The 72089-nt window shown below is 42.9% G+C and overlaps 2 protein-coding genes across 2 annotated transcripts; both read left to right on the top strand.

Moving 5' to 3' along the window:
• The first annotated feature begins 4960 nt into the window (after positions 1-4960).
• On the top strand, positions 4961-5593 carry LOC127314893 (uncharacterized). Its single transcript, XM_071824119.1, has one exon. The coding sequence runs from the start codon at positions 4961-4963 to the stop codon at positions 5591-5593; it is 633 nt and encodes a 210-aa protein (XP_071680220.1).
• Positions 5594-40663: 35070 nt separating this feature from the next.
• Positions 40664-41847, top strand: LOC127312591 (uncharacterized). The gene is made up of 2 exons (XM_051343116.2): positions 40664-41423; positions 41524-41847. Exons 1-2 carry the CDS (start codon positions 40674-40676, stop codon positions 41845-41847), a joined length of 1074 nt encoding a protein of 357 aa, XP_051199076.2. The 5' UTR covers positions 40664-40673.
• The last annotated feature ends 30242 nt before the right edge of the window (positions 41848-72089 follow it).

Genomic DNA, 72089 nt, shown 5'->3' with positions numbered 1-72089 from the left:
AAAAAGTTTAAATTAGTATCTTTAATGAAATATTGTACCCCTCCATTATGAACTACTATTTTTTTATAAGGTTACGCAATATAAAATGTTTTTCGTGAAATAGTGAGCTTCTCCTTCTTACTTCATTACAAAATGTCTCAGTATTTCCCCCTCCAACTATTTCACATGTTTATAGGAGAGCTCAATACCAATAATCATGTTAATTTTGTTGAACTCAAGATCTACGAACAATTGTTCATTTTGAGCAAACAAAATGAAAGCAAGAAGTAAACTCTACCTGCCATCCCCCAGAAGAGTTAACTGAAATCAGATTATTACGTAGTCCACAAACCACTATTATCCAAAATATCTAATGCCTGCAAAATAAAGAACAGAAAAATGTATAAGTATAATGTTTTACCTGAACAGAGGCACTGAGCCACCGAGGCTGTAAGCATTACTTGTTGTTTCCAGCGTAGATGGCAAGCAGAGTAGAAGTAATTTTGTGTTCTTTTGCCAAAAATATCGGTAGTAGTTTTCATCTGCAAGTGCGGTACTTTTCTGTGCAGCATACCAAGCAAAATAAGATTGTTATGGAATTAGTGGCATCATTCATGGAGGGATTTAAATAACGGTTAGAAACTCTACGTATAAAAACTTATATTTAAAAACATGGAGATATCTTTGTCGGAGCGAGATCAACATTGTCTCTTTCATGCGACACAGAGGCCGCCGGTGTAGGCGCTGACGCCAGAGACGGACCAGATGTCGTAGGTCTGGTCGGGACTGCCTTCTCCACCATGCCATCCTCATCCCGGTTGAACTGATCTATGTACACCGCTGGCCACACCGCAGCGGCGAAGCCGAGGTTGCCCCTGACTGCAACTTCGTGGTACAATTGGACGACGATCTTTGGGCTGAGGTCCTTCCATCGCGCCGGGTTGTGCATCATGTACGTGTTGAGCTCAAACCAGGGCCGGGGTCGCCCAGACCGATGTCATGTCGATGTCATGTCGCAGAGCTTCCACTGATCCTAACCATCTCCAGGTCCGCTGACATGTTGCTTCTCGCCAGATTTACATCAGACTTGTAGTAGACCTTAGTACCCATAAATCTTTGTGTATTCGGCAGTTCGTCGGGCGCTGAACTCTGAAAAAGGTCTAATTAACCAAAATAAGCCATAATACTTGCTCGATTAAGTTAGTTTCTTTCTGATTGCTGTGTATGTGGTGCACAACCCAATTAATCTGAATGGCACCACGACAAACAATACCCAAAGTTTGGTGCTCCCTCCGTCCCATCAAAAAGTTATCTATATTCAGATACATCTAAATTATGATAAATTTTAGATAATTTTTGAGAAAAGAGGGAGTACCAAATTGTATCTGTAGTACATATGAAACCAACACACGGTCACCTATTGACATATGCATGCAAAAGAACAGTCTGGGAACACGGACGGGGAGGATCTAGAACTGACCTTGAATTGTAGTGATTTGCTTACTCCTCCCGTTGTTCTTGTATATCAAGATCAATGAACTCGGTCGGGAGCTCGCGATTGTAGCCTTCGATACGTAATTCTTCTGCTGTTAGGAAGGAAGAGAGAGAGCAGTCAGCCGTCAAGATCTACGACGTGCACAAAACCTGCAAAAGCGCTGGCTACCACCGCTGCGATGGGTTGATCATCTGGACAAAAGAACACAAATCACTACAGCCGAGACAATCAGCCGTCTAGATCTACAGCATGCACTACCTGAAATCGCTGCCAAGAGTTTGATCGATCTGGACAAAATAAGAACACTCAAATCGTGTCAAGCGAGGAAGCAATCTACTATGGAGATCTACAAAATAAGAACAAAAATCATGTGAAGAGAGAGCAATCAGCTATCATGATCTACAATATGCACAACCTGCAGAAGGTGTTGGTTGGCACCGCTGCCAAGATCGATCTGGACAAAGGAAGAAAATTCACTTTTGTGCAATCGCGAAACAGAGAGAGATTAGCAACGGCGGCGGCCGCATGAGAGGAAGGATTACGTGAGCATTGTTGGCGTGTCTGACTTGTACTAGTAAGTTTGCACGTGCCATGCACGTCTCGGCTAATATGAACCTAATGTAATAGAAAAAATAGAACAATGAATGTTCTTTTGAGATAAATACATAATGGTCTACTTTAACAATCGAAAGGATGTCATCAAAATTATAAGCTCCAGCGTGGCAGCGTAGCCGGTGAGAGAGATCAAGAGAACAAAGAATAGCATGGATCTTTGTGGTAATTGATGTAAGCGCATATTAATGTTCTTTTCTCACAACACCAACTTGTAAAATGTATTAATGTAAGCGCATATCACAGACCGGGCAGACTGATCTTAATTAGTTTCAGCTCGGGGCCTGTGGTCCGTACGCATGCATATACATATTTATTTGTGGGCATGCACCCTGTGAAGCACCAATGATAAATCATGATGCCAAGTGCTAAACTATAGAGTGCTATTCTGAAACAAGTAGCTATATGAGCACATGCAAGGTTGCGTGGTGGTGCTTTCTACCAAATCGCCTATGATAAAACAACGTAATTTGCAACGTGGAATATCTAAAAGACATGTACTTAGGGACGTGCAGGGGACGGATACTAAGATACTCCATGACTCCAAGCAGATACATAAATTCTGCTACGCCATACTGGCACAACATGTTAAAAAAAAACTCCGGAAAAGAGGACTTGTGTATTCACGGGCGGAGCCAGCAGTGGGTCGAGGCAGGTCGGCCGACCCGGCTCAATATTTGGCAAAAAAAAATTACCTACAGGCTAACTCTGTCACGACCAGACCAGAGGAATTAGGAGTCGCGCGTCTCCCCATCCCCGAGTCCGCGCCCAGACGCCAGATACAGCGCCCGCGCCGCCGCCGCCCAGGCCGCCGCCCAAGCCGCCGCCCAGGCGCAGCCAGGCCGCCGGTCGCCCCCTCCCTGTCTCGCCGGTCGCCCCTCCCCGCCGGACCGCCGGTCGCCGCCTCCTCGTCTCGCCGGTCGCCCCCTCCCCATCTGGCCAAGCTGCTCGACCCGCTGTGGCTCCATCCCCCCTGCACGCCTCGCTCTGCTCCGCCTCCATCTCCAATTCCCCATGGACGCCGAAGAGGAATCACGCAAAAGGGCACGCATAGAGGTTGATTTTTCCCCTATATTGAGTTTTGCTGTCTATGTGTCTACTAATTAGCAGTATGCTTACATTTTATTTTCGTTTTCAATGTTGTAGGCAAATATTCCTGAAATCTTTGATCTAGAAAATGTTGTTGGGGATCCTGGACTTCGTAGACCAATTGAGGAATTTGGTACCCCTGAAATCAGAGATAAAATGAGATGGCATATTTATCGAGAGGCCGCAATCGTTTAATTGGTCATAATTTTCCCAAAGGTCCCGATAGGCGGTCATTTCTAGATGCATGGTATGCTAAGTATGATTGGTTAGAGTATAGTGTTGAGAAAAAGGCTGCATTTTGTTTCCATTGTTTTCTTTTCAAATCTTCAAGCAATAGTAACCACTTTGGATATGATGTTTTCACAAAGACGGGGTTTTCAAATTGGAAGAAAGCCTCGGAAATCTTCAAGACTCATATAGGTGGACCAAGTAGCATTCACAACAATGCAAGAAATAGTTGTGAAGATTTCCGAAATAAGAAGCAAAGTGTGGCATATGCTATTGTTTCTCATGAAGAACAATCACATATTAAATATGAGATTCGTTTGAGGGCTGTTTTGGGTGTTGTCAGATTTCTACTTGAACAAGGTCTAGCTTTCCGTGGGCACGACGAGTCTAGCACTTCATTGAACAAGGGCAATTTCCGTGAGTTGTTGGATTGGTATGGTGCAAGATGCAAGGATGTAGCCGATGTGATTAATGAGAATGCTCCTGGCAATTGTCAATTGACATCTCCTGAAATCCAAAAAGATATAGTGCAAGCATGTGCAGAAGAGGTTACACAAGTCATTATGAGCGAGCTCGGAAATTCTGGTTTCTCTCTACTTGTTGATGAGTCTCGTGATGTATCGGTTAAAGAGCAAATGGCCGTGATGGTGAGGTGAGCTTGGACATTCCTTTTTCTCTCAAGTATCATACTCTCACAAACTACATTATCATACTCTCACAAACTGAACTTATATGTTATTGCTTGTAGATTTGTGAACCAAAAAGGAGAGATCATGGAAAGATTGCTTGGTGTTGATCATGTTCTTGATACTAGATCGGCTTCTTTGAAAAGTAATCTAGATGCAATGTTTCTTAAACATAATTTGTCAATGTCTAGATTAAGAGGTCAAGGATATGATGGTGCCTCTAATATGCGGGGTGAGCTACATGGTTTGAAAACATTGATATTGGCTGACAACCCTCATGCTTTTTATGTGCATTGTTTTGCCCACCAACTTCAATTGGTTGTTGTGGCGGTTGTGAAAAATGTTCTGCCAGTTGGTCAGTTCTTTGGTCACTTGAACAAGATTGTTCTTATGGTTAGTGCTTGTACACAATTGCAATTTGCAAATAGTTGTCTTCAAATGTTTGTCTACGTATCAATTCTAATTTCTAAATGCACATATTTTGTAGGTGAGTGCCTCTTGTAGAAAGAAAGATGCATTGTTGCAAGCGCATCATGACCGTATGGTAGCACAGCTAGAGAGTGGGGAGATCTCATCGGGTAGAGGCCAAAATCAAGAGACAAGTTTAACAAGACCAGGTGATACTCGATGGGGATCACACCATAAAACTCTAGTTCGTATTCAACTAATGTGGGATTCAGTCATTGAAGCGCTATGCAGTGTTTCTCATGATGGGACAGATGCCGAGGAGAAAGGTGTGGCTTCAGGTTATATCATATACATGGAAATCTTTGAATTTGTTATTATCTTGCATTTGATGATTCGACTGCTTGGTTTAACCAATGGTTTGTCAAACGCATTGCAATCCAAAGATCAGAATATAGTGAGCGCCATGAATATGATTGTCTCAGTGAAAAATGCATTGCAGAAATTGAGAGATGATGGATGGGGGCCTCTATTGCTTGCTGCTACTAAGTTCTGTGGTGGAAGAAATATTACAATACCGAATATGGATGATAACATTGCAGCTAGGGGTTATCCAAGGAGCTCACGCAAGATGGTTACTTGCTTGCATCATTACAAGGTAGAAATCTTCAATGAGGTGCTTGATAGAAACATAGTTGAGATGAATCATAGATTTTCTGAAGCTTCTACACGCCTATTATTGTGCACTGCATGCCTTGATCCTAGAGACTCATTCAGCAACTTTGATAATGATATGCTAGTTGAGCTTGCAACCATGTACTCTGCTGATTTCTCTTCATATGATTGTTCTCTATTGGTTGATGAACTGGACATATATGTTGATGTGATGAAGAGAAGTTCTGATTTCATAGCTTGTGACAGTTTGAGTGATCTTGCTCTCAAGTTAGTTCAGAAGAGATACCATGAGACCTTTCCATTGGTATACCGCCTTATTACACTTGCTTTGACACTACCTGTGGCAACAGCATCAGTTGAGAGGGTTTTCTCGGCGATGAATATTATAAAATCATCTCTTCGGAACAAGATAGGGGATGATTGACTCAATGATTTGATGATTTGCTATGTTGAGAAAGATATATTTGCCAAAATTGACGACAAGAAGATTATGCTACGTTTCCATTCCTACAACAACCGTAGAGGTCATCTTCCTCGGGGCTTTCGTCTTCCAAGCTTAGATGCAACTTAATGGTATGATACTATCTTATCAAAATGTAGCTCTATTTTGTTGTTCTTCTTCTTTATAGTCATTTTGTTGTTGTACTTGATGAAATATGCAAATTGAATCTATTTGGACCTCTTTTGTTGAATACATTTTCCCTTTTCTGTCAAAAAAATTTTTAGAGCTTAGTTTCGACCCCCCTCATTTCAATTCCTGGCTCCGCCACTGTGTGTATTTATCCCGAAACAACAATAATACCTCAATATTTTTCAGTAGTCTTGAAATCGTGCAAAACAGAATTCGTAATCTACGAATATAGATACACAGTTAATGGAGAATAATAGACTCAACTCTTACATGACAATATGAACAAAAAGGATCTCTTCGAGCTATAAATGATCAGCTTCAGTAACATAAGTACATCCTAGTTCAGAGACTGTTGTTGGCTTGATGGTAAATTTACCTGAACCATTTCTTCATATGTGAACCGCTACTTATTGCTAGTAACATGAGTATTAGAAAACTTATTGCTTTCTGTTACTTAAGGCCTCTCCTAGAACAACCAAAAGAGCAAAGGAGATAATATTAGTATTTATGCTCCAAACACAATCAAGATATAACAAGCAGGTTCATCACCTGAATGAACCGTAACCTTGGGTTAACAAAACGGTAATCATCATAAACACTACCCTTTCTGCAGATTCATTCTCCTAACTTAGTGTGATAACAAATTCACTCCCAAACAATATAGGAAAGACAGAAAACAGAGGAATGTAAGGTGTTACTAACTTCAGTATTTACAACAATATGAAACCATTTGAGAAATGTAGAATCTCTCTAGGTGTCGTTAACTTCAAAATAGATGTAAAAAGACACAAAGAACACAACTATCATATCCTGCAATGGAGAATAAGCCCAATATAGGAAGTGGAAGATGGCACAACAATAGATTCTTCTTCCTATGACCTGTGTAATGCAATCTGTATTATATTAAATCAGGTATGCAAATCCTGTCTAAAATAAGTGTCACTACTTTGTCTACATACAAATGTATCCTGTAGGCCCTTGGCTCCAGCCATTGCCCACAGTGTCGCTTCCTCGTTGATCTTGGCAAGCAAGCTCTGAAGTATAAATTAAACTTAAGCATAGCACAACTTAGTAGGAACAATTTGGTGCAGAACTAATAGAGAAGGTAAAAGGAACATAACACTGTATATTGTACTTGCATGAGCAAATGGTTGCAGATAAAACATACGCTATTGTGGAATTCCACTCGAAAATCATTGCACCGGACTGCAATACTATTAACCATGTATTAATTAGCTACTCGTACAAATTTCCGAAGCTCATTGAAGAAGAAAAGATCTGAACCTTCTATTTGTTAGATTGATTTGAAAGCTCAGATAAGATATATACCACACAATATATGGAGAGAGCAATTCGTGCGACATGGTAACTCACCTTCGAGACCTACTAATTCCCTGGGAACTCCTACATGTATTGTAGCTTTGGCTGGGAAATCACGGTCTTCAGGTTAGCCTATCAAAAATGGCCTTCAGGTGGTTCAGTAGAAAATGGCTAATGAAGAAGTCAATTGGTACATCAAAATGAACACCCGCGTTCGATCCAAATAGAACAGAGCACACATGTATGGATACAAATCCGAATTTGTGAATGATGTAGTTCAAAAAGTGTAAGCAAGTGCTAGCTGTGGAGTTGTGCCGTGGTTAATCTACAATACGGAATAAGAACTCACCTTTGTTTGTGGTGCCCCAAACACAAGTATACAGTGCAGAAGGGCATAAACATATTTCTACTAAAAAGCAGTCCTTTGTGCGTGGATTGGGTACTAATTGCAGCATGATTCAGTAATCAAAGTAGCTACTTGTAGATCGAAGTATACTCACGATGATATAGGATCGCATTGGTTAGACCCATTCCATCAAGATGTGTGGCCTTTGCAGAGCGGGTGCGGCAGATTTTGCATCTCCTGCGTGGGAAAACTGTCTCGCTGTTGCTTGCGGCTGCGGCCATCCGTGTTTTTTGTGCGCGGCAGCAAGCGGGCATCGAGGTTTGGGCACGGAGGCACAGATCATGGGCGGCTGGTGTGCGGGCGTGGAGGCGCAGGGCGCGGACGCCGTGGCGTGGGCGTGGGCGTGGGGTGCACAGGGCGGCGACCCGCTTGTGGGTGGAGATCGCGGACGGTGAAGGAGCACAACCTCGCACAAAGAACGCTTGCTGCGAGGAAAGCGAGATTAGCGGAGTAAGTTGCGTTGGAGATCGGGTGGAGATCCAGAAACGATGCCGCCACGTTTGACGGAGAAGTGGTGGGGAGAATGGAAAGATTACGTCCGTACGATGTGATTGGATGTACGGTGTAGATGTAATTTTCCTACGGCACTTCGTGCCTTTATAAGTAGTAGAGATAGAGATACGGCCACGAAGATAGACGTGGGAAAAAGGACGCCTCGTTTGCGCGTACGGAAATAATCACCGGCCGGATGTTTAGAGAAGTTATAATCTTGATCGTTGTTTTTTTATTTGATTAGGTCTAGCTAATCTACACCGTTGTTTTAATTATATAACTAGCCGGATGGCCCACGCACGTGCGCGGCTAGATATCTTATGGTCTTTTGTATTTACCTAAGATACATGTAAAATTATAAAACAACTAAATACCGATGCAAAAAAAGAAAACCAACCTGAGGTTGGGTGGTTAGGAGAGTGGTTGTATCCTCAGCCCATCAGAGTTCAAGCCCCAAGTTTGAAATCTATGTGTCTCATAAAAGCGAAATATTCATTCGGTGGGAGGCGACGTTGTCTTCCGGAGGTGCTCATGGGGGTAGGGTGTATATGTGTGCGTTCATATGGGTAAGTGTATACACGTGTATGAAAGCATCTGCGTTTGTACTGTGTTTATCAAATAAAAATACCGATGCAAAAACTCATACGTCAAAGTGATTTTTAATTTGTTGACATACATTTATTCACTACTTTGTGCCGGATTGGAGTCTAACGCTAATGTTCAATGCCCAAAATTAGCGTTTTTCTTTTTGCATCCATCTCATTGTCAATTGTGTATCTGGAGAGGCTTTCGCTAATGCTCGCTTTTGAATCGTTGTTTGTATTTATCAAAGATTTCTAAAATGGTATCACCCTCTTAATGTGACCATGGTTATGTACTTCACAAAGCACTAAGAAATACTCTTGTAGTCTGTAGTGTGTAGTCTGTGTTTATTATTTTATCATGGCATTTGTATAGTCATCTTGCATGGATTTGCCTTAGAGGTAATCCTGCTCAGTTTTCTCTAATCGATCCTAGCTTAGATATCATGGTTCTATTTAATTCAGAAAAGAAGGCATAACTTATCTTTTGATCGACCATCTGTCTCCATGACGTTTAATGTAATACTCAAACTGCAGGAACCTCTCTGTAGAGCTTAGACATGCTGGATGATCCGGTTTTGCGACATGACGAATGAGTGAGTTGCGGCAAAATCTCCGCATACATGTGAGTCACCAGAAGAATATACATGCCATGGTGCATGCTAGCCGATCTTTCTTTGTAACGTGATGGACTATTTTCAAGTAACAACAATTAAATCTTTAAAGCAGCTGGAAGGTTTGAATAATACCACGCAGATATAGATTACCAAATCAACTCAAAAAAGATATAAATTACCAATACAATTAAATTACCAAACGACTCACCTTTGCAAAAAAAATAAACTTACACTTAAGTACTAAATTTCATGCTACATAGTGAGCAAATCAACTCTCCCTTTGGCTAGCATTATTTCTTGTCGCCGTGACATCTCCTCTAGTATCTGCATGCGCTTCTGGCCGTGAAATCCATGCCTATGTGCTTGCACTTTTAGCCATGAACTCCATATGCACGTTGTCAAGTATTTGCAATGATGGCCATGATTGAACTCATCTCATCTGAAGTCTAGCAGCCTGTATGAGATACCATTATTACTCTGGTCTCAATCTCATCATAAATTTTAATTAATCATAGATAGCTACTACCTAATGCATAATTTGTGTTGTTCGCCGGGATCCTATCATCTTAGTTAACCTAGTCGCTCACGTCAACAGTGGCCCCGCTTGCGCGATGAATTACATATCTCGATGTGCCCACGATTCAGCCCAAAGCGGCGTGCTTATGCGGAAAAAAATTATATGCTCGGCTATTTATTTCCCTAACACAAAAAATACTTTAAGAATCTTATTTTCACCCCCTCACAAAGATATATGATTTTCGCATGGCAACGCTACCATGAACATATTATGTAAGTATGAAATATAGAATGTCTGGCAGTGCATAAATACCTTAACTCAAATGATGAAGATCCAATTGGTAGGAATTAAGCTTTTTGCAACCCTGCAACCATGTTCTTGCACCTGTTTGTTCTGTTAGATGGCATAGAAAATGGGCGCTGTATTGGTTCGGAGTGTTTCTTAAATATATTTTCTTATATCACTACCATACCTGCTTATTTTCTGAAACATGCATGTTAATTAAACTGTCATCTATAATATATCACCGAAGATCGATTGAGATTATTCAAGAATAGATAAAACTAAAGCCATAGTCTAAAGAAGAATATATATGAAGAAACCTGCAACGAAATAAATGGTATGTTAAGATCCTTGTAAACATCAAAGTTTTTCACACCCTGATGATGATTCAGTTTATGGAATATATTTAGTGCCCAAGAGAAGATTGGTACATTCGTTTGCTTCGGTTGCTTGGCGTTGACTTCTGACGTGAGATATATATTGAGATGTTCAATGGATGCAAGTCAGTAGCCTAGCTATTATGTAGAAATTCATACACATAACATATCTAATTGATAAGTGAGTTAAGCTTTTTGCAACCCTGCAACCATGTTCTTGCACCTGTTTGATCTGTTAGATGGCATAGAAAATGGGCACTGTATTGGTTAGGAGTGTTTCTTAAATATACTGTATTTTCTTATATCACTCCCATACCCTGCTTATTTTCTGAAACATTCCTGTTAATTAAACTGTCATCTATAATATCATCTCCGGTGCTAGACTAAGACTAAATCTTCCATTGCTTTATGTAATTATATTTCAAATTCAGATCGTGGGTCAGTAGTGATAGTTACAATAATGTAGAGTTAATATACACAATATTTTCTCACTGAGATTCAGAATTGATTATAGAAGATCCAAATTAAGTTACATAGCTTTTGCCTACCAGTATGTTTCACCACGAATCACCGAAGATCGATTGAGATTATCCAAGAACAGATAAAACTAAAGCCATAGTCTAAAGAAGAATATATATGAAGAAACCTGCAACGAAATAAATGGTATGTTAAGATCCTTGTAAACATCAAAGTTTTTTACACCCTGATGATGATTCAGTTTATGGAATATATAATTATATATAGTGCCCAAGAGGCCAAGAGAAGATTGGTACATTCGTTTGCTTTGGTTGCTTGGCGTAGACTTCTGACGTGAGATATATATTGAGATGTTCAATGGATTCAAGTCAGTAGCCTATCTATTCTGTAGAAAATCATACACATAACATATCTAATTGATACGTGAATCACACATACCTGACCGCTCAGTTTTTCCTCCCCTGCTACAGCGCATTGCATCCATCGACTGGCCATGTTGCCCGAATGTGTCGTGCATCAGGTGCAGTTTCGATCCGCCGGAACTGCTCCAGGCCGACGGCCTCCTTTTCGGTGCTTGCCGCGGCTATATGTGATGCCTTCGATCGCGTGGTCGAGTACTTCCGCCCGACCGCCTCCTGTTCGATGCTTGCCGCGAGCCTGCGACGGGAGCTAGATCATCGTTCTCTTGGCACCACTCAGCGAAGCAGGCTAATGTATGGGACATCGCCTGGTCGAGTGCTCCAGTACGACCGCCTCCTCTCCGATACCTGCGCCATAACGGGAGATCACCGTGCTCCGTCTCGTGAACAATCTTGGGGTGACAGAGGTGATCATGCAGCGATAAAACTGCGCTTTCCGATTGGACCATAGAGATTGCGCAGAATTAGGATCTCAATCTAGAACTGAATTTTGGTCGGCTCACGCAGCGATAGGAGTGCAATGTTTCCTGGTAAGAGATCACGATCATGGCAGATGTTCTCCAGACGGAGAAGATCTTGTCCTACTAATCGAATTTTATTTTGCTTGTCTCAGCCCTGTAGGCTGTAGGTCCGACGGCAAGTTGTCTCGGAAGATAACGATCGTGGGAGATGTTTATCGGCTAAACGCTCCTCCGATTTTCTCGGTCAACATTAGCTTTACCTTTACGTTTTAATCTGAAACGTTTATTGGTTGTTACTTAATCTCTAGACCATTGAAGCCGGATATTTAGGTGCAGTTTCGATGGCGCCGATCAGTTTTAAAATATTTCAAGTCGGGTCAGAATACAATGATCGGATCGTTTCTAGTATGTGCTGGCCGGATATCTATTCTGTATTTTCCTAACAATGATGGTTTTGTACGCTGTAGTTTTTTCTTGCGTAGCGATCTATCTAAATCCGATGGTTTTGCGTTGTCTAATCTCCACCATTGGTTGTCTTGTACTTTAATTATATAATAGATAGATAGATAGATGCTTTGAACACCATTGTTGCTAATGCTATGGAAAAATTCTAAGCTTGGGGAAGCTGGTTTTGATGAGCATGATATTTTTAGTCCCCCAAGCATGGAGGAGAAAATTTTCTTTGATGATACTTTACCTCCCATTTATGATAATTATAATGATAGTGGTATTTTGGTGCCACCTACTATGGATGATAAAGTTTATTATGATTATACCATGCCTGCAATTTATGATGATTACAATGATGGTTGTGATAGTTTTACTCCCACTATTACTAATAAAATTGATTATGCTTATGTGGAGAGTAATGATACTTGGTCTCCCTTCGCTACAGTAAGCTCTTGGTTTGAGAGTCGCTTCCTCCGCTCCGGGCCAAGCCGAAGCCTTCGCCGGCGGTGATGCCGTCCGGAGATGGTTGAGGCGAGGTGCCGGGCTTTGTAGAGTAGGTTTTAGATCTAACTTTCTGTGTAGTTCGTCCTTTATGGCGTGTCGAAGTAGGATACTGGATCTCACCCGCCAGATCTGGTACGTCCTGCTTCTCGTCTTCTTAGCCGCACGGCTCTGGTGGCAGGAGTTGTGGCTGGCAGGGAGGCTGAGGGCAGGCATCTTCGTCAATAAGGCTGGTTGTTCGAGCTATGCTGATCTGGTGGTCTGGCACGCCACCCGGCGGTCGTTTCCGAGTTCCTCCGGTGTGCTTCCATGGAGGAAGGCACAAGAGGAGATTTCTGGTGCGGGCTCTGTCAATAAGTGTCGCTTCTTCCTGGTAAGGGACCTCGACACGGTGATGATTCCTCTGGCCGGCCATGGAGGCGAGGGGGGGAGGCAAACCGTCCAGATGGTTTCCAGATCAGGAGGATGCTGGGGATGTTCATCGCTGCATCCTGGAGTTCATCACATGGCAGTCACGTTTTGCTGCCATGACACTTGGCTGAAAAGACAGCCGCTCCAGACGCCCATGGCGTCGATTCAACCTCCAAGACGGAGGCCATTTGAAGAATTCCTGCCGGCGTTCAAAGCACTTGCTGCCCCAAGTGGTTGTGTCCCCGGAGCTGGCAAGGGCGGCAGGCGATGGAATTCTTGCTACGGTGGTGAAGAAGAAGGACCCAATTGTTTTTCATGTAATTTGTGTAGGGTCTTTTCTGTAAAATTCGAGGACTGCTTTGTACTTTTCTTTTTCTCTGGTATCCTCTGTATCTTGTACCCCCACCGACAGAAATGAAGCAGCTAGGCCTTCAGGGCCTTCCCCTTGTTCAAAAAAAAAAGAGAGTAATGATACTTTTATGCATGTGAATAAGAATGCTTTATGTGATAGTTATATTGTTGAGTTTGTTCATGATGCTACTGAAAGTTATTATGAGAGAGGGAAACATGGTTACATGCATCTAAATAATATTAAGTTTCCCCTCTTTATGTTGAGAATCTTGAAGTTGCGCTTGTGTTGCCTTTCTATGCTTGTTGCATTATGCTTACATGACTTGTTTATTTACAAGATTCCTTTTCATAGGAAGTGGGTTAGACTTGAAAGTGTATCTTATTTACTTTTGATGCTCTCTTTTGCTTCAACTCTTATTTCTTGCGAGTGCATCATTAAAATTACTGAGCCCATCTTAATGGCTATAAAGAAAGCACTTCTTGGGAGATAACCCATGTCTTTATTTTGCTACTGTTTTGTTGTGTCTTGAAAGTTGTTACTACTGTAGCAACCTCTCCTTATCTTTATTTTATTGCAATGTTGTGCCAAGTAAAGTCTCTAATAGAAGGTTGATGCTAGATTTGGATTTCTGCACAGAAACAGATTTCTATCTGTCACGAATTTGAGTAGGTCTCTCTGTAGGTAACTTAGAAAAATCAGCGAAAATTCATGAGTGATCCTCAGATATGTACGCAACTTTAATTCAATTTGAGCTTCTTCATCTGAGCATGTTAAGTGCCTCTAAAAAATTCGTCTTTAAGGACTGTTCTGTTTTGACAGATTCTGCCTTTTATTTCACATTGCCTCTTTTGCTATGTTGAATGGATTTCTTTGTTCCATTAACTTTCAGTAGCTTTGTGCAATGTCTAGAAGTGTTAAGAATAATTATGTCACCTCTGAATATGTGAATTTTTGATTATGCACTAACCCTCTAATGAGTTTGTTTCGAGTTTGGTGTGGAGGAAGTTTTCAAGGATCAAGAGAGGAGGATGATACAATATGATCAAGAAAAGTGAAAAGTCTAAGCTTGGGGATGCCCCCGTGGTTCGTCCCTGCATATTTCAAGAAGACTCAAGCATCTAAGCTTGGGGATGCCCAAGGCATCCCCTTCTTCATCAACAACTTATCAGGTCACCTCTAGTGAAACTATATTTTTATTCTGTCACATCTTATGTGCTTTACTTGGAGCGTCTGTGTGTTTTTATTTTCGTTTTGTTATCTTAGTTCTCTGAATAAATCTGATCCTATCATGCTTGTGTGGGAGAGAGACACGCTCCGCTTTTTCATTTGAACACTTGTGTTCTTCGTTTTACTTTTAATGTTCATGGCGAAAGTTAAAAGCTGCTGCATTCATTGATTATATGGTTGGAAACAGAAAATGCTTCATGTAATAATTTGTATATGATCTTGAATAATTTGATACTTGGCAATTGTTTTGCTCAATAGATCATGTTTAAGCTCTTGCATCATGTACTTTGCACCTATTAATGAAGAACTACCATAGAGCTTATTAAAATTTGGTTTGCATGATTGGTCTCTCTAAAGTCTAGATATTTTCTGGTGAAGTGTTTGAACAACAAGGAAGACAGTGTAGAGTCTTATAATGCTTGCAATATGTTCTTATGTAAGTTTTGCTGTACCGGTTCATACTTGTGTTTGCTTCAAACAACCTTGCTAGCCAAAGCCTTGTACTAAGAGGGAATTCTTCTCGTGCGTCCAAAACCTTGAGCCAAAACCTATGTCATTTGTGTCCACCATACCTACCTACTATGTGGTATTTCTCTGCCATTCCAAAGTAAATTGCTTGCATGCTACCTTTAAAATTTCATTCCTTGTCTTTGCAATACATAGCTCATGGGAAAATAGCCTTAAAAACTATTGTGGTAAAGAATATGTAGCTTATGTATCTTATTTCTTATAAGTTGCTTGTTGAGCGGTAACCATGTTTCTGGGGACGCCATCAACTATTACACCTTTGTTGAATATCATGTGATTTGCTATGCATGTTCGTCTTGTATGAAGTAAGGGTGATTTATCATGATCAAATGGTTTGAGTATGCATATTGTTAGAGAAGAACATTGGGCCGCTAACCGAAGCCATGTATCATGGTGGAAGTTTCAGTTTGGACATTAATCCTCAATCTCTTATGAGAATATTATATGTTGTTGAATGCTTATGCATTAAAGAGGAGTCCATTATCTGTTTTCTATGTTGTCCCGGTATGGATGTCCTCAGTTGAGATCTATCAAAATCGAGAAATCAAATGCGATTTATCTCCTTGGACCTTTGTACAAGTGGCATAGAGGTACCCCTTTGTGACACTTGGTTGAAACATATGTAATGCAATGATAATCCATGGAAATCCAAGCTAATTAGGACAAGGTGTGAGCACTATTGGTATTCTATGCATGAGGCTTGCAACTTATAGGATGTCTTATGCATAACACATATGAATTATTACTACCGTTACTTTTATGTTGAGTCAGTTTACCTACTTCTTTCTATCTTAGAAGCAAACACTTGTGTCAACTGTGCATTGATTCCTACATACTTGCTTATTTGCATTCATCATATTACTTTATGTTGACAATTATCCATGAGATATACATGTTGAAGTTGAAAGCAACTGCTGAAACTTATATCTTCCTTCATGTTGCTTCAAAACCTTTTACTAAGAATTTATTGCTTTATGAGTTAACTCCTATGCAAGTCTTATTGATGCTTGTCTTGAAAGTACTATTCATGAAAAGTCTTTGCTATATGATTCAGTTGTTTAGTCATTATCTTTACCATTGCTTCGAATCACTTCATTCATCTCATATGCTTTACAATAGTGTTGATCAAGATTATGATAGCATGTCACTTCAGAAATTATCCTTGTTATCGTTTACCTACTCGAGGGCGAGTAGGAACTAAGCTTGGGGATGCTTGATACGTCTCCAACGTATCTATAATTTATGATGTTCCATGCTAGTTTTATGACAATACCTACATGTTTTGCTTACACTTTATAATGATTTCATGCATTTTCCGGAACTAACCTATTAACAAGATGCCGAAGTGCCAGTTCCTGTTTTCTGCTGTTTTTGGTTCTAGAAAGGCTGTTTGGGCAATATTCTCGGAATTCAACGAAACAAAAGCCAAACATCATATTTCACCGAGATGAACCAGGACACCGAAGGGGAGCCGGAGAGGAGGCCCAGGGCCCCCAGACCATAGGGCGGCGCGGCCTGGAGGGGGGGGGGGGCGCCAGCCTATGAGGAGGGAGCCCCTAGCCCCTCCGACTCCGCCTCTTCGCCTGTATAACCCCTCGTGACCTAAAAACTCGATACCAATTGACGAAACTCCAGAAAGACTCCAGGGACACCGCCGCCATAGCGAAACTCCGTTTTGGGGGACAGAAGTCTCTGTTCCGGCACGCCGTCGGGACGGGGAATTGCTCCCGGAGTCATCTCCATCGACACCACCGCCATCTTCATCGCCATAGCTGTCTCCCATGATGAGGAGGGAGTAGTTCTCCCCCGAGGCTGAGGGCTCTACCGGTAGCTATGTGGTTCATCTCTCTCTCCCATGGTGTGATCTTTATGTGATCATGAGCTTTGTATCACTATTAATCTATGTGCTACTCTAGTGATGTTATTAAAGTAGTCTATTCCTCCTCCATGATGTAATGTTGACAGTGTGTGCATCATGTAGTACTTGGCGTAGGTTATGATTGTAATCTCTTGTAGATTATGAAGTTAACTATTACTATGATAGTATTGATGCGATCTATTCCCCCTTTCATAGCTATTGTTGACAGTGTGTATGCTATGTTAGTACTCGGTCTAAATTGCAACGGTCTATTATGCACTCTAGAGGTTATTTAAATATGAACTCCGGATGTTGTGGAGCTTGTTTACTCCGGCTTGAGGTGTGCTTTTATAGCCCTACACAATGAATGGTGTTTGTTATCCAACAAGAGAGTGTAGAGTAGTTTTATTATGTGATCATTGTTGAGAGTGTCCACTAGTGAAAGTAGGATCCCTAGGCCTTGTTTCCAAATATCGAATCACCGTTTATTTACTGTTCTACTGCATGTTTACTTGCTGCCATACTTATTTCAGATTGTTATTACCACTCATATTCATCCATATCACTTGCATCTTACTATCTCTTCACCGAACTAGTGCACCTATACATCTGACAAGTGTATTAGGTGTGTTGGGGACACAAGAGACTTCTTGTATCGTAATTGCAGGGTTGCTTGAGAGGGATATCTTTGACCTCTACCTCCCTGAGTTCGATAAACCTTGGGTGATTCACTTAAGGGAAACTTGCTGCTGTTCTACAAACCTCTGCTCTTGGAGGCCCAACACTGCCTACAGGAATAGAAGCGTGCGTAGACATCAAGCGCCAGTTCCTGTTTTCTGCTGTTTTTGGTTTCAGAAATCCTACACAGGAAATATTCTCGGAATTGGGCGAAACAAAATCCCACGGTCTTATTTTCCACGAAGTCTTCCAGAACACCGAAGAGGTGACGAAGAGGGGCCACGAGGCGGCCACACCATAGGGGGGCGCGGCCCCACCCCTGGCCGTGCCGCCATATGGGGTGGGCCCCTCGTGCGTCCCCCGACTCTGCCCCTTCGCCTATATAATCCTTCCGTCGCGAAAACCCTAGTACCGAGAGCCACGATACGAGAAAATTTACTGAGACACCGCCATCGTCAACCCCATCTCGGGGGTTCTGAAGATCGCCTCCGGCACCCTGCCGGAGAGGGGAATCATCACCGGAGGGCTCTACATCACCATGCCCGCCTCCGGACTGATGCGTGAGTAGTTCATCCTTGGACTATGGGTCCATAGCAGTAGCTAGATAGTTGTCTTCTCCTCTTGTGCTATCATGTTTAGATCTTGTGAGCTGCCTATCATGATCAAGATCATCTATTTGTAATGCTACATGTTGTGTTTGTTGGGATACGATGAATATGGAATACTATGTCAAGTTGATTATTGATCTATCATATATGTGTTGTTTATGATCTTTCATGCCCTCCGTTGCTAGTAGAGGCTCTGGCCAAGTTGATACTTGTAACTCCAAGAGGGAGTATTTATGCTCGATAGTGGGTTCATGTCTCCATTGAATCTGGGACAGTGACAGAAAGTTCTAAGGTTATGGATGTGCTGTTGCCACTAGGGATAAAACATCAATGCTTTGTCTAAGGATATTTGTATTGTTTACATTACGTACAGTACTTAATGCAATTGTCTGTTGTTTGCAACTTAATACTGGAAGGGGTGCGGATGCTAACCCGAAGGTGAACTTTTTAGGCATAGATGCATGCTGGATAGCGGTCTATGTTCTTTGTCGTAATGCCCTAAGTAAATGTCATAGTAGTCATCATGATATGTATGTGCATTGTTATGCCCTCTCTATTTGTCAATTGCCCAACTGTAATTTGTTCACCCAACATGTTATTTATCTTATTGGAGAGACACCACTAGTGAACTGTGGACCCCGGTCCATTCTTTTACATCTGAAATACAACCTACTGCAATTTTTCTCTGTTGTTCTTTGCAAGCAAACATCATTCTCCACACCATACGTTTAATCCTTTGTTTACAGCAAGTCGGTGAGATTGACAACCTCACTGTTAAGTTGAGGCAAAGTATTTTGATTGTGTTGTGCAGGTTCCACGTTGGCGCCGGAATCCCTGGTGTTGCGCCGCACTACACTCCTTCACCAACAACCTTCACGTGGCCTTCATCTCCTACTGGTTTGATAACCTTGGTTTCTTACCGAGGGAAAACTTGCTGCTGTACGCATCACACCTTCCTCTTGGGGATCCCAACGGACGTGTGCTTCACGCGTCATCAAGCTATTTTTTTGGCGCCGTTGCCTGGGAGATCAAGACACGCTGCAAGGGGAGTCTCTCACACCCAATCTCTTTACTTTGTTTATTGTCTTGCTTTATTTTATTTTCTGTCTTGTTTGCTTTCTTTATATCAAACACACACAAAAAAAATTAGTTACTTGCATTTAATTTATTTTATTATCATGTCTAGCCCTGTACTTGTTACTCTGTCACCTGAGGAATTGATCTTTACTTTTAAACAAGGGGATGAGGAGAGTTTTAAAGAAGCTTGGTCTAGAATTTTTGATTCTTATGGTAAAACTGAACCTAAAATGACTCTAAGTTTGCTTCTTAGTAAATTTTATTTTGGGCTTATTATTCGCTATAGATATGCTTTGGATGCTGTAGTGGGAGGAGATTTCCTTCACTGCGATGGGGATCAAGCTTTTAATGCCATAAAAAAATTGGTTACATCATCTAGCTCCGCTAATAATTTTGATTCATCTCTTGCTAGCATTCATAATAGATTAAACACTCTCGAAACAAATATATCTTGTTTAAAATAAGGGTACAATCAGATTCGTGAATATTATGATTATGTTCCAGTAAGCTTTGAACCTTCAATGTGGGTCCCTACTATTAAGGTTGCTATTTGTGGTGAAACTTTTTATGCCCGTTATGATATTATGTCTGAGTTTTGCCTTATGCCTAAAAGTATTTATGAATCTTTGACACTTTGGGGACTTACTGAAGGTGGAGAAGGAATAACTCTTACTGATAATTCTGTTATAATTCCTAAGGGGATAGCTGAAGGTGTGTTCACAACCTTTCTTGGAAGAACGGTATCCATTGATTATCTCGTTATTGAATGTGTAGGGACAGGACAAATCACACTTGGAAGATCCCTGCTGAAACTCTTGGGAGCAACCGTAGATGTGGGAAAAGGCACTCTAAATTTTACCTCTACACACGGATGCGGTCATGTATTCCCTAGACCAAAGAGTAAGAATAAGAGTAAGAAGGGTAGGCGCAAATCCCCTGGTAATAATGTTAATGCTTCTTCTCTTGATGTTACTTGATTTACACTTTCTGCGCCTAGCTGAAAGGCGTTAAAGAAAAGCGCTTGTGGGAGACAACCCATTATTTTATTTTCTGCAATTTTTGTTTTATATTTGAGTCAAGGTGCTTGCTACTACTGTATAAATACCTTTGTATCTTTACTTTATTGCATTTTTGTGCCAAGTAAAGTCTTTGATAGAGAGTTGATACTAGATTTGGATTTCTGCGCAGAAACAGATTTTTAGCTGTCACGAATTTGAGCTGTTATCTCTGTATGAGAATCTAAAAATTCTGTAAAAATTCATGAGTAATCCTCAGATATGTACGCAACTTTCATTCAATTTGAGCTTCTTCATGTGAGCATGTTAAGTGCCTCGAAAAAATTCTTATTTATGGACTGTTCTGTTTTGACAGATTCTGCCTTTTATTTCACATTGCCTCCTTTACTGTGTTTGAGTGGATTTCTTTGCTCCATTAAAATTCAGTAGCCTTGGGTAATGTCCAGAAGTGTTGGGAATGATTGTGTCCTCGCTGAACATGTGAATTTTTGATTATGCATTAACCCTCTAATGAGATTGTTTTGAGTCTGGTGTGAAGGAAGTTTTCAAGGATCAAGAGAGGAGGATGATATAATATGATCAAGAAGAGTGAAAAGTCTAAGCTTGGGGATGCTCCCGTGGTTCATCCCCGCATATTTCAAGAAGACTCAAGCATCTAAGCTTGGGGATGCCCAAGGCATCCCCTTCTTCATCAACCACTTATCAGGTCACCTATAGTGAAACTATATTTTTATTCCATCACATCTTATGTGCTTTACTTGGAGCGTCTGTGTGCTTTTATTTTTGTTTATGTTTGAATAAATTCAGACCCTAGCATTCCTTGTGTGGGAGAGAGACACGCTCCGCCTTTTCATATTGAACACTGGTGTTCTTAGTTTTACTTTTAATGTTCATGGCGAAAGTTGAAAGCCGCTTCATTTATTGCTATTTGGTTGGAAACAGAAAATGCTTCATGTGGTAATTGGTATGTTGTCTTGAATAATTTGATACTTGGCAATTGTTTTAAGCTCTCAAGCAGATCATGTTTAAGCTCTTGCATCATGTGGTTTAAACCTATTAGTGGAGAACTACCGTAGAGCTTGTTGAAATTTGGTTTGCATGATTGGTCTCTCTAAAGTCTAGATATTTTCTGGTAAAAGTGTTTGAGCAACAAGGAAGACAGTGTAGAGTCTTATAATGCTTGCAATATGTTCTTATGTAAGTTTTGTTGTACCGGTTCATAATTGTGTTTGCTTCAAACAACCTTGCTAGCCAAAGCCTTGTACTGAGAGGGAATGCTTCTCGTGCATCCAAAACCTTGAGCCAAAACTTATGCCATTTGTGTCCACCATAACTACCTACTATGTGGTATTTTTCTGCCATTCCAAAGTAAATTGCTTGCGTGCTACCTTTAAAAAAATTCATTCCTTGTCTTCGCAATACATAGCTCATGGGAAAGTAGCCTAAAAAACTATTGTAGTAAAGAATATGTCGCTTATGTATCTTAGTTCTTATAAGTTGCTTGTTGAGCGGTAACCATGTTATCTGGGGACGCCATCAACCTGCCACACCTTTTTTGAATATCATGTGAGTTGCTATGCATGTTCGTCTTGTCTGAAGTAAGGGAGATTTGCCATGAGTTAAATGGTTTGAGTATGCATATTGTTAGAGAAAAACTTTGGGCCGCCAACCAAAGCCATGTATCATGGTGGAAGTTTCAGCTTGGACATTAATCCTCAAATATCTTATGAGAATATTACTTGTTGTTGAATGCTTAAAGCATAAAAGAGGAGTCCATTATCTGTTTTCTATGTTGTCCCGGTATGGATGTCCTCAAGTTGAGATCTATCAAAATTGAGAGATCAAATGCGATCTATCTCCTTGGACCTTTGTACAGGTGGCATAGAGGTACCCCTTTGTGACACTTGGTTGAAACATATGTAATGCAATGATAATCCATGGAAATCCGAGCTAATTAGGACAAGGAGCGGGCACTATTAGTATTCGATGCATGAGGCTTGCAACTTATAGGAGGTTTTATGCATAACACATATGAGTTATTACTACCGTTGACAAAATTGTTTCCATGTTTTCAAAATAAAAAGCTCTAGCACATGAGTAATCCCTGCTTCCCTTTGCGAAGGGCCTTTCTTTTACTTTATGTTGAGTCAATTTACCTAATTCTTTCTATCTTAGAAGCAAACACTTGTGTCAATTGTCTGCATTGATTCCTACATACTTGCTTATTTTCACTCATCAGATTACTTTGTGTTGACAATTATCCATGAGATATACATGTTGAAAGTTGAAAGCAACTGCTGAAACTTAAATCTTCCTTTGTGCTGCTTCAAAACCTTCTATTAAGAATCTATTGCTTTATGAGTTAACTCTTATGCAAGACTTGTTGATGCTTGTCTTGAAAGTATTATTCATGAAAATTCTTTGCTATATTATTCCGTTGTTTAGTCATTATCTATTTGTTAACAAACTATAGACCATTGCTTTGAATCACTTCATTCATCTCATATGCTTTACAATAGTATTGATCAAGATTATGATGGTATCATGTCACTTCAGAAATTATCCTTTTTATCGTTTACCTACTCGAGGGCGAGTAGGAACTAAGCTTGGGGATGTTTGATACATCTCAAACTTATCTATAATTTCTTATGTTCCATGCTAGTTTTATGACAATACTCACATGTTTTATATACACTTTATATCATTTTTATGCATTTTCCGGCACTAACCTATTAACAAGATGCCGAAGCGCTAGTTCCTGTTTTCTGCTGTTTTTAGTTTCAGAAATCCTACACAGAAAATATTCTCGGAATTGGACGAAACAAAAGCACACGGTCTTATTTTCCACGGAGTCTTCCAGAACACCGAAGAGGAGACGAAGAGGGGCCACGAGGCGGCCACACCATAGGGGGGCGCGGCCCCACCCCTGGTCACGCCACCATATGGGGTGGGCCCCTCGGGCGTCCCCCGACTCTGCCCCTTCGCCTATATATTCTTTCCGTCGCGAAAACCCTAGTACCGAGAGCCACGATACGAGAAAAGTTACTGAGACGCCGCCGCCGTCAACCCCATCTCGGGGGGTTCTGAAGATCGCCTCCGGCACCCTGCCGGAGAGTGGAATCATCACCGGAGGGCTCTACATCACCATGCCCGCCGCTGGACTGATGCGTGAGTAGTTCATCCTTGGACTATGGGTCCATAGCAGTAGCTAGATGGTTGTCTTCTCCTCTTGTGCTATCATGTTTAGATCTTGTGAGCCTCCTATCATGATCAAGATCATCTATTTGTAATGCTACATGTTGTGTCTGTTGGGATCCGATGAATATGGAATACTATGTCAAGTTGATTATCGATCTATCATATATGTGTTGTTTATGATCTTGCATGCTCTCCGTTGCTAGTAGAGGCTTTGGCCAAGTTGATACTTGTAACTCCAAGAGGGAGTATTTATGCTCGATAGTGGGTTCATGCTTCCATTGAATCTGGGACAGTGACAGAAAGTTCTAAGGTTATGGATGTGCTGTTGCCACTAGGGATAAAACATCAATGCTTTGTCTAAGGATATTTGTATTATTTACATTACGTACAGTACTTAATGCAATTGTCTGTTGTTTGCAACTTAATACTGGAAGGGGTGCGGATGCTAACCCGAAGGTGGACTTTTTAGGCATAGATGCATGCTGGATAGCGGTCTATGTTCTTTGTCGTAATGCCCTAAGTAAATGTCATAGTAGTCATCATGATATGTATGTGCATTGTTATGCCCTCTCTATTTGTCAATTGCCCAACTGTAATTTGTTCACCCAACATGTTATTTATCTTATTGGAGAGACACCACTAGTGAACTGTGGGCCCCGGTCCATTCTTTTACATCTGAAATACAACCTACTGCAATCATTGTTCTCTGTTGTTCTTTGCAAGCAAACATCATTCTCCACACCACACGTTTAATCCTTTGTTTACAGCAAGCCGGTGAGATTGACAACCTCAATGTTAAGTTGGGGCAAAGTATTTTGATTGTGTTGTGCAGGTTCCACATTGGCATCGGAATCCCTGGTGTTGCGCCGCACTACACTCCTTCACCAACAACCTTCACGTGGCCTTCATCTCCTACTGGTTCGATAACCTTGGTTTCTTACCGAGGGAAAACTTGCTGCTGTACGCATCACACCATCCTCTTGGGGTTCCCAACGGACGTGTGCTTCACGCGTCATCACCGGTCTCCTCATGCCCTTCCTTTTGTGGATCTTTTGTCAATTGCGCGACAAAATCAAAAAGAGGAAATTGACTAGCTTTTGGTGAGGGATCCTCGGCACTTCCCTTAGGATCTTCGATAGGGGTTGGCTTTTGAGCAACCAACTCCATCATCATTGCCTTCATTTGACTAACGATGGATGACTCCAATTTCTTGAGGTCATCCAACGTAGCCGTTGTGCTATCGATGGTAGATGATGGAGCGGGTGGCTCAAGGGAAGGTGACCCATTCACAATCTTCTCTTGTCCGGCCATTTCTTAATTAGGCGGTAAAGCCCGAGCAAGAAAACCTTGCTCTGATACCAATTGAATGGATCGAAGCGGACAAGAGGGGGGAGGGTGAATGGACGCTATGCAAATTTTAAGCCTTTTTCAGTTTTAGCGGTGCAAAAGGTAAAGGTGAATGCTTTAGTGGTGGCGGTGTTCCTAGTATGATCATAGGCAAGTGCAACAAGTAAAGTAACAAGCAAGATAGTAAGAGTAAGGAGTGGTACAACCGGATGGCTCGGAGACGAGGTGAGGTTTGTTTTCCGCAGTTCCTCTCACAAAAGAGAGTACGTCTGCGTTGAGGAGATGCTCGCCTCACACAAGAGGCTAGGCGGCCATACCACGAAGGAAGGCCTCACCTTCTTCCTCGAGAGAGCTCCACAAAGGGGCTCCCCCTTCTCCACTATGGCACCGGTCGAGTTGGTGGTTCCTTCACAAGGTTGGGGCAAGCTCCACAACACAAGGAGGCTCCCAACAACCTATGGAGCTAGCACAACACCAAGCTAGCCTCCATAGGTGCACTTTCTCCAAGATCCCACCATAGGAACCCTAACTCCAAGATCCACTAAGGACTAGCAAGAATTGGTGAAATCTCTCTTGGTAGAACTATAGATCGGGGCCTCCTCCACCACTCCTCAAAATTTGGGCAAGATTGGTTGGATGGTTGGAGAGATCCTCAAGGTTTAAGCTCAGCAACAATGGAGGAGAGAGAGAGGAGGGATAAATTCGTGTTGGGGAAGAAGGGCCCTTTAAATAGGCCCCCCTGAAATCCAACCGTTACCTGCAGTTTTTGCCTAAGCGGTACTACCGCTTTGGGGAGCAGTACTACCGCTCTGGATTCGAAATCCCACAAAACTTATCCACGTGGACACATAGCCGCGGTACCGCTCGAGGTACCTCAATGGTCTCCAGAGCTTACTGGATCCCAAGCGGTACCGAAGCGGTACCACAGTCGTAACTTCCGTTACGGTACTTAAGCGGTACCATGGGCGGTACTACCGCTCTCAAGCGGTACTACCACTCAAGGTACCGTAAAGGTACCGTAACTTGTTCTGTGGGTCAATTCCTGTGCAGAACACCAGAGCGTTACCGTGGGGCGGTACCAGTAGGGGTAGCGGTACTACCGCTACGGGTACCGGTAGTACCGGCCTGACAAAAACTGCTTTCCCCTCTTTTCCTCTCGAACCATGTCACCTCGTGGTACACACACAAAACCAGAAAATCTATAAGCTACGCTTCAGTCCTCCGATCTTGACGTGTCCAGCGAGGTCACCGTGCACTTGCAAATCTAACAAGGATACTCAATGCACACGGTGAGATTGTTCAAGTGTTGTCATCAAACACACAAAACCCGGGGTTTAGACTTTGCTCTTTCAGTAGAGAACAAGGTCACTTCCCATGGTTAAATAGATGCATGAACCCACTATCGAGCATAAATACTGTTGGAGATATGCCCAAGAGGCAATAATAAATTGGTTATTATAATATATCTTTGTGTTTATGATAAATGTTTGCATACCATGCTATAATTGTATTAACCGAAACATTGATACATGTGTGTTATGTAAACAACAAGGAGTCCCTAGTAAGCCTCTTGTATAACTAGCTTGTTGATTAATAGATGATCATGGTTTCGTGATCATGAACATTGGATGTTATTAATAACAAGGTTATGTCATTGGATGAATGATATAATGGACACACACCCCAACAATATTATTGCTTCTTGGGCATATCTCCAACAGTATTTATGCTCGATAGTGTGTTCATGCCTCTATTTAACCATGGGAAGTGACCTTGTTCTCTACGGTTGTAGATGTGTTGTTGCTACTAGGGAGAAAACAACGGTGTTCTATTCCAGGGTAGTTTCATCGTTTACTTTACACACATTGTTTAAAGCGATAGTCCGTTGCTTGCAACTTAATACTTGAGGTTGCCGCGGATGCAATCCTGAAGGTGGATTATTAGTCATAGATGTAGTTGGATTACAGTCTATGTATATTGTTGTAATACCCGCATACTTTCATAGCATGTATTCTGCACCAACCATTAGCGTAGAATCTCTGTTAGTCAATTGCCCATCTGTAATTTGTTTACCCAGCATATTTATTTATTGGGGAGGCACCTCTAGTGAACCGTGGACCCCGGTCCTTCTTATTTTAATTGCAATCTTCTACAACATTTTTTTCTGTTCTGTTCTCTGCAAACAATTCTTCTTCCACATGGTTCATCTAATCCTTTGTTTTCAGCAAAACCAGTGAGCTTGACAACCTCGCTGAAAGTTGGCGACAAAGTACTTGGTTGTTTGTGTGCAGGTCTCCACGTTGTTGCTGACGCCGGCAGTGCGCCCTGCCACGAGTTGGTTCGCAACACCTCGGGAGAGAACGCTTTTCTCCTACTGGTCGATAAACCTTGGTTTCTTACTATGGGAAAACTTCCTTCTGTGCTCATCATACCTTCCTCTTGGGATTCCAGTCAACGTTGCGCATAAATTCTCCTTTATCAATTCCGCGCTCATCATTATGCCAACGACATGGTCTAGATTCGGCAAGCCCGGGTGGCCCACAGATGGTGTTGTGGCATATGGCCCATGATACGTCTCCGACGTATCGATAATTTCTTATGTTCCATGCCACATTATTGATGATATCTACATATTTTATGCACACTTTATGTCATATTCGTGCATTTTCTGGAACTAACCTATTAACAAGATGCCGAAGTGCCAGTTCCTGTTTTCTGCTGTTTTTGGTTTCAGAAATCCTAGTAACGAAATATTCTCGGAATCGGACGAAATCAACGCCCAGGTTCCTATTTTGCCTGGAAGCATCCAGAACACACGAGAACCACCAGAGAGGGGGCACAGGCCCACCAAACCCTAGGCCGGCGCGGCCAAGGGGGGGCCCGCGCCCCCCTATAGTGTCGTCGCCCCTTCGACCTTCTGACGCCGCCTCTTCGCCTATATAAAGCACCTCGACCTAAAACCTCGAGACGGAAAAGCCACGGTACGAGAAACCATCCAGATCCGCCGCCATCGCGAAGCCAAGATCTGGGGGACAGGAGTCTCTGTTCCGGCACGCCGCCGGGACGGGGAAGTGCCCCCGGAAGGCTCCTCCATCAACACCACCGCCATCTTCATCACCGCTGCTGTCTCCCATGAGGAGGGAGTAGTTCTCCATCGAGGCTCGGGGCTGTACCGGTAGCTATGTGGTTCATCTCTCTCCTATGTACTTCAATACAATAATCTCATGAGCTGCCTTACATGATTGAGATTCATATGATGATGCTTGTAATCTAGATGTCGTTATGCTAGTCAAGTGAATTTTACTTATGTGATCTCCGGAGACTCCTTGTCCCACGTGTGTAAAGGTGACAGTGTGTGCACCGTGTGGGTCTCTTAGGCTATATTTCACAGAATACTTATTCACTGTTATGAATGGCATAGTGAAGTGCTTATTTATATCTCTTTATGATTGCAATGTGTTTGTATCACAATTTATCTATGTGCTACTCTAGTGATGTTATTAAAGTAGTTTTATTCCTCCTGCACGGTGTAATGGTGACAGTGTGTGCATCCGTGTTAGTACTTGGCGTAGGCTATGATTGTGATCTCTTGTAGATTATGAAGTTAACTATTGCTATGATGGTATTGATGTGATCTATGCCTCCTTTCGTAGCGTGAAGGTGACAGTGTGCATGCTATGTTAGTACTTGGTTTAGTCGTGTTGATCTTTCATGCACTCTAAGGTTATTTAAATATGAACATTGAATTGTGGAGCTTGTTAACTCCGGCATTGAGGGTTCGTGTAATCCTACGCAATGGTGTTCATCATCCAACAAGAGTGTATAGTATGCATTTATCTATTCTGTTATGTGATCAATGTTGAGAGTGTCCACTAGTGAAAGTATGATCCCTAGGCCTTGTTCCTAAATACTGCTATCGCTGCTTGTTTACTGTTTTACTGCGTTACTACTGCTGCGTTACTACTGCTTGTTTACTGTCCTGGGCAAAGCACTTTTCTGGTGCCGTTGCTACTACTTATTTATACCACCTGTATTTCACTATCTCTTCGCCGAACTAGTGCACCTATTAGGTGTGTTGGGGACACAAGAGACTTCTTGCTTTGTGGTTGCAGGGTTGCATGAGAGGGATATCTTTGACCTCTTCCTCCCTGAGTTCGATAAACCTTGGGTGATCCACTTAAGGGAAAACTTGCTGCTGTTCTACAAACCTCTACTCTTGGAGGCCCAACACTGTCTACAGGAAAAGGAGGGGGGCATAGACATCAAGCTATTTTCTGGTGCCATTGCCGGGGAGGAAAGGTAAAAGGCACTCATACTCCGGTTCCAGGTAACAGTACTTTTCTGGCGCCATTGTGTTTGTGCTCGAAGCTATTTTCTTTAGATCCTGCAATTGCATCTTTTTGTTTCTTGTTTACACTAGTTAGGCATAATGGAAAACAACAAAAATATGAGAGATCTTTATGAACTTTATCTTGAATTAGGACATGATGTGTTTGAAGAGAGAATTAAAAAACCCATGGAACTTTATATGCATGCTAATGGGAATGTTATTAATATGAATGCTTTGAACACTATTGTAGCTAATGCTATGGAAAATTCTAAGCTTGGGGAAGCTGGCTTTGATGAGCATGATCTTTTTAGTCCCGCAAGCATTGAGGAGGAAATTTTCTTTGATGATACTTTGCCTCCTATTTATGATGATTATAATGATAGTAGTCTTTTGTTGCCACCTACTATGGAGAGTAAATTTGATTATGATTACAATATGCCTCCTATATTTGATGATAGCTACTTTGTTGAATTTGCTCCCGCTATTACTAATAAAATTGATTATGCTTATGTGGAGAGTAATAATTTTATGCACGAGACTCATGATAAGAATGCTTTATGTGATAGTTATATTGTTGAGTTTGCTCATGATGCTACTGAAAGTTATTATGAGAGAGGAAAATATGGTTGTAAATTTTTTCATATTATTAAAATGCCTCTCTATGTGCTGAAATTTTTGAAGCTTCCTATGCTTGTTACTTTGCTCTTCATGAACTTGTTTATTTACAAGATTCCTATGCATAGGAAGCATGTTAGACTTAAATGTATTTTGAATTTGCCTCTTGATGCTCTCTTTTGCTTCAAATACTATTTCTTGCGAGTGCATCATTAAAACTGCTGAGCCCATCTTAATGGCTATAAAGAAAGAACTTCTTGGGAGATAACCCATGTGTTTATTTTGCTACAGTACCTCTATTTTATATTTGTGTCTTGGAAGTTGTTACTACTGTAGCAACCTCTCCTTATCTTAGTTTTGTGCATTGTTGTGCCAAGTAAAGTCTTTGATAGTAAGGTTCATACTAGATTTGGATTACTGCGCAGAAACAGATTTCTTTGCTGTCACGAATCTGGGAAAAATTCTCTGTAGGTAACTCAGAAAATTATGCCAATTTACGTGAGTGATCCTCAGATATGTACGCAACTTTCATTCAATTTGAGCATTTTCATTTGAGCAAGTCTGGTGCCTCTTTAAAATTCGTCTTTACGGACTGTTCTGTTTTGACAGATTCTGCCTTTTATTTCGCATTGCCTCTTTTGCTATGTGGGATGGATTTCTTTGTTCCATTGACTTCCAGTAGCTTTGGGCAATGTCCAGAAGTGTTAAGAATGATTGTGTCACCTCTGAACATGTGAGTTTTTGATTATGCACTAACCCTCTAATGAGTTGTTCTAAGTTTGGTGTGGAGGAAGTTTTCAAGGATCAAGAGAGGGAGATGATACAACATGATCAAGGAGAGTGAAAGCTCTAAGCTTGGGGATGCCCCGGTGGTTCACCCCTGCATATATCAAGAAGACTCAAGCGTCTAAGCTTGGGGATGCCCAAGGCATCCCCTTCTTCATCGACAACATTATCAGGTTCCTCCCCTGAAACTATATTTTTATTCCATCACAGCTTATGTGCTTTTCTTGGAGCGTCGATTTGTTTTTGTTTTTTTGTTTTGTTTGAATAAAATGGATCCTAGCATTCATTGTATGGGAGAGAGACACGCTCCGCTGTAGCATATGGACAAGTATGTCCTTAGGCTCTACTCATAATATTCATGGCGAAGTTTCTTCTTCGTTAAATTGTTATATGGTTGGAATTGGAAAATGATACATGTAGTAATTGCTAAAATGTGTTGGATAATGGGATACTTGGCAATTGTTGTGCTCATGTTTAAGCTCTTGCATCATATACTTTGCACCTATTAATGAAGAAATACATAGAGCATGCTAGAATTTGGTTTGCATATTTGGTCTCTCTAAGGTCTAGATAATTTCTAGTATTGAGTTTGAACAACAAGGAAGACGGTGTAGAGTCTTATAATGTTTACAATATGTCTTTTATGTGAGTTTTGCTGCACCGCTTCATCCTTGTGTTTGTTTCAAATAGCCTTGGTAGCCTAAACCTTGTATCGAGAGGGAATACTTCTCATGCATCCAAAATACTTGAGCCAACCACTATGCCATTTGTGTCCACCATACCTACCCACTACATGGTATTTCTCCGCCATTCCAAAGTAAACTGCTTGAGTGCTACCTTTAAACAATTCAAAATTTATCACCTCTGATTTGTGTCAATGTTTTATAGCTCATGAGGAAGTATGTGGAGTTTATCTTTCAATCTTGTTGGGCAACTTTCACCAATGGACTAGTGGCTTCATCCGCTTATCCAATAATTTTGCAAAAAGAGCTGGCAATGGGATTCCCAGTCCCAAATTAATTAACAAAAATAGACACTCCTCCATGGTATGTGATTGTTGGACGGCACCCGAAGGATTCGGTTAGCCATGGCTTGAGAAAGCAAAGGTGGGGAGGAGTGTCATCATAATAAAACTAAAATAAAAAGGCACTCCTTCATGGTATGAGATTGTTGGCAGGCACCCGAAGGATTCGGTTAGCCATGGTTTGTGAAAGAAAGGTTGGAAGGAGTGCCACACAAAAATAAAATAAAATGGGAGCCGCTCTTTGAAGGTTTGTCTGGCAAGGGGGTTAGAGTGCCCACTACCATTCGTTGACAACAACAAACACCTCTCAAAATTTTACTTTTATTGCTCTCTATATGTTTTCAAAATCAAAGCTCTAGCACAAATATAGCAATCGATGCTTTCCTCTTTGAAGGACCATCCTTTTACTTTTATGTTGAGTCAGTTCACCTATTTCTCTCCACCTCAAGAAGCAAACACTTGTGTGAACTATACATTGATTCCTACATACTTGCATATTGCACTTATTATATTACTCTATGCTGACAATATCCATGAGATATACATGTTATAAGTTGAAAGAAACCGCTGAAACTTCATCTTCCTTTGTGTTGCTTCAATACCTCTACTTTGAATTATTGCTTTATGAGTTAACTTTTATGCAAGACTTATTGATGCTTGTCTTGAAGTACTATTCATGAAAAGTCTTTGCTATATGATTCATTTGTTTACTCATGTCATATACATTGTTTTGATCGCTGCATTCACTACATATGCTTTACAAATAGTATGATCAAGGTTATGATGGCATGTCACTCCAGAAATTATCTTTGTTTATCGTTTACCTGCTCGGGACGAGCAGGAACTAAGCTTGGGGATGCTGATACATCTCCGACGTATCGATAATTTCTTATGTTCCATGCCACATTATTGATGATATCTACATGTTTTATGCACACTTTATGTCATATTCGTGCATTTTCTGGAACTAACCTATTAACAAGATGCCGAAGTGCCAGTTCCTGTTTTCTGCTGTTTTTGGTTTCAGAAATCCTAGTAACGAAATATTCTCGGAATCGGACGAAATCAACGTCCAGGTTCCTATTTTGCCCGGAAGCATCCAGAACACACGAGAACCGCCAGAGAGGGGGCACAGGCCCACCAAACCCTAGGCCGGCGCGGCCAAGGGGGCGCCCGCGCCCCCCTATAGTGTCGTCGCCCCTTCGACCTTCTGACGCCGCCTCTTCGCCTATATAAAGCCCCTCGACCTAAAACCTCGAGACGGAAAATCCACGGTACGAGAAACCATCCAGAGCCGCCGCCATCGCGAAGCCAAGATCTGGGGGACAGGAGTCTCTGTTCCGGCACGCCGCCGGGACGGGGAAGTGCCCCCGGAAGGCTCCTCCATCAACACCACCGCCATCTTCATCACCGCTGCTGTCTCCCATGAGGAGGGAGTAGTTCTCCATCGAGGCTCGGGGCTGTACCGGTAGCTATGTGGTTCATCTCTCTCCTATGTACTTCAATACAATAATCTCATGAGCTGCCTTACATGATTGAGATTCATATGATGATGCTTGTAATCTAGATGTCGTTATGCTAGTCAAGTGAATTTTACTTATGTGATCTCCGGAGACTCCTTGTCCCACGTGTGTAAAGGTGACAGTGTGTGCACCGTGTGGGTCTCTTAGGCTATATTTCACAGAATACTTATTCACTGTTATGAATGGCATAGTGAAGTGCTTATTTATATCTCTTTATGATTGCAATGTGTTTGTAGCACAATTTATCTATGTGCTACTCTAGTGATGTTATTAAAGTAGTTTTATTCCTCCTGCACGGTGTAATGGTGACAGTGTGTGCATCCGTGTTAGTACTTGGCGTAGGCTATGATTGTGATCTCTTGTAGATTATGAAGTTAACTATTGCTATGATGGTATTGATGTGATCTATGCCTCCTTTCGTAGCGTGAAGGTGACAGTGTGCATGCTATGTTAGTACTTGGTTTAGTCGTGTTGATCTTTCATGCACTCTAAGGTTATTTAAATATGAACATTGAATTGTGGAGCTTGTTAACTCCGGCATTGAGGGTTCGTGTAATCCTACGCAATGGTGTTCATCATCCAACAAGAGTGTAGAGTATGCATTTATCTATTCTGTTATGTGATCAATGTTGAGAGTGTCCACTAGTGAAAGTATGATCCCTAGGCCTTGTTCCTAAATACTGCTATCGCTGCTTGTTTCTTGTTTCTTTGCGTTACTACGCTGCGTTACTACGCTTGTTTACTGTCCTGGGCAAAGCACTTTTCTCGGTGCCGTTGCTACTACTTATTTATACCACCTGGAGTTCACTATCTCTTCGCCGACGTAGTGCACCGATTAGGTGTGTTGGGGAGACAAGAGACTTCTTGCTTTGTGGTTGCGGTGGTTGCATGAGAGGGATATCTTTGACCTCTTCCTCCCTGAGTCGATAAACCTTGGGTGATCCACTTAAGGGAAAACTTGCTGCTGTTCTACAAACCTCTGCTCTTGGAGGCCCAACACTGTCTACAGGAAAAGGAGGGGGGCATAGACATCAAGCTATTTTCTGGCGCCATTGCCGGGGAGGAAAGGTAAAAGGCACTCATACTCCGGTTCCAGGTAACAGTACTTTTCTGGCGCCATTGTGTTTGTGCTCGAAGCTATTTTCTTTAGATCCTGCAATTGCATCTTTTTGTTTCTTGTTTACACTAGTTAGGCATAATGGAAAACAACAAAAATATGAGAGATCTTTATGAACTTTATCTTGAATTAGGACATGATGTGTTTGAAGAGAGAATTAAAAAACCCATGGAACTTTATATGCATGCTAATGGGAATGTTATTAATATGAATGCTTTGAACACTATTGTAGCTAATGCTATGGAAAATTCTAAGCTTGGGGAAGCTGGCTTTGATGAGCATGATCTTTTTAGTCCCGCAAGCATTGAGGAGGAAATTTTCTTTGATGATACTTTGCCTCCTATTTATGATGATTATAATGATAGTAGTCTTTTGTTGCCACCTACTATGGAGAGTAAATTTGATTATGATTACAATATGCCTCCTATATTTGATGATAGCTACTTTGTTGAATTTGCTCCCGCTATTACTAATAAAATTGATTATGCTTATATATATTCATACCACTTTTCTGGTGCCGTTGCCACTGCTCATATATATTCATACCACCTGTATTTCACTATCTCTTCGCCGAACTAGTGCACCTATTAGGTGTGTTGGGGACACAAGAGACTTCTTGCTTTGTGGTTGCAGGGTTGCATGAGAGGGATATCTTTGACCTCTTCCTCCCTGAGTTCGATAAACCTTGGGTGATCCACTTAAGGGAAAACTTGCTGCTGTTCTACCAACCTCTGCTTTTGGAGGCCCAACATTGTCTACAGGAAAAGGAGGGGGGCGTAGACATCAGCCCACCGGGCGGCCCAGTTGCTGTTGATAGAAGATGGATGAAGTCCAACCCAGGAACAGGAGCCGGATCCCAACCGACCTATGCAAGTAGGCGGATCCATGGAGGCCCATGAAGTATCCGGATCCATGACGGCAAGGTTAGATCTAGATGGATCCTTCACGTGCACGGCAATATATATTCTGTAGTTAGGCATCTTGTATTCCGGCTAGGACTCTCCGTGTAAACTCTAGATCCGTGCGCCTTTATAAGCCGGATCTTGGGAGCCCTAGAGGCACAACCACAACTCATTGTAACAATGCGAAAGCGTCCAGATAATTCCAGACAAGCAGCAGTAGGCCCTGTCCTCGAGCAGGTGTTCCAAAGCTGGGTAAATCGTGTACCACCATCCCGAGTGCTCTCCGCCCTATGGCCCCTACTTCTTCCCACCTACATGAGGATCCCTCCTCCGGGATACCGTCGAATAGGCAACGACAGTTGGCACCCACCGTGAGTACCGTCGAATAGGCAAGAGGGAGGATCCGAGTGACGTATACGATGAAATAGACTGTCCTTGGAATATAGCACAACTACGTCCTTTCCACACTTAGCAATTTTCGCATTACATACATTGTAATAGTTATGATACATGATCAATGAAATAAAGCATATGGTTCACTCTTTGAGTCTTTTACCTCCTTTTATTGTTCATTTTTGGATCATGTACGTTTTTCGACTAAAACCGCAGAGCTGGATTTTTTCGCCTAGGCGTGTATAATGTTGTGATTTTAAAAATTGTTTAGTAGGACGTAAGCTTAAGTTTTCTGGTGAATGATTTTTCTGTTGCAAACTTATGGATTCCTTGTAGCGACTTCTGGCACCTCGGATGCGGGCTTGTTTCCACGGTTATTGACAGATTGTCATTGGGCTTCGTCGTCGTTGGTGAGCGTTTCCGGCTAAAGGTCTTCCGGCTCGTGGAAGGTCAAATAAGTAAGCCGGAGAAACCAACACTTGCTTTAAAACAAAATACCATGCATGCATATAAAATGGTAGCAGGATAAGTGTTTCCGCCAATAATTTTGGTTGCGTAGTTTTTTTGTCCTAACTACTTCAAAATAAGTTTATATTACAAACCGACGAAGGGGCCGAATGATGCATTGTTCATGTTTTTTCCGCAGGAACAAGGTTTTTTACTTCTCCGCATCCTTGGTCGGAGAAGAAGGACCCTCGTCGCCGGTCGTGGCCTTGTTCTTTTCCGCCTCCTTGGAGCTCGTCCTTGTGAATAGGTGATACGTCCAAAACGTATCTACTTTCCCAAACACTTTTGCTATTGTTTTGCCTCTAATTTGTGTATTTTGGATACAACTAACACGGACTAACGCTATTTTCAGCAGAATTGCCCTCGTGTCTCGTTTTTGTGCAGAAATTCAACTTTCAGGAAAATCCCCGGAATTTATGTCAAAGGGCTTATTTTTCCAGAAGATTCACGGAGCCAGAAGGGCAGGCCTGGGGAGGCCCAGGCCCCCACACACTAGGCCGGCGCGGCCTAGGAGGGGGGCGCGCCGCCCTACTGTGAGGCCGCCTCGGCCAGCCTCTGACGCCCCCCTCTGGACTACTTAAGGGTTTCGATCTAAAAACGCGAGACGGAAAGTCGAAGTCGTCAGAAACCATCCAGAACGCCGCCACCATCGCGAAACTCCGTCTCGGGACCAGAAACTCCGTTCTGGCACTCCGCCGGGACGGAGAATTGGAGGAGATCGTCGCCATCATCACCACCGACGCCTCTCCATCGACCAGCCATGTTTCCCCCATCCATGTGTGAGTAATTCCCCCGTTGTAGGCTGAAGGGGATGGTAGGGATTGGATGAGATTGGTCATGTAATAGCATAAGATTGTTAGGGCATAGTGCCTAGTGTCAGTAATTGGTACTTTGATGATATTGTTGCAACTTGTTATGCTTAATGCTTGTCACTAGGGCCCGAGTGCCATGATCTCAGATCTGAACATGTTATTGTTTCATGATGATATTCATTGTTTTATGATCTTACTTGCAAGTTGTATACACATGTCGCTGTCCGGAACCCGAGGCCCCAAAGTGACAGAAATTGGGACAACCAGAGGGGAAGGCGGTGATGTGAGGATCACATGTGTTCACAGAGTGTTAATGCTTTGCTCCGGTGCTCTATTAAAAGGGGTACCTTAATTTCCAGTAGATTCCCTAGAGGCCCGGCTGCCACCGGCTGGTAGGACAAAAGATGTTGTGCAAGTTTCTCATTGCGAGCACTGATACGCGTACAGCACGCGACCGTTGGGAACCCCAAGAGGAAGGTGTGATGCGTACAGCGGCAAGTTTTCCCTCAGTAAGAAACCAAGGTTTATCGAACCAGTAGGAGCCAAGAAGCATGTTGAAGGTTGATGGCGGCGAGATGTAGTGCGGCGCAACACCAGGGATTCCGGCGCCAACGTGGAACCTGCACAACACAACCAAAGTACTTTGCCCCAACGAAACAGTGAGGTTGTCAATCTCGCCGGCTTGCTGTAACAAAGGATTAGATGTATAGTGTGGATGATGATTGTTTGCAGAGAACAGTAGAACAAGTATTGCAGTAGATAGTATTCGATGTAAAAGAATGGACCGGGGTCCACAGTTCACTAGAGGTGTCTCTCCCATAAGATAAATAGCATGTTGGGTGAACAAATTACAGTTGGGCAATTGACAAATAGAGAGGGCATGACAATGCACATACATGATATGATGAGTATTGTGAGATTTAATTGGGCATTACGACAAAGTACATAGACCGCTATCCAGCATGCATCTATGCCTAAAAAGTCCACCTTCAGGTTATCATCCGAACCCCTTTCAGTGTTAAGTTGCAAACAACAGACAATTGCATTAAGTATGGTGCGTAATGTAATCAATAACTACATCCTCGGACATAGCATCAATGTTTTATCCCTAGTGGCAACAGCACATCCACAACCTTAGAACTTTCATCACTTTGTCCTGCATTTAATGGAGGCATGAACCCACTATCGAGCATAAATACTCCCTCTTGGAGTTAAGAGTAAAAACTTGGCCAGAGCCTCTACTAATAACGGAGAGCGTGCAAGATCATAAACAACACATAGGTAGATTGATAATCAACATAACATAGTATTCTCTATCCATCGGATCCCAACAAACACAACATATAGCATTACAGATAGATGATCTTGGTCATGTTAGGCAGCTCACAAGACCCGACAATGAAGCACAATGAGGAGAAGACAACCATCTAGCTACTGCTATGGACCCATAGTCTAGGGGTGAACTACTCACTCATCACTCCAGAGGCGACCATGGCGGTGAAGAGTCCTCCGGGAGATGATTCCCCTCTTCGGCAGGGTGCCGGAGGCGATCTCCTGAATCCCCCGAGATGGGATTGGCGGCGGCGGCGTCTCTGGAAGGTTTTCCGTATCGTGGCTCTCGGTACTGGGGGTTTCGCGACGAAGGATATATGTAGGCGGAAGGGCAGGTCAGGGGGCCACACGAGGGCCCCACACAGTAGGTCAGCGCAGCCAAGGCCCAGGCCGTGCCTGACAAGGGATTAACTTGTCAATGCCTATGGATTGTAGGCTAGGGTTTAGTTAGAAGTAGAGGGCAAGTAGATCTCGAAGGTTTCAGCCGAAAAGTACTCGACGACTATGAAAACTAGGGTTTGCAGACAATGATTCGATTGATTCTTTGTCCCTCGACTCCCCCTTATATATGAGGTGAAGCCGAGGGATTCGTGCTATACAAGTTTACAGAGTCCGGGACGGTTTCTAACTCATCCCGCCAGATTACAAACAACACTTCCTATTACAACTCTATCTTTCCTTAGTAAATCTTGGGCTCCCGAATCTTCTTATTCTTCGGGTATTGGGCTTCCAGTAAACCCCGGGTACCATCTTCGGCAGGCCCATTTGGGATGCCTATGTCAGTAGCCCCCGAGATTTTACTTGAATCGTAGAGTCAGGGAAAATCTCCATTGTTTATTTTTACTCGAAAGCTTTAACCTTTTATATTTCTTCACATAAAATTCTATATTGTACAGGGATACTGGTAATTGGGGCTAGTTCATCTGACGGATCAGGTACTAGTTAACTGCTCTAGTGGCAATCCGCAAAAACCTACTTCAAAATCACGTCCCCGGACATGATCTCGGATATCGGGTGTAAACGTCGACAGGTGCCGCTTAAGGTCTTACCATTCTGTCGAGTCCCAGTCAAATTTATCGGATACCTAACGCGTCCGTTAGGATTTTTCTTCGTATCTGTTGATACGGATAAAAGTAGCAGAGCGCAGTCTTTGGCGATGCCACGCCCAGCAGAACGGATCTGGGGTCTTACCTTCGCAAATTTGCGGCATTCAGAAATTGATCGCAACTTCGGCGTTCTGAGAATATATTGTCGAGTGCTTTTCCGGCTGTTGGAATGGCACATTTTATCGAGTCATATATGACTTATATTGTTCTCCCGATGGGAGTATATGTAGAGTTAATTATAACTCGAAATATACTCTCTTGTTTTTCTATTTTTGTTAATTTCATCGGGCACGCGAACAGCGTTCCCGATGGGAGTAGCCCCCGAGGCTACAATCAAGAACTTGTGCTTGGTTGTAGGCTCAACATTTTAGTCCACCTTGTCGCTATATTTTCATTACTTCCCAATATGATCTCTTTCTTCTTCTCTCTTTTTTTTATCTCTCGGGTGCGCGAACAGCGCTCCCGATGGGAGTAGCCCCCGAGGCTACAGCCAAGGACTTTGTGCTTGGTTGTAGGCTCTCGCAATTTCTATATTTGTCATACTCGGAAATTTACTTTTGTCCGAAGTAGCCCCCGAGCGTTTGGGCAGAAACTTGTTTTTGATCAAAAGCTCCCGAAGTATTGAATAATTCTTGCTGTCGCCAATCTTCTTTTTATTTTTCTTGTCGACATTCTTCCCTTAATCAAATTTACTTCATCCTTGACGAGTAGTCATGATTTTTCTGCCCTGTGGGTCCATTGCTCCCACCACGTTGACACGTCGTGTAAGTGGGGGACACACGTCCTCCACTTTTTCTGGCGCACGTACGGTAACGCCTATCTCAGTAAAAATACCTTTTTACCCTTGTTTCTAGAAGATCTATTCTCACCACACGATTTCTCCATCCAACGGCACGCTGCTTCACCCGATTCTTATATAAACCTTTCTTCAACCTCCGTTCATCCCCTCGCTTGCGCCGCTCATCTGTTCCCCTTCGCAAAACTTCTCACGCGCCCGAATCTCTCCAAGCTTCCGCACTCACAGACCTTACTCGCCCATTGCCGTTGATGCCACCGCGCACGCGACTCACTCGCCACGCACTCCGGAATCCAAGATGGCTGCCGAGGATCTTGAGTGGGAGAGATCCAAAATCTCCAACCAGGACACCAACATGTGAAGAGGCTTGGCCTCATGAAGAAGGAGGACGCCATCCGCTTCCCATGAAGAAAGCTACCCCAAGCCTCCAATGGAGTATCGGGTTAGTTTTGTTGATCACTTAATCCGCGGCCTTTCGACCCCAATCCACGATTTCCTCCGCGGCCTTCTTTTCGTTTATGGGATTCAACTGCATCAGTTGACCCCTAATTCCATCCTTCACATTTCTATTTTCATCACGCTTTGCGAATGTTTCCTCGGAATCCCTCCCAATTGGGCTCTGTGGAAACGCATTTTCTGCCTCCGCCGCAATGGCTCCCACAACGTCACTTATAACATAGGTGGCGTTGTTATCTGTGTTCGTACTGATGTCGATTATTTCGACGTCAAATTTCCTGATTCTGTCCAAGGATGGCGCAAAAAGTGGCTCTACATTCACGAAGAAAGCGCCAACTCCGTTGAACACAACATAGTTCCTTTCGACGGAAGTGCCAGAATCCAGCGCCGCCGCTCCTGGGATGCCGAAGTTTCTGAAGAAGAGAAAAAGGCGACAGAGGCACTCATGTCTCGTATCCATCAGCTACAAAACACTCGAGGCAAAGAGCTGTCTGGTGTTCAAATCACTGCCTACTTCCTTAGGATTAGGGTGCAGCCTCTTCAGGCTCGCAAAAATCCCCTCTGGACGTATTCTGGTGAAAACGACGCCAATAGAATCTCCGACGATCTTTCTGCAAAGGACTTGGAGAAGTTGATCCGAAGAGTTTCCCGCTTGGCCAAAAAGGATCCTATTCCTTCCGCTTGTCGCGTGGAACCATACAGCTCCGCCAATCCTCTCCCCGAGGTATTTTGCCTTCTCGAGTTTCTATCTTGTTCCGAATTTGCCCTGCATCTCATTGTATTTGTGTCACTCTAATTTTTCTTTTGTCGCTGTTTTCTTGCAGAACCATCCTACTATGACTTCCCTTCCTCCTCTTCCTGAGGATGGAGAAGTCGAAGAACGGGGCATCGTTGCCGAAGATACCCCAGGTTCTTCTATTCCTGAAAGTGAAGTCGCGGGTTCCCACAAATCTGCGGCTTCCCATGAAAAGGAAATTGAATCTGAGGCCAGTGAATCGACGCAATCCCTTCCTCCTGCAGTTTCCCCAAAGAACAAAAGGAAAAGGCATGATGCCGAGGATTCTGGCACTTCTAAGGCTGAAGAAGCTGGTCCTTCTAATCCGAAGGCAGCTTACGATCCTTATGTTGAATCCCTCATCAGCTCGTAAGTCACCTATCTCGCTATATTTTTGTACTCGAAATATTTATCTTGTCGTGCTTTTTATACTGCCGATTTTTGATCAATCAGTGATGAGGAGGAAGAAGTACTAGTTACTGACGTGGCTCCTCGAACAAGCACGTCACGTACTGTACTTGCCTCAGACACGCTAGTTGAAGGAGAAGAAACGTCGCCTCCTCAACAAGACGTCGTCACCACTACTCCGCCATCAAGCCCCCGTGTCCCTTCACCAAAAAGGGCAAGGGTTGAAAAGATTGTTGATCCTGCCCCTCAGTTGGGCAGTTCGTCGACTCTGCTCTTAGATGATGTAAGTCTGTCGACATCTATATTTTCCTTATTTTATTTTTTCACACCTTTTCTCTTTTTCATGCCGATGTTTCTCTTACTGTGTTCACGCTGAACAGCCTATGATCAAGGATCTTCTCCGCATCGGGTCCCAATTTATTGGGTACCGTGAATATGCCGCCAGAGCCGAAGGTAACGACTTTTATACTTGCTATTTTTCTTTGACTTTCTATTCCTGTTGCTTGTCGCTATTTTTTGATCTTTCTTTTCTTTCTTTTTCATATCTCGACAGAAAAACTTTCAGAGGCCAACGAACGTGTCGACGCACTTGCTCAAAAACTCGAGCAAAGTGAGGCGGCTCGCAAGAAAGCTGAACTTGCTGCTAGCAAAGCCAAGGCCGAGGTTGATGAAGCCAAGGTGAAAGCTGCTAGTGTCGAGGAACTGCAGAGAAGGCTCAAAGATGCCGAATCTGCCTTAGATGAGCAGAAAACTGCACAAACTGTGCGTGAACAAGAGATCATCAAGCGTCTGAAGTCGCAAAGTCGACGTACGCTGAGTAATATCATCAACCCCTTCTATTGTACTTCCTGTTTCTTGGTTTTTGACTAATGGTTTGTCTCGTGTGGCAGCCCAAACAAACCAAGATTTTGATCTGGAGAATCCCGTCAATGACCCTCTCCTTGATGCACTTTCTCTTCTGGAATTCCATGGGCGCGAAATTCGTGAAGGCGTGGCCAATGCCAGTGCGAGTTTGTCGGCGTTGTTCCCCTACTTCTTCCCGAAGAAAGAGGAACCTTCGACTTTCCTTGCCCTTGCCAAGCTTTTCAATTCGTCGGAAGATCTGGGATTGAGGATGCGTCAGGAGAATATGAAGGTTGCTGTCGAGAGTACAGTTGCCCTGGTTGCTGACAGCCAACAGACGCTTGATTGGATGAAGGTTGGCGACACCAGCCAGATAGAGCATTCGAGATGGAGGTCGCTGATCAAGGCAGCCAAGCCCAACACGAAGAAGATCTTGGCGTATCTGGGGATCAAGCCAGCTTCGACTCCTAGCTCCTCGAGGCCGGAGGTCTAGTTGCATGCCTCCTTGTTTCTTTTTCTGTTTCTTTTGCTTTTGTTGCCAAAGTAGTTGTTTTGGCGACATTCATTTCTTTAGCTCTACTGTAGTGCCCTTGTAATGATTCCAAGAAATTAATGAAAAACTCTATCTGTCATTTGATGTTGTCTTGTCTAAATTTCAGTTGATATTTGATAACTATACTCCAACTTCCGCTCCTTCCAATGTATCGCCTTCTTCTCGTGCGAGGAGAGCTTTTGCTGATACTGCACCTGTCGACGATACCTTGTCGCAAGAACTGGATGAACTTCGGCAGCAACTTCAGTATGCGAAGAAGCAAACACTTGTGATGATGGAGCAATCTCGTAAGTCATCTGAAGCCGAAAAAATTGCTCTTCAACAATCTCACGAAGCCGTGGCTGCTAAGGAAATTGCTGCTTCCGAGGCTGAAAAGGCAACTACTCGAGAAAATTTCATGCTCGAATTAATGAATGAAGCTGCGTATATGTCGGGTCTGCCTTTTTCATCCGCTGATATTCTTTATCTTCATGCTATTGTTTCTTAGAGGTTTCCACTTCTTTGTTTTGATAGGTGCCTTTACTGATGCTGCTGCCGAGGAAGAGAGGGTAAATGCTAGGACAACCCTCCTTGTTAATCTTTCCCTGGACCATGGTTCTTTGTTTTGGGCTACCCCAGAGAGGACCCGCCAAATTGTCAGATTTCAAGATCGCGCCTCTCAAACTCGCGATTTCCTTGACTTCTGCACCAAGACTTTGTCCATGGTTTACAACTCCATGTTTCCTCGGAACGTCCAGCCAGAAACTCTTCGACTTGATGGAAAGGTTCAGGGATGCTCGCAGTATCCATGATTTTGTCGAGCTCAACCGGGTAGCTGGCGCCAGATTTGCTCTTATCATGCTCCAGATCTGCCACTCGAAGCTTGACCTTACCCAGGTTGTCGAGAAGGTTCACCAAAAAGTAAAACGTCGGAGAGTTGGTGTTGACAGGATTAATACGAAGGTTACGCCTATAGCCGAGGAAATGATTGAGGACCTACTTCGGATGGATGCCGACTTTTTTGCCGATGGCCATTATGCCGATTTTCTTGGTGCTGCTCCTGAGGAAAACAGGGTTACTCTTGATGACATATTGAATCAAGACTAGTTATTTTCTTCTTGTAGATATTTTTCTTTGTAATCCATGACTATATTGTAAAGCAATCATTATATTTCTCTGTTTGTTTAGCCCCCGAGTGTTTCGGTGACTCTTTACTATATTTGTATACTTGCGAGGTTTTGAACCAAGGCATTTATATATTTAAGGCGAATATGAGCCCCCGAGCTTTTTATTGAGTACTATTTTGTATTTTTGTTGACTCACGAGGTATCTGAATACCAAGGCAAGTTTTTTCTTTTGTCGATGAACTATATTGAAATTCGTCGGAGCAAAGACTTTGGTCATGTCGATAAAGAAGAAAAGTTATATTGTCACTATCTTTATTATATTGCAGCACCGCGAGCCCGCCTCATTAAAAACCTTCTCCGGCCCCACTCGGTGCCCCGAAAAAGGAAAAGAGTGCGTCTGAAAACTCGCGGGCGTTTCAGTACATTGAAGCTTTACAAAGACTATATTTTGACTCTAGGCGTAGAAACGCCTAAGTTGCGCCACGTTCCAGGGGTTTGGCTCCTCCACCCCTGTCTTCTTGTCCTTTATTCTGTATGCTCCTCCTCCAATTACTTCCGTGACAATGTAAGGGCCAAGCCATGGTGACTCGAGTTTTTCATGACTTTTTTGCGTGAGCCGAAGAACTAGGTCTCCCACGAAAAGATCTTGGCCGCAAACGTCGATCGTGGTAATTCTTCAAGTCCTGTTGATATTTGGTTACCCGAGATAATACTTCATCTCGAGCTTCATCAAGTGCGTCGACGTCGTCTTCTAGCGCTCTTCTCGACGTTTCTTCATCATATTCAGCAACACGTGGAGAGTTGTGCTCTATCTCGATTGGTAGTACTGCCTCTGCTCCATGAACCAGGAAAAACGGAGTTTCCTGCGTTGCTGTGTTTGGTGTTGTTCGGATGCTCCACAACACGCTTGGTAGTTCTTCTGGCCAGGTATGTCGAGCTTTTTCCAGTGGTCCTAACAAGCGCTTCTTGATACCATTGCAGATGATGCCATTGGCTTTCTCGACTTGCCCATTGGTTTGAGGATGTGCAACTGACGCAAAGTTCAGCTTAATACCCACCTCTTCGCAATAATCTTTGAATTCATGGGATGTGAAGTTGCTGCCGTTGTCTGTGACGATGCTGTGGGGCACTCCAAATCTGAAGACGAGGCCTTTTACGAATTTTATCGCGGATGCTCCATCCGGTGAATTTATCGGCTTCGCTTCTATCCACTTTGTAAACTTATCGACAGCTACTAGCATGTACTCCTTTCCTCCTGGCCAGGATTTGTGTAACTTACCCACCATATCAAGTCCCCATTGAGCAAAGGGCCATGACAATGGTATTGGTGCTAGCTCTGCTGCTGGAGAATGGGGTTTTGCGGCAAACCTTTGACACGCGTCGCAAGTTCTTACTATGTCCTTGGCGTCCTCGATTGCTGTCAACCAGTAGAATCCTGCCCGAAAAACCTTGGCTGCAATAGCTCGACTACTTGCGTGGTGGCCACATATTCCTTCGTGTACATCCTTCAGAATTATTCTTCCTTCTTCGGGTGTGACGCACCTTTGCAAGACACCCGAAATACTTCGCTTATACAATTCTCCCTTGACCACCGTGAAAGCTTTGGAGCGTCGAATTACTCGCCTTGCTTCAACTGGATCGTCGGAGTATTTCTTTCCTAAGGATATATGATATGTACGGCTGCATCCACGGTATCCGTATCATCATGACCAAGTCTGATCTTCTTCGTCCTCTTGCTTTTCCTTGGCAGCCCCGAGGGTTTCTTCTCCTTCTTTTTTGACTTTGTTGGCTTAGTGGATCTCTCTCGTTATCTCTTCCCGAATACACCGCGGAATTTGGAAGGCACCTTTGTGACCCGATGTTTGCAAGAACGTCGGCTTCGTCGTTGCTCAACCTTGCTAATATGATTTACTTCGCATCCATCGAATAACTTCTCAAGCTCGTTGTACACCTCCTTGTATGCCATCATGCTATCATTGACTGCATCACATTGGTTCATAACTTGCTGAGCCACCAACTGTGAGTCGCCAAAGATTTTTAATCGAGTTGCTCCGCAGGCTTTCGCCATCTTCATCCCATGTATGAGAGCCTCATATTCTGCTTCATTGTTAGATGCGTTGAGGAACGTCATCCGGAGGATGTACTTCAATTTGTCGCCTTCAGGTGATATGAGTACTACTCCTGCGCCAGCTCCTTCTAGTCTCTTGGACCCATCAAAGTTCATGGTCCAAGTTCTCGATAAATCTGGAGGTCCTGTATTTTGCAACTCCATCCATTCTGCGATGAAGTCTCAGCAGTATTTGCGACTTTATTGCTTTTCTTTTTCATACGTGATGTCCCGAGGGAAAGTTCTATTCCCCAAAGGGAGACACGACCCGTAGCTTCGGGTTATTCATTATATTTGACAAGGGAGCTTCATTGACCACTATGATCGGGTGTGCCGAAAAATAATGGCGCAATTTTCGTGCTTGTCGTGAACACTCCATATGCTAGCTTTTGGTACCGAGGGTACCTTTGTTTTGAAGGTGACAAGACTTCGCTCCACGAAGTATACCGCCGCTGCACTCCATGGATTTTCCCTTCTTCTTCTCTTTCGACAACTAATACCGTGCTAACCACTTGGGGCGTGGCTGCAATATACAGCAGGAGAGGTTCCTTTTCCTTTGGAGCCACCAGGATTGGTGGTGTCGAGATTTTTCGCTTCAAATCCTCGAAAGCTCTGTCGGCCTCTTCGTTCCACTGGAATTTATCTCCTTGTTTTATCAGCGCATAAAATGGTAACGCTTTTTCTCCTAACCTGGCGACGAACCTGCTCAAGGCTGCGACTCGCCCGATTAAGCTGCTTGTATTTCTTTCAACTTTGTTGGCTTTCTCATTGTTACTATGGCTTGTATTTTGTCGGGATTTGCTTCAATCCCTCTTGCCGAAACTAGAAACCCCGAAGTTCTCTATTTGGGACGCCAAAAGAACACTTCGTCGGGTTCGGTTTGAGGCAGAATTTGTCGAGGTTGTCAAAAGTTTCTTTGAGATCCTCGATCAGCGTTGTCCCCTTTTTTGATGTTATGACGACATCATCGATGTATACTTGCACGTTTTTCCCGATCTGTGTTGCTAAACACTTCTGCATCATCCTCTGATATGTTGCTCCCGCATTTTTTAGACCAAAGGGCATTGTCTTGTAGCAAAACACGCCGTAAGGTGTAATAAACGCTGTCTTGGCTTCATCCTCTTCTTTTAATCTGATCTGGTTATAACCAGAGTATGCATCCAAGAAGGAAAGACGTTCACAACCTGCCGTGGAGTCGATAATTTGATCGATCCTTGGGAGGGGAAAGTGATCCTTGGGACAATGTTTATTGAGACACGTAAAGTCGACGCACATGCGAAGGACTGTCGTGTTTTTCTTCGGCACCATCACTGGGTTAGCTACCCATGTGGCTTCTGTAGATATTTCTCTGATAAAACCAGCCTCTTCGAGTCGATTTATTTCTGAAAGCATGGCTTTGCGGTTTGGTTCCGAAAAACGCCGCAGAGGTTGTCTGATTGGTTTCGCCGTTGGATCCAAATTTAGGTGGTGCTCGGCAAGTTCCCTGGGTACTCCTGGCATGTCAGCTGGACACCATGCAAAGATTTTCCAGTTCTCACGGAGGAACTTGACGAGCGCGCTTTCCTATGCGATATCCATGTCGTTTGCTATAGATGTCGTCTTTTTTGGATCCGTCGGGTGAATCGCACCTCCTTAGAATTTTTCTCTGTGTTGAAAGTTGATTCTTTATTTGGTCTTCCAACGCCTGGCAAGACGTCGTAATCAGTCATGCTTTTTGACGCCAAGTACTCAGCTTGCATCCCGAAAGTTTACGCCAACCTGTGAAAATCCTTGTCGCACTTATCGGCTAAGGCAAAGCTTCCCCTGACTGTGATTGGTCCTTTTGGTCCGGGCAACCTCCACAACAGGTATGTATAGTGTGGCACTGCCATAAATCGAGCATATGCTGGTCGTCCCAACAGAGCGTGATATTGTGATGGAAAATCGACAACTTCGAACTCGAGCCTTTCGATTCTATAATTTTCTCGGGTCCCAAACTGAACGTCAAGATTGATCTTTCCCAATGGATAACTTGGTTTCTCCGGTGTGATGCCGTGGAACCTTGTGTCTGTTGGTTTCAAGTTTGCTAAGGATATGTTCATCTTCCTCAATGTATCTGCATACATGAGGTTCAAGCTGCTGCCGCCGTCTATGAACACTCGAGAGACATCAAATCCTGCGATAACCGCGCGCGAGAATAAGTGCTGACTGCCCTGGTCGAGGAACTTGCTGCGGATGATCTGCTATTGTGAAGCCGATATCTTGTCCTGACCAATTAAGGTACTCAACTGTTGGTGGAGGCATTTTCTCTGCCATAAACACCTGTCGTGAGATTACTTTTTGAGCTCTATTGGACGGCCTTCCCTTCTGAATCATCGACACTGCTCCGTTGGAGTTAGGATCAACATAGGGTGGTGGTGCAGGTGCTGCTGCTATTCTTAGCTGGTGTCGATTGTCCTCTGTAATCGCGGGAGGTGGCGGTAGATGAACTTCGCTCCTAGGCTCCCGAGGGTTTCTCTGTGCTGCTCGAGCGTGAGCATTTTCTGCGTATCTGAACATTGCCTGAAAATTTCGACAGTCTTTCTGCAGGTGCCCTGACTGTCTTTTCCCGTTCTTTGTCGAGGAAGAAGTGCATCCGGCATGGTCCGTTCAGCATTTCCTCGGGGACACGAAGGTCTTGGAAACCTCGGCCCACTATTTTGCCTGTTGCGTGAATCATCCCTATTATCACCTCGCTGTTCACCGCTTCTCCGGTAATCATCTCGTTGCCTCCTGTATTTGTCCGAAAACCTGCCGAAATTTGTCTGGAGCGTCGTAGTTCTGGTACGTCCGAGGAAATCTTCGCCTCGGTTGATAGTTTCGACCACGGTCCTCCTCTGGCGACCTGTGTCGTTTGTTGTGGACAGCGTCTTCTCCATCTGCCCATTTATTTGCTATCTCCATTAACGCGGATACTGTCCTTGGATTGGTCCTTCCCAAATCCTCGACAAAGTCTCCACGCCTGACTCCTGCGACAAACGCATCTATTGCTCTCTCGTCAGATATGTTTTCTGCCGAGTTTTTGATGATATTCCATCTCTGGATGTACTTTCTCATTGGCTCATCTGGCTTTTGTCGACACGCTCTCAACTCCTCTAACGATGCGGGTTTTTTGCACGTGGATCTGAAGTTCTTGACGAACACGTCCTCGAAACTTTCCCACTGTCGATGGATCCCGGAGCGAGTTTCTTTATCCATGATCGTGCGGCACCACTCAGGTGCACCTGGATGCTTTGCATGGCTGTTGCCCTAGTTCCTCTGTCGGCTTCACCGTCTCCAGATAGTCGACTAGCCAATCCTCCGGATCTTGAAGGCCGTCGAATTTCTTGAAATTATCGGGTAACTTGAATCCCGAGGGGACTCGCGTTTTTCGGACTCTCCTCGTGAAGCATGGTAAGCCGCACATATCTTCGTCGTTAAGTTCTGGGGATTGCCGATGATCCCTTCTGCTTTGCCGCGCTCTGTCGACTCTTGCTTGTGCTTCTTTGTGTCTCTTGCTCCACTTGGCCCTTCAGGTGCCGCTGTTGCTGCTGCGGGTCGCGGACTATTTTGCCTTGCCACTCCTTCGGGAGGCGTTGATATAAACGCTGTCCCCATAGCTCCAACTCCTGCTACCGCCATATTGTACAGTGTTTCCCTTGGGTCACCCGGAGGTGGTTTAGATGCAAGGATAAAAGCATGTGTCGCCATATACCCAGCCTCTCGGTGTCTTAGGGATGATGTTTCCTCTTGTATCTATCGACATAAAGGACATGTCGAGGTTTTGAACCAAGTGTTCTCTTTCTGCCTCGGGTATGTGTTGCAGCCTTGATCTTGCTCTGTTCCGCGCCTCCCGATGGCTATCACCCGTAGTTCTAGATTGTCGACTTAAATCTGCCCTTCTCTGCCGGATGCGAAGCTGCCTCCTTTCTCTGTTCAACTCACCGTCTGTTTTTCCAATTCCCTGGCAGCTCGTGCGAGCCTATATTGATATGCTTGCAATTCTTCTGGTGTGGCTGTGGTAGCCATTGGTTCTGTGCCGTTCATAGCTCTCGCAGCTCTGTCCCACGCTGCTTGTGAAAGTTGAACTCTATCTCGCGGCTCGGCCCGACGTATTTGTTGCCCAAGCCTTGTCGCAGATTGGAGGGATCGACGTATGGATTTCCCAAACCGTCGAAAGCCTCGATGTCTCCTCTTGATCTTCAATGGCGTAAATCTGATGATACCTTGTACTCAGATCTATGTTGGGTTTGGTGACATCATCGTTGAGATTGATGAAGACCTTGCCCACTGTGAGAGATTTGTCGATGAAGTCATGACTGTCGACATCGCTTGAGCCATCGCTTATATACGAGTCCGCAGATGACTCAAACGATATGTCGTTGAAGATCTTGGCGAGTTTCTCTCTTGCTCTGATGCTGACGTAGCGTGTCGCCGAGGTTTCTTCTTCTCCTGACTCGTTTGACGATGCATAGCTTGAAAAATCGGAATCGGCCACTGATGATCCCGACGAAATCGGAATCTCGACACGATACGATCCTTCCTTCTCGACGCGAAAGTGGAACCTTCCGAACGTCATCTCCATGGGCTCCGCCAGATACGCATATGCATCCAAACGGGAGGGTGGGTGAGGTACAAAATCGACAAGACCAGTAGCGATCTGTTTACCTCGATCCATTGTGTTGCTTGCGGTTGACGATGTCGAAGATCTTGAGCGTGCCATCGAGATCAGCTCCTTACGCCTCTAATTCCCACAGACGGCGCCAATTGACAAGGGATTAACTTGTCAATGCCTATGGATTGTAGGCTAGGGTTTAGTTAGAAGTAGAGGGCAAGTAGATCTCGAAGGTTTCAGCCGAAAAGTACTCGACGACTATGAAAACTAGGGTTTGCAGACAATGATTCGATTGATTCTTTGTCCCTCGACTCCCCCTTATATATGAGGTGAAGCCGAGGGATTCGTGCTATACAAGTTTACAGAGTCCGGGACGGTTTCTAACTCATCCCGCCAGATTACAAACAACACTTCCTATTACAACTCTATCTTTCCTTAGTAAATCTTGGGCTCCCGAATCTTCTTATTCTTCGGGTATTGGGCTTCCAGTAAACCCCGGGTACCATCTTCGGCAGGCCCATTTGGGATGCCTATGTCAGTGCCGCCCTGTTGTCTGGGCACCTCGTGGCCCCACTTCGTGACTCCTTCGGTCTTCTGGAAGCTTCGTGTGAAAATAGGCCCCTGGGCGTTGATTTCGTCCAATTCCGAGAATATTTCCTTACTAGGATTTCTGAAACCAAAAACAACAGAAAACAGCAACTGGCTCTTCGGCATCTCGTTAATAGGTTAGTGCCGGAAAATGCATAAATATGACATAAAGTATGCATAAAACATGTAGATATCATCAATAATGTGGCATGGAACATAAGAAATTATCGATACGTCGGAGACGTATCAGCATCCCCAAGCTTAGTTTCTGCTCGTCCCGAGCAGGTAAACGATAACAAAGATAATTTCTGGAGTGACATGCCACCATAACCTTGATCATACTATTGTAAGCATATGTAATGAATGCAGCGATCCAAACAATGTAAATGACATGAGTAAACAATTGAATCATAAAGCAAAGACTTTTCATGAATAGTACTTCAAGACAAGCATCAATAAGTCTTGCATAAGAGTTAACTCATAAAGCAATAATTCATAGTAGAGGCATTGAAGCAACACAAAGGAAGATTAAGTTTCAGCGGTTGCTTTCAACTTGTAACATGTGTATCTCATGGATATTGTCAACATAGAGTAATATAACAAGTGCAATATGCAAGTATGTAGGAATCAATGCACAGTTCACACAAGTGTTTGCTTCTTGAGGTGGAGAGAGATAGGTGAACTGACTCAACATAAAAATAAAAGAAATATCCTTCAAAGAGGAAAGCATCGATTGCTATATTTGTGCTAGAGCTTTGATTTTGAAAACAAGAAACAATTTTGTCAACGGTAGTAATAAAGCATATGTGTTATGTAAATTATATCTTACAAGTTGCAAGCCTCATGCATAGTATACCAATAGTGCCCGCACCTTGTCCTAATTAGCTCGGATTACCTGGATTATCATCGCAATGCACATGTTTTAACCAAGTGTCACAAAGGGGTACCTCTATGCCGCCTGTACAAAGGTCTAAGGAGAAAGCTCACATTGGATTTCTCGCTATTGATTATTCTCAACTTAGACATCCATACCGGGACAACATAGACAACAGATAATGGACTCCTCTTTTATGCATTAGCATGTAGCAACAATTAATTTTCTCATATGAGATTGAGGATATTTGTCCAAAACTGAAATTTCCACCATGGATCATGGCTTTAGTTAGCGGCCCAATGTTCTTCTCTAACATTATGCATGCTCTAACCATTTTAGTGGTAAATCTCCCTTACTTCAGACAAGACGAACATGCATAGCAACTCACATGATATTCAACAAAGAGTAGTTGATGGCGTCCCCGGGAACATGGTTATCGCACAACAAGCAACTTAATAAGAGATAAAGTGCATAAGTACATATTCAATACCACAATAGTTTTTAGGCTATTTGTCCCATGAGCTATATATTGCAAAGGTGAAGAATGGAAATTTTAAAGGTAGCACTCAAGCAATTTACTTTGGAATGGCGGAGAAATACCATGTAGTAGGTAGGTATGGTGGACACAAATGGCACAGTGGTTGGCTCAAGTATTTTGGATGCATGAGAAGTATTCCCTCTCGATACAAGGCTTAGGCTAGCAAGGCTATTTGAAACAAACACAAGGATGAAGAGGTGCAGCAAAACTCACATAAAAGACATATTGTAAACATTATAAGACTCTACACCGTCTTCCTTGTTGTTCAAACTCAATACTAGAAATTATCTAGACCTTAGAGAGACCAATTATGCAAACCAAATTTTAGCAAGCTCTATGTATTTCTTCATTAATATGTGCAAAGTATATGATGAAAGAGCTTAAACATGAGCACAACAATTGCCAAGTATCACATTATCCAAGACATTATAGCAATTACTATATGTATCATTTTCCAATTTCAACCATATAACAATTTAACGAAGAAGAAACTTCCGCCATGAATATTATGAGTAAAGCCTAAGGTCATACTTGTCCATATGCAACAGCGGAGCGTGTCTCTCTCCCACACAATGAATTCTAGGATCCATTTTATTCAAACAAAACAAAAACAAAAACAAACCGACGCTCCAAGGAAAGTGCATAAGATGTGATGGAATAAAAATATAGTTTCACTAGAGGAACCTGATAATGTTGTCGATGAAGAAGGGGATGCCTTGGGCATCCCCAAGCTTAGACGCTTGAGTCTTCTTGATATATGCAGGGGTGAACCACCGGGGCATCCCCAAGCTTAGAGCTTTCACTCTCCTTGATCATATTGTATCATCCTTCTCTCTTGATCCTTGAAAACTTCCTCCACACCAAACTCAAAACAACTCATTAGAGGGTTAGTGCACAATCAAAATTTATATGTTCAGAGGTGACATAATCATTCTTAATACTTCTGGACATTGCACAAAGCTACTGAAAGTCAATGGAATCGAAAAATCCATCAAGCATAGCAAAACAGGCAATGCGAAATAAAAGGCAGAATCTGTCAAAACAGAACAGTTCGTAAAGATGAATTTCTAAGAGGCACCAGACTTGCTCAAATGAAAATGCTCAAATTTAATGAAAGTTGCGTACATATCTGAGGATCACTCACGTAAATTTGCATAATTTTCTGAGTTACCTACAGAGAATTACTCCCAGATTCGTGACAGCAAAGAAATCTGTTTCTGCGCAGTAATCCAAATCTAGTATGAACCTTACTATCAACGACTTTACTTGGCACAATAATGCACAAAAATAAGATAAGGAGAGGTTGCTACAGTAGTAACAACTTCCAAGACTCAAATATAAAATAAAGGTACTGTAGTAAAAACATGGGTTGTCTCCCATAAGCGCTTTTCTTTAACGCCTTTCAGCTAGGGGCAGAAAGTGTATATCAAGTATTATCAAGAGACGAAGTGTCAACATCATAATTTGTTCTAATGATAGAATCAAAAGGTAACTTCATTATCTTTCTAGGGAAGTGTTCCATACCTTTCTTGAGAGGAAATTGATATTTAATATTACCTTCCTTCATATCAATGCTAGCACCAACAGTTCGAAGAAAAGGTCTTCCCAATATAATGGGACAAGATGCATTGCATTCAATATCCAAGACAACAAAATCAACGGGGACAAGGTTATTGTTAATGGTAATGCGAACATTATCAACTCTCCCCAAAGGTTTCTTTGTAGAGTTATCAGCAAGATTAACATCCAAATAACAATTTTTCAATGGTGGCAAGTCAAGCATATTATAGATTTTCTTAGGCATAACGGAAATACTTGCACCAAGATCACATAAAGCATTACAATCAAAGTCATTGACCTTCATCTTAATGATGGGCTCCCAACCATCCTCTAACTTCCTAGGAATAGAAGTTTCGCGATTTAGTTTCTCTTCTCTAGCTTTTATGAGAGCATTTGTAATATGTTTCGTGAAAGCCAAGTTTATAGCACTAGTATTAGGACTCTTAGCAAGTTTTTGTAAGAACTTTATAACTTCAGAGATGTGGCAATCATCAAAATCCAAACCATTATAATCTAAAGCAATGGGATCATTCTCCCCAATGCTGGAAAAAATTTCAGCAGTTTTATCACAGGCAGTTTCAGGCAGTTTTTCGCGCTTTGCATTAGAAGTGGAAACATTGCCAACACCAATTATTTTACCATTATTAGTAGGAGGTGCAGCAACATGTGTAGCATTAGCATTGCTAGTGGTGGTAATAGTCCAAACTTTAGCTATATTATCTTCTTTTTCATTTTCTTCTCTTTCCCACCTAGCACGCAGTTCGGCCATCAATCTTATATTCTCATTAATTCTATGGATGGCATTTGCTGTAGTAACAATTTTATGATTATGATTTTCATGAGGCATAACTTTCGATTTCAAAAGATCAACATCAGCAGCAAGACTATCGACTTTAGAAGCAAGTATATCGATTTTCCCAAGCTTTTCTTCAACAGATTTGTTAAAAGCAGTTTGTGTACTAATAAATTCTTTAAGCATAGCTTCAAGTCCAGGGGGTGTGTTCCTATTATTGTTGTAAGAATTGCCATAAGAATTACCATAGCCGTTGCCATTATTATAAGGATATGGCCTATAGTTGTTACTAGAATTGTTCCGATAAGCATTGTTGTTGAAATTATTATTTTTAATGAAGTTTACATCAACATGTTCTTCTTGGGCAACCAATGAAGCTAACAGAACATTATTAGGATCAACATTTGTCCTACCATTCACAAGCATAGACATAATAGCATCAATCTTATCACTCAAGGAAGATGTTTCTTCGACATAATTTACCTTCTTACCTTGTGGAGCTCTTTCCGTGTGCCATTCAGAGTAATTAATCATCATATTATCAAGAAGCTTTGTTGCTTCACCAAGAGTAATGGACATAAAGGTACCTCTAGCAGCTGAATCCAATAGGTTCCGCGAAGAAAAATTCAGTCCTGCATAAAAGGTTTGGATGATCATCCAAGTAGTCAGTCCATGGGTTGGGCAATTTTTAACCAAAGATTTCATTCTTTCCCATGCTTGTGCAACATGCTCAGTATCCAATTGTTTAAAATTCATTATGCTACTCCTCAAAGATATAATTTTAGCAGGGGGATAATATCTACCAATAAAAGCATCCTTGCATTTAGTCCATGAATCAATACTATTCTTACGCAGAGATAGCAACCAATCTTTAGCTCTTCCTCTTAATGAGAAAGGGAACAATTTTAATTTTATAACGTCACCATCTACATCTTTATACTTTTGCATTTCACATAGTTCAACAAAATTATTGAGATGGGCAGCAGCATCATCAGAACTAACACCAGAAAATTGCTCTCGCATAACAAGATTTAGTAAAGCAGGTTTAATTTCGAAGAATTCCGCTGTAGTAGCAGGTGGAGCAATAGGTGTGCATAAGAAATCATTATTATTTGTGGTTGTGAAGTCACACAACTTAGTATTTTCAGGAGTACCCATTTTAGCAATAGTAAAATAAAGCAAACTAGATAAAGTAAATGCAAGTAACTAATTTTTTTTGTGTTTTTAATATAGAGAATGCAAACAAGATAATAAATAAAGTAAAAGTAGCAACTAGTTTTTTTGTATTTTGATTTAGTGCAGCAAACAAAGTAGTAAATAAAATAAAGCAAGACAAAAACAAAGTAAAGAGATTGGGATGTGGAGACTCCCCTTGCAGCGTGTCTTGATCTCCCCGGCAACGGCGCCAGAAAACAGTTGCTGGCGCAAAGTTGACGTGGGAGTTAGAGATCTCTGTGGTGTAGCTTTTCTTCAGGTCCCCAGCAACGGCGCCGGAAAACAGTCTTGATACGCGTACAGCACGCGACCGTTGGGAACCCCAAGAGGAAGGTGTGATGCGTACATCGGCAAGTTTCCCTCAGTAAGAAACCAAGGTTTATCGAACCAGTAGGAGCCAAGAAGCACGTTGAAGGTTGATGGCGGCGAGATGTAGTGCGGCGCAACACCAGGGATTCCGACACCAATGTGGAACCTGCACAACACAACCAAAGTACTTTGCCCCAACGAAACAGTGAGGTTGTCAATCTCACCGGCTTGCTGTAACAAAGGATTAGATGTATAATGTGGATGATGATTGTTTGCAGAGAACAATAGAACAAGTATTGCAGTAGATTGTATTCGATGTAAAAGAATGGACCGGGGTCCACAGTTCACTAGAGGTGTCTCTCCCATAAGATAAATAGCATGTTGGGTGAACAAATTACAGTTGGGCAATTGACAAATAGAGAGGGCATGACAATGCACATACATGATATGATGAGTATTGTGAGATTTAATTGGGCATTACGACAAAGTACATAGACCGCTATCCAGCATGCATCTATGCCTAAAAAGTCCACCTTCAGGTTATCATCCGAACCCCTTTCAGTATTAAGTTGCAAACAACAGACAATTGCATTAAGTATGGTGCGTAATGTAATCAATAACTACATCCTCGGACATAGCATCAATGTTTTATCCCTAGTGGCAACAGCACATCCACAACCTTAGAACTTTCTGTCACTATCCCAGATTTAATGGAGGCATGAACCCACTATCGAGCATAAATACTCCCTCTTGGAGTTAAGAGTAAAAACTTGGCCAGAGCCTCTACTAATAACGGAGAGCGTGCAAGATCATAAACAACACATAGGTAGATTGATAATCAACATAACATAGTATTCTCTATCCATCGGATCCCAACAAACACAACATATAGCATTACAGATAGATGATCTTGATCATGTTAGGCAGCTCACAAGACCCGACAATGAAGCACAATGAGGAGAAGACAACCATCTAGCTACTGCTATGGACCCATAGTCTAGGGGTGAACTACTCACTCATCACTCCGGAGGCGACCATGGCGGTGAAGAGTCCTCCGGGAGATGATTCCCCTCTCCGGCAGGGTGCCGGAGGCGATCTCCTGAATCCCCCGAGATGGGATTGGCGGCGGCGGCGTCTCTGGAAGGTTTTCCGTATCGTGGCTCTCGCTACTGGGGGTTTCGCGACGAAGGCTATATGTAGGCGGAAGGGCAGGTCAGGGGGCCACACGAGGGCCCCACACAGTAGGTCGGCGCGGCCAAGGCCCAGGCCGCGCCGCCCTGTTGTATGGGCACCTCGTGGCCCCACTTCGTGACTCCTTCGGTCTTCTGGAAGCTTTGTGTGAAAATAGGCCCCTGGGCGTTGATTTCGTCCAATTCTGAGAATATTTCCCTACTAGGATTTCTGAAACCAAAAACAGCAGAAAATAGCAACTGGCTCTTCGGCATCTCGTTAATAGGTTAGTGCCGGAAAATGCATAAATATGACATAAAGTATGCATAAAACATGTAGATATCATCAATAATGTGGCATGGAACATAAGAAGTTATCGATACGTCGGAGACATATCAAGCACGTACGACTAAATATGGAACACATGCCTATGGATTGTTTAGTGCTTGGGTACCGTTTTATTACTATCTGCAAATGCCCTACTTTGATTGTTACATGAGTTTCTCTCATCCATGCAACGCCCGTTCATCCATCCCCGTGCCTACAGTATTTTAATCCTGCTGTTTACTATAATCACTACTGCTGCCTTTGTTACACTGCTACTGATATTTCACTACTGCTACTGCTATAAAACTGTTACTACTGATAAACTCTTGCGAGAAAGTCTGTTTCCAGGTGCAGCTGAATTGACAACTCCGCTGTTAAGGCTTTCAAGTATTCTTTGTCTCCCCTTGTGTCGAATCAATAAATTGGGTTTTACTTCCCGCGAAGACTGTTGCGATCCCCTATACTTGAGGGTCATCAAGACTAATTTCTGGCGCTGTTGCCGGGGAGCATAGCTTTATTTGGAAGTTCACTTGGATTGATATTGTTCGCTGCAAATTCTCCATCATGGGTAAATCTCGCGATCCTAAAGTCGCCATATTACCATCCACTACAAGAAAAGGTACAACTCTGAGTACCTCTGCTGCTCTTGATTCACCATCTGTGATAAGTCAACTTGTTTCACCACCACAAGCTTCACTTGCTGGTACTTCTGCTGAATCTGAAAATTCTTATAATTTTGATGATGCTTCTGCTGTGCTTGATGATAGTGGTTCATTGGGATCTTTTCTAGATGCTATAATTGTTAGGTCTAGATAAATTGAAAATACTGAAACTCCTAATGAAAATGGTGCTACACCTGTTAATTCACCTGAGTCTGTTGAATACTCTAGAGATGATCCTGATGAAGATTATGTGGAACTTGATGATGATTTTATTGATAGATGCAATGCTACTACTGATGCAAGAAAAATTAAAAAGTTTCTTGCACAACATACTGTTAGATATAAGCTGTCTCCTGATCCTAAATTTGCCACATCTCCTATAAACATTAAGGATAAGGATTATGATTTTTCTCTTGATTTATCTCATATAGCTATTGTTGAGAAAACACCCTTTTGTGGTACTGAAAAAGAAAGTGCTGTAGAACACATGAATGAGCTTTCTACTTTGAGTAGCTTGTTTTCTGATGATGTCAAGATGCGTACTTATTTTGTTGCTAAAATTTTCCCTTTCTCATTAAAGGATGATGCTAAAACTTGGTATAATAGTTTTCCTCCTGGTTCTATCGATAGTCCAAGTGGTTTGCTTGATGTTTTCTTTCGGAAATACTTTCCTGCTAGTGCTCAACATATTGCTTTGCAGAAAATTTATAGCTTTGACCAGGAAGATGGAGAGAAATTGCCTGAAGCATGGGCAAGATTTTGTTCTCTTATCAGAGCTCGACCTGGACATGATCTGGAAAAGCATGATTTACTTGATATATTTTATAGTGGACTAACCATTGAGTCTAGAGCATATTTGGATAGTTGTGCTGGTTGTGTTTTCAGGAAAAGAACTCCAGACAAAGCTGAAGAATTATTGGCTAAAATAGGCCGGAATCATGATGATTGGACTACACCTGAACCAGCCCCGATGCATATATTGAAGAAGAGGGGTTTGATTAAATTAAATGATGAAGATATGAGGGAAGCCAAGAAATATCTTAAGGAGAAAGGTATTAAATCTGAAGATGTGAATAACTTACCTCCCATAGAAGATTTATGTAAGATAATTCCCCCTTCATCCATGATTGAGGTAAAATCTCTTCAACGCTTTAGTAGGGAAGATATTCCGTATTCGAAACCTCCTTCTCAATGTTTAGATGAGTTTGATAATTATATTGTTAAGCAAGAAAATTTTAATATGAGAGTAGAGAATCATTTAATGGAAAATTCTCAAGCTATTAGTAATTTTCATGATATTGTGGAGAGAACCTCCAATGATGTTAAGATGCTTGTTAAACATTTTCATATGGTTCAAACTCAAATTGATCAACTCACTAAAGTGCAAAATGATTTGTTAAAAAATAGTTCTAAAGAAAAACATGCTTATGAAGTAACAACTAGTGGTGGTGTTTCTACTCAGGATCCTCTATATCCCGAGGGGCATCCCAAAAGAGTTGAACTAGATTCTCAACGAATTGAACCTAGTGCTCCTTCTTAGAAAAAGAAAAAGAAACATAAAACTGTTGTAGAATCCTCTGAACCTGTTAATGATCCTAATAGTATTTCTATTTCTGATGCTGAAACTGAAAGTGGTAATGAACATGATAAAGATAATGATAAGAATGATGCTTCTGATAAAGAAGAAGTTGAAGATGAACCTGAAAAGCATGCTAAAAATAAAAAGTATACTAAAGAAGATTTTATTGCTAAGAAACATGGTAATGAAAGGGAACCTTGGGTTCAAAAGCAAATGCCTTTTCCTGCTAAGAAACTAAAATCTAAGGAAGAAGAACACTATAATAAATTTTGCGATTGGATGAAACCTTTATTCTTGCAAATCCCTTTGACTGATGCTATTAAATTGCCTCCTTATTCAAAGTATATGAAAGATATTGTCTCTAACAAAAGGAAAATTCCTAATGAGGAGATTTCCACTATGCTTGCTAATTACTCTTTCAATGGCAAAGTTCCAAAGAAGTTGGGCGACCCAGGTATACCGACTATTCCTTGTTCTATCAAGAATAATTATGTTAGAACTGCTCTATGTGATTTGGGAGCAGGTGTTAGTGTTATGCCTTTTTTCTCTTTATAAGAGACTTTATTTAGATAAGTTGATACCGACTGATATATCTTTGCAAATGGCTGATAAATCTACTGCTATTCCTGTTGGTATATGTGAGGATGTTCCTGTTCAAGTTACTAATAACTGCTTGATATTAACTGATTTTGTTGTGTTGGAAATGCCTGAAGATGATAATATGTCTATTATTCTTGGGAGACCTTTTCTTAACACCGCAGGGGCTGTTATTGATTGCAATAAAGGAAAAGTTACTTTCAATGTTGATGATAAGGAGCATACCGTTTATTTTCCCAAGAGGATTGATAAAGTATGTGGAGTTAATACAATTTCTAATGTGAGAACTATCAAAGTGGGAGCTATTGATTGTCCTATATATGAGCCTAAAGAAGGATATCAAAATATTATGATTGGATCCATATCAATACAATTCAAGGTAACATGATTGATTTGAGGTTTATTTCTTCTTATGCTATGTAAAATTTATTTGGTGGCAAGACTTGATCAACCTTGATAACAAATACATTTTATATGCATAGAGGAGCTAAACAACATTTCTTTCTTCCTCCACTTGTTCTACTTGCTGTAGCACTTTTTGTTTTGCAAAGTTCTTTAGTTGTTTAGAGATTTCAAAATCTTTTTCTGCCCAGTAATAATAAATTTAATACCCAGAAATGTGCATTTTTCAAAGTTTTCAAAAATTCACAAAAATTATACCGTTGGTCTTATTTTTCAAAGAGGCACCTAGGAGCACCTGGGGATGACCAGTGGGGCACCCCAGGGTGGCACCCCACCAGCCGGCGCGGCCAGCAAGGGGGGCGCGCCACCCTGTTGTGTGGGCTCCTCCTTGCCCCACTACTTCATCTCTTTCTCCCATCTCACTCTCTCTCCCGAAAAAACTCGTACCAACTTTCTCTCACTCGTGTTTCTGCTCAAGAGCTCAAGATTTCTCGATCTCTTTGCTCAGCCCAGATTCCTGTCTGAAATTTGACACATTTGCTCTCCGGTATGTGACTCCTCCGATTATCCAAGTAGAATTTTGTTTGGTTGAGTATATCTTGAATATTTTGCTGCTGTAGGTAACATGTTTAGTGAGCTTGCATGCTTGTTCTAAGTTGTAAGAATTAGTTTTGATGCATGTTTAGTACTCTAACAAGTTCCTATAGTAGTTTCCCTCTATTATATGTCACCAGATCAAATTTTATAATGTTTGTTGAAAAATTTCAGAAAATGGAGTGGAATAGGCATCAACTAAACCAACAAGAATTGGAGGTGCAACAAGTTATGAGAGTTCACCGCGAAGAGGGAGTATACCCTTCCTACTACCCATGCACTGATTTTATGAGAAGCGCGGGAATCTTGCAAGATGTTCAAAATCTGATTTCCAATGCAGGGTTGGGAAGTTTTGTTGTTAGTGAACCATACCAATATGCAAAACTGACCATGTCTGTGGTGCAGGATTTTGAATTCAATTGGTCTCAATCTAACCCCATGGTTCGATACAAAATTTATAATAAAACTGTCAATTTGCCTTTTGATGATTTTTATGCAGCAATTAGAGTGCCACAATGGGGATCATGCGAGAAGATAAGGGGACTACCGCAAGAGCTCTTGAGTCTCTACAAGATAATTTGTCAAGGAAGAAGCTTATCAGAGGATAGTGGTAAAATCAGTAGTATTCAACTCCCAGCTATTCGCTACTTTGCTTATTTCATCACCAAGTGCGTTCTTGCTAGAAAGAATGCAAGTAAGTTATCTATCCAGGATTTAGCTTTTCTAGCTGCTGCATTACAAGGTGATAGGACTTATAATTGGGGTGCTTTGATAGCCTATAGACTTGCTACTAACCGTGAGAAGGGCGGAATTTGTGGAGGTCTCATCGCCTCTCGTTTATTAGCTATGCATGGTGTAGAACCTCACCATCTTGATATTCAACTTTCCATAGAGAAACTTGACACAGTCTCCATGATTAAACATGAATTTGTTTCTGATTTGTCTAATTTGAGTAACCTGTCTTACAAGATAACATTTTACAAGAAAACTTGGAGAACAACTAAGAAAACTGAAAGACTAGTAGGATTGCCTGCACCTCTTCTGCTTAACCTTGATTCCAGGAAGGATTGGTCAGTCACGGAAGGTGAACTGAATGCATACATAGAGGGGGATGGCCATCATGCAAGAGACGGCACGGAGGAGGCCGAGGAGCACCTCGACTCGTCATCCGATGCAGCAAGTTCTTCGCATCAACATTTTGGGCATGTGGAGCCTTCACCCTTTTCTTCTGCAACGGGACCTTATTATGACTACGCCATGTATGATCCACCGGCGTGGAACCCCGACCCTCGCTGGGGTTGATCTCCACTTAGGCCAAAAGCCTAAGCTTGGGGGGGGGGGGGGGGTATACCGGCATCACTCATTCTTTGCATATTATAGTTTCTGGATACTTGTACATACTTGTTTAGCTTCTTAAAGTGGTTTTCTAATAAGAGGGAGATGATATTTGGGGAAGTGCTGCCTGAAAACAGATTCTGGACTGATACCAAAAAAATTCTCAAAAACAGCCAGAACGTTATTTTGCGAAGCCAATTTTTGTGCATGTTCCCCAGGTTGTTATATAACTTTCATTAGTTGAACACTTTTCGAGTTGAGCAGCGGAAGAATTTCTTAAAAATCGATTACTGTACTGCTGTCAAGTTTGACGAATTCCAGCTGCTTTGTGTTTATGTGACTCTTCTAGTTTTCATTTTCTTGTTTTTGTTTTGTTTCTTTCCTAAAACACAAAAAGACCAAAAATATTTCTGTTGTTTCTCTACACCATTTGCTTATTTTGGTTTCTTGCTTTTATTTTGCTTTATTTGCTATCGTTGGTTTGCTATAAGAAAATCCAAAAAGATTTTGCTTTGTTTGCTTGTTTCCTTTTGTTCTTGTTTCCAATTCGAAAACACCAAAAATATTTGCTGTTCTTCTTGGGTTTTGTAAATTTCATTATGGAGTTCAATGGTCTTCGGTGGCTGGATCACGGTTTTCATTTCACATTATTCAAGCTACACAAGTGAAAGGCAATAATGACGATCTACGACAATTCGACTGTGGTGAGAGGCTGGTATGAACTCTATTTGTTTTCATTTTTGTACATATACTCATCCATGTGAGCATGCTTGGTTGGTTCATGTGAGGTATATGTCATTTAAGAAAGTCTAGTAGTTCATGATCTCTCATGTTTAGCTCCAGTTTATTAATATGAGTAGCATGTCATGGATGTTTGCTTGCATTGTTTATTCATAAATATGTATGACATTGTGGTATCCTCCTCTGAATAATTCATTCGAATCGACTTGGCACATGCTCACGCATGCATATGACTGAACAAAAGTCAATTAAGCCTTGATGATTTACTTTGCCTCAGAGTTCTTGTATCACTTTTATGCCTCCGTTAATTTATTTTGCTGCAAGCATGATTATGACAGTGACTGCTCTCTTGATTGTCGCTCCCCAGTCTATTGCTAGCCTTCACTTGTACTGCGCGGGAACGCTGCTCGTGCTTCCAAACTCCTGAAAACCAAGTTATTCCAAAGTGTCCACAATAAATACCTATGCATGGCATTTCAAACCATTCCAAGTAAATTCTCATGCGCTACCTTTAAACCTTCAAAATGCTTCTCGATTTGTGTCAATGTTTTATAGCTCATGAGGAAGTATGTGGTGTTTATCTTTCAACCTTGTCATTTACTTTTGACAGACTTTCATAATAAGAGCTGGCAACAGGGTTCCCAGCCCCAATTAATCAAACTTAATTCTCTTCACATGTTTTGCCCTGATTCATCAGTAAGCAACGTAATTTTGCAAATAGACACTCCTCCATGGTATGAGATTGATGGAAGGCACCCGAGGATTCGGTTAGCCATGGCTTGTCTAAGCCAAGGTTGGAGGGAGTGTCACTCATAATAAAACTAAAGTACGTGTGTAAACAAAAGAGAAGAGGGATGATCTACCTTGCTGGTAGAAATAACGTCCTTCATGGGAGCCGCTCTTGAAAGTCTGGTTGACGAGGTAGTTGGAGTACCCATTACCATTCGTTGACAACAACAAACACCTCTCAAAATAATTTTACTCCTGTTTAAAAAATAAAAAGCTCTAGCGCATGTTAGTCCCTGCTTCCCTCTGCGAAGGGTCAATCTTTTACTTTTACATTGAGTCACCATCCTTTCTTTGAGCACTTTCTTGAGAGCACAACTGTCATTCTTAGTATAATATGCTTGTCCCAAAATGTGATTGACTGTGGTATAACTTTGATGCTTTTATCTTTGACAATCTCTACTTCTAGTCTTTCCATGAACTTCAAAGGTGCCCGATCATTTATGTTTTGATGTACAAATACGGGCAAGCGAGATACCACTTTATCATACCCTTTTAAGAACATTGCAATCCTGCTGATAGACATGATTCATGATGCTTATTATTAATTTGTTGGTACCTTATCCATAATTGACATAGCTATTAGATGATTTTATTTGCATGTATCTTATTATGAATTGCCTAAGTACTTGTCCATATCATGAGAATATTTACATCATATGAACAAATGTGTTCGTGAAAGTTCTTTTATCGCACTCAGTTGTTAACTGAATTGCTTGAGGACAAGCAATAAGCTAAGCTTGGGGGGAGTTGATACGTCCAAAATGTATCTACTTTCCCGAACACTTTTGCTATTGTTTTGCCTCTAATTTGTGTATTTTGGATACAACTAACACGGACTAACGCTGTTTTCAGCAAAATTGCCCTGGTGTCTCATTTTTGTGCAGAAATTCAACTTTCAGGAAAATCCCCGGAATTTATGTCAAAGGGCTTATTTTTCCAGAAGATTCACGGAGCCAGAAGGGCAGGCCTGGGGGAGGCCCAGGGCCCCCACACACTAGGCCGGCGCGGCCTAGGAGGGGGGCGCGCCGCCCTACTGTGAGGCCGCCTCGGCCAGCCTCTGACGCCCCCCTCTGGACTACTTAAGGGTTTCGATCTAAAAATGCGAGACGGAAAGCCGAAGTCGCCAGAAACCATCCAGAACACCGCCACCATCGCGAAACTCCGTCTCGGGACCAGAAACTCCGTTCTGGCACTCCGCCGGGATGGGGAATTGGAGGAGATCGTCGCCATCATCACCACCGACGCCTCTCCATCGACCAACCATGTTTCCCCCATCCATGTGTGAGTAATTCCCCCGCTGTAGGCTGAAGGGGATGGTAGGGATTGGATGAGATTGGTCATGTAATAGCATAAGATTGTCAGGGCATAGTGCCTAGTGTCCGTAATTGGTACTTTGATGATATTGTTGCAACTTGTTATGCTTAATGCTTGTCACTAGGGCCCGAGTGCCATGATCTCAGATCTGAACATGTTATTGTTTCATGATGATATTCATTGTTTTATGATCTTACCTGCAAGTTGTATACACATGTCGCTGTCCGGAACCCGAGGCCCCAAAGTGACAGAAATTGGGACAACCGGAGGGGAAGGCGGTGATGTGAGGATCACATGTGTTCACGGAGTGTTAATGCTTTGCTCCGGTGCTCTATTAAAAGGAGTACCTTAATTTCCAGTAGATTCCCTAGAGGCCCGGCTGCCACCGGCTGGTAGGACAAAAGATGTTGTGCAAGTTTCTCATTGCGAGCACGTACGACTAAATATGGAACACATGCCTATGGATTGTTTAGTACTTGGATACCGTTTTATTACTATCTGCAAATGCCCTACTTTGATTGTTACATGAGTTTCTCTCATCCATGCAACGCCCGTTCATCCATCCCTATGCCTACAATATTTTAATCCTGCTGTTTACTATAATCACTACTGCTGCCTTTGTTACACTGCTACTGATATTTCACTACTGCTACTGCTATAAAACTGTTACTACTGATAAACTGTTGCGAGCAAGTCTGTTTCTAGGTGCAGCTGAATTGATAACTCCGCTGTTAAGGCTTTCAAGTATTCTTTGTCTCCCCTTGTGTCGAATCAATAAATTGGGTTTTACTTCCCGCGAAGACTGTTGCGATCCCCTATACTTGTGGGTCATCAATAGGCTATCGCCCTCGGATCTGGCAGGTCTCGCTTCCGCTTCGCGCGCTTTTTCAAGCTCCGCTTCGAGGGCCTCATCAACACGAATCACGACCTTGTCGTAGAATGCATCGTGATGAATGCGTCGAGCAATCCGGGTATCGTACCTACTGCATGCATCCAGGAGTTTATCTGGATTGGAATCCTTGGGAATGCCCGTGGTGACTTCGTCGATAATTAGCTTCTGAACATGAGCCAGACACATGGCGAGAGACATCTGAACAGCGCCGCAAGCTGAAGAGGCTTGGAGATCAATCACAAGCTCCGGAAGTACGTCCATCTTCAGGGTGAGCACGCGAACATCATAGGTTCGGCTCTCTTTGATCGCCAAGTTGTGGCAGATCTTGCGACAAGCATATATTAGGTCTTTGCAGTCATCTCCGGCCAGCTGGATGAGGTCGTCACGTGGAAAAAGCTCGCACTGGGCTTCATCGTATCCAAGTGGCTATGCACACAAAATAATATTTAGGATAAATGGGCAATTTAGAATTATTTGAGAAAGGCATGGATTACGGCTCCGGACTCTTACCCATGACATCAGTATTGAGTTGGTCCCATCCTAGCTCCGCTTTGGTCATGTATGTCCGGAGAGTTTGGACATCATCTTGGAGGTTTTTCAGCTATCAATCTGATTCGAAATACCAAGGTTCGAAGACCTCTGGGCGTGACGCTGTCCTTCTTCCGCTTCTCCACCAGATAAGCCTTCTCTCTGATAAACTCCGAGTTTTTCTCGGCCAATTCCTTTTCAGCGAGTTTCTTCTTTTCTTCTGCCACCTTAATTTTCGACTCCAGGTCCTTATGGGCGGAACGCAGGTTTTCGAGTTCTGAATAGGTAGTGGCCAGGGAGGTAGAGGCACTTGTCCAACCAAACAAGTTATAAGCAAATGCATGTAGGAAGATTGGCAAACTACATGAGTGGTCGGAGATATACCTTGGGCTTCCTCAAGCATCTTCTCCAGCTCCGCACTCCTCTCATTTTCATTGTGTATTTGATCCGCCTGTTTGAGGGTAACACGGCGCTGCAGTGTGATATTCTTGTGAAGCTCGAAGTGCAAGGCATGTTGTTCTTGTAACAGCGACAAAATCAAGAACTCATAAATTCTGATAACAGTAAAACAAGTGTAGATTTTTTTCGAAGTATCATTGCCGGAAACGTTTCTGACATGACGCTTTGGGGCTACTACAACACTTTAAAATTTTCTCAGGATATTTTACTCAAAGTATCAAGGTGAAAACTAAGATTGATTTCCGCCTAAATACTCTGGGGCTACTGGGATGGTGGTTTACCTTGCGCTTGTAGAGAAGTTGGTCCAAGAACTCGCATGTATCGTTTGTGTGTTGCTGAATGTCGGAAGATTCGGCATCAGCTTTGCCCCATGCATTATGCAGCATGGAATTCAGTAGATCATGCTCGAGCTCCCATTTTCCGCCCCGGTGACCTTGTTGAAGAACTTGGTAGTATATACCTTTGGCATAGAATAGAGATCGGTTGGGTCACCAAAGTTTGCCGGAAATACGATGGCATCATTAGCCGGAGCTTCAGCTTTGTCTGCTGATACGTCCAATTTTCATCACTATTCTATATCATAATTTACTGTTATTCATTGACATATTTCATATTTAGAGGTGATACTTATGTTATTCCATCTATTTTTGCATGTTTGATGATTATTGGAGAATTAACCGCCGGAGCCATGAATCTGCTGGAAAAGGACCGTCAAGGCACCATATTTTTGAAGACCAACAATTCCCAACAAAGATACATAAAATCCTATTTTTCCAAATGACGGAGAAAGCCAGAAGGGGAGGCTGAGATGGGCCCTGAGGGGGCCAGACCACCCCTAGGCGCGGGCTAGCCTCAAGCCGCGCCTAGGCATGGTCTGGGCACCCTGGCCCACTTCTGACGATACCCCCTCGGGCATTTCAAACCCTCGGGAAACCTAAGATAGGGGAGTGACCAGATAAATATTCCGCCGCCGCTACGGGGCGGAGAACCAGAGAGAAAGAAAAGCTCTCCGGCAGGTAGAATTATGCTGAGGAAATTCCTTCCCAGAGAGGGGAGATCGTCGCCATCGTCACCATCATCGAGCTGGACTTCATCGGGCTCATCATCACCATCATTTCCACCACCAGCACCATCATCACCGCCATCTCCACGCTATCCCGTTGTAACATCTTGGGTTTGATACTTGTCTAGTTCATAGGGAAACTTTCCCAGTGTTGATTACTTCTTGTAGTTGATGCTATTGAGTGAAACCATTGAATTAAGATTTATGTCCAGATTGTTATTCATCATTATATCACCTCGGATTATGATCCATATGGTGTCTCGTGAGTAGTTTTTTAGTTCTTGAGGACATGGGAGAAGTCATGATGTTAGTAGTGGAACTATGTTGAGTAATATGCAATGATTTGATATTTAAGTTGTGGTGCTATTCTTCTAGTGATGTCATGTGAACGTCGACTACATGATACTTCACCTTTATGGGCCTAGGGGAATGCATCATGTTGATACGTCTCCAAGGTATCTATAATTTCTGATGTTCCATGCTTGTTTTATGACAATACCTACATGTTTTGCTCGCACTTTATAATGTTTTTATGCGTTTTCCGGAACTAACCTATTAACAAGATGCCGAAGTGCCAGTTCCTGTTTTCTGTTGTTTTTGGTTCCAGAAAGGCTGTTCGGGCAATATTCTCGAAATTCGACGAAACCAAGACCAAACATCATAATTCACCGAGATGGACCAGGACACCGAAGGAGAGTCGGAGGGGAGGCCTGCCCCCCCCCCCAGACCATAGGCTGGCGCGACCTGGAGGGGGGGCGCGCCGCCCTATGGGGTGGGTCCCCCAGGCGCCTCCTGGCGCCGCCTCTTCGCCTATAAGACCCCTCGCGACCTAAAACCTCGATACGAATTGACGAAACTCCAGAAAGACTCCAGGGGCGCCGCCGCCATCGCGAAACTCCAATTCGGGGGACAGAAGTCTCTGTTCCGGCACGCCGCCGGGACGGGGAAGTGCCCCCGGAAGCCATCTCCATCGACGCCACCACCTCCATCATGCTCCGTGAGTAGTTCCCCCATGGACTACGGGTTCTAGCAGTAGCTAGTTGGTACTCTCTATCCCATGTACTTCAATACAATGATCTCATGAGCTGCCTTACATGATTGAGATTCATCTGTTGTAATAAGTGTTGTGTTTGTTGGGATCCGATGGATTGTTACATTATGATTAGTCTATCTATAAGTTTGTGAAGTTATTGTTGCTGCAACCTTGTTGTGTTTAATTCTTGTCACTAGTGCACGAGTGGCATGATCTTAGATTTAAGCTCTATAATTATTGCTTAGATTGTATCTACAAGTTGTTTGCACATGTCTATGTCCGGAACCCGAGGCCCCAGAGTGACAGCAACTGGGATAACTGTAGGGGAAGGCTTAGATATGAGATCACATGTTTTCACCAAGTGTTAATGCTTTGCTCCGGTGCTCTATTAAAAGGAGTACCTTAATTGCCAGTAGATTCCCTCGAGGCCCGGCTGCCACCGGCTGGTAGGACAAAAGATGTTATGCAAGTTTCTCATTGCGAGCACGTATGACTATATATGGAAAATATGCCTACATGATTAATAATCTTGATGTTCTGTCTTAATGCTGTCGGGGGGAAGACCCCGGCTAGGGCAATGGACGCGGAGCAGCCGGCTGGCCACTGGCCGGCTCGCAGCAAAGGCCTGCTGAGGAGCGGCCGGCTGGCGCCGTGGCCGGCTGGTCCGGAAGCCGGCTGGCTCTAGGTCCTAGTCGGCCTGGCTACGGCTGCCAATGCTGTGGCTGGGCCGGCTTCTACAAGCCATATCCGACTGGGAGTTTGTACCTCAGACCGACTCGAGGCTGGCGAGTCTTGTACTAGAAGGAACCGGGTTGGTGATCCGGGTTCCCAAAGTCCACGCTGACTTCACCCTCCGTAAAGCGCGGGGCACTGTGGAGCAATAGTGCCACGCGCCGGACAGGCCATCATGGTCTACGTCGATCCGTACTGGCTACAGTGGCTGATGGCGACAGGGACACCTCCTCTCCATACCGCTGACCTTGGCAGCCGGATGGGACAGGCCATGAGGCCTCAACGGCTCCTGACGTCACTGCCTCGGGAAGGAGCGGATGCCGGAGCCGGCCAAGCCGGCCAGTAAACTATAGGGTCTTATATGTAAAGTGCCGGTGCCTATATAAGCCGCACTACCCCCTCTCGTGCAGGGGATCGATCGATCATTCTCACTTCACTTCCACCCCTAGCGCTGCCCTGTGAGAGAGACTCTAGTCTTCCTTAGCCTCCCAGGAGCAGCCGGACACAGCTCAAGGAGCAACCTTGTATTGTGTGATCATCATATACACTCTAGCAGGAGTAGAGGTGTTACCTCCATCGGGGGGCCTCGAACCTGGGTACGTCGCCGTGTCGCTCGTCCCCATACCCGCATCCGGATACCGCCGTGAGATCTCTCAGGAACCACCTTCGATTAGCCACCCTATGGCATATGCCGTGACGATACCACGACATTTGGCGCCCACCGTGGGGCCTTCAGCATCCTCGGCCGGTGTCTTCATCCGGACGGGCCTCACCATCACCACCGACGAGCGAGTCGCTTCAGGCTTGATCTGGAGATTCGGCTCCCTTGACTGCGTCAGCGACAACGCTAGCTGCTTCGCCGACCGGCCCTTCCCAGCCGGCGGCAGCGTCA

Source organism: Lolium perenne, chromosome 7 (assembly GCF_019359855.2).
Source record: "Lolium perenne isolate Kyuss_39 chromosome 7, Kyuss_2.0, whole genome shotgun sequence".
NCBI lineage: Eukaryota > Viridiplantae > Streptophyta > Magnoliopsida > Poales > Poaceae > Lolium > Lolium perenne.
The sequence above is the reverse complement of the archived record's forward strand: the minus strand, read 5'-3'. Positions and strand labels throughout refer to the sequence as shown.

Excerpts from the sequence above, each read along its gene's own strand:
- LOC127314893 (XM_071824119.1), top strand. The coding sequence starts at position 4,961 with ATGAATATGATTGTCTCAGTGAAAAATGCATTGCAGAAATTGAGAGAT.
- LOC127312591 (XM_051343116.2), top strand. The coding sequence starts at position 40,674 with ATGGAGTATCGGGTTAGTTTTGTTGATCACTTAATCCGCGGCCTTTCG. Across the intron at positions 41,424-41,523 it reads CCGCCAATCCTCTCCCCGAG|AACCATCCTACTATGACTTC; the intron begins GTATTTTGCCTT and ends GTTTTCTTGCAG.